A 70,363-nucleotide genomic window follows, 5' to 3' on the forward strand; every position below is an offset into this window, starting at 1 on the left:
CTTCAACATTACTATCCAACCATAATGGTGATACGTATAATAAATTCTACCACCAGTAGGGCTTGAAAAGCTTAAAGAACTCTAAATGTGGACTTAATGAAAAGCCAGTCTGAAACACTTAAGGCAGGCAATGCCTCTAAACTTGGTTAACTCCAGTCCCAGAGTCACCTGAATTACTCCAAATCGTTTTAAATCCACCCACCCCCAATTCAGACCAAAAGTATCAACTGAAAATTAGGAGACACCATTGTATCATAACACAGAAGTTTCGGGGTTTTTTCTTTTTCTTCCCCTCCCTACCACCCCCACCCCCTAACATACTGGATAGACAAAAACCAGTAAGGCTTAGTGGATTGGTTAACAAGTCTTTTATTTGTTTATAATACATACAACTTAAGAAATGCTTTAAAAAAAATTTTGGAGTCCATTCCAATTCTGGGTCAGGTCAGGAAAAAATGATGTGGATGCATTAAATAATATTCTATAATTCAACAATAGATTAACTTCAGTAATTTAGCAGACATGGTTAAATACTCTTAAATATGCATATATACAATTGTGCAGCCTTTAAAAAAAAAAAAATCAAATCCTTTTCTTCCTACCTTCTCCTCCCAATGCCGTGCACCGTGTGAACACAGTACTGGCCTCTAAGCTTTCAGTCTCCCACCCAGACTTAAATATTTGAAGCGGAATGTTACAATAGTGGAAATCACAGCAACCCTGTATTTCTAAACTCTTGATGAGAGGAGATGCCCAACAGGCAAAATTACCATCAAGCCTCTCTATAAATAGCAGCTTCCTTAATATCCAGTTCTAAGTTGAATTATTGCTTACGCATTTTCTGCCTGAAATGGATTTTTAACATAGTCCAAAACACTGTCTTTTAAGTTCACCTTCTTGAAAGATAACATCCTTTCAGTGATTTATTTACCGCTACTGGTTCAGACATTTAACAAATTTTTCCTAAGCACACACAATCCTATGCAATTCTCTGCAAATTCGTTTAAAGCAACATGAATTAGACAGAACAAATTTAGCACACAGCATTTAGGCACTGTTTTGTCGTTTACTGTTCTCCTTAAAATTTATGTTTGGAATTAGTTTTGTATTCCGATTGCCACTCAGGTTTGGTTTTTTTATGGAAAGAAGAATCCAAGTTACACTCTTCAAATCAGGAACTACTCTGCATTCCTTGTAATCTCACTAAACCAAACTGCTCATTGACAATAACGAGGTACAGTGCATATCCTAACAAGTTAGAAAGCCTGTTGCAAGCACTCCTAACAAGTTAGAAAGCCTGTTGCAAGCACTCCTAACAAGTTAGAAAGCCTGTTGCAAGCACAGAAGGATCAGAGAGAAACATTTAGAGTGGATGAGTGAGATATTTATATTGGTACAATGAGATCAAGTTTAAACATAGAGCCACTAAAAATTATCAGTTGTGAGGCTATCTGACTTTTTTTAAAAAATTCTAAATGTGATTTAAAAAAATGGATTCCCAAACCTAAAAAAACTGTAACAGAAAAAAAATGAGCTAACTATCAAGTCTAGTTTTCAACATGAGGTAAAATAACCTTCAATGATGAAGTTTTAAGGGGGGGCGGGGAGGGGGGGGGGGCAGGGAGAGAAGGGGGAGAACACGCAAACATATTTCAATAAACATTATAAAAATCTACTATCTGCCCTCCAAAAGTGAGCACTTGTCAATGGTTCCCTTCTCCATAAAAGCTGCCACTAACTACAAAAGCCTCTCTTACTTACCTGAACCTAAACTGTCCTAACTGGATCCTATTCCTGGGCCTTAGATACACTGTCACATGCCAGGAGCTGTCTGGACAAGTCAAGAATTTTCTTTGGAAACAATCAGCCATGCATTACAGGCTCCAGCTTAGGAAGAGCCTGTCCTCTACTCATTGGGCAGCTCTCAGCGATTCCGTTTTGGTCTGGATATTTTCAACTAAGAGATGCTGAGTTTAGAAGGAAGCTTACCTCAAAATCAGCACAATAGCAGAATTGTCTATCAGTTCAGGCATAACCAAAATAAATCAATAACACACTTACTCAAATCAAAAAATGTAACAGAAATTAAGACACTCTACAAAATTACTGAAATGGATTGCTAACTTTTACTTTTCGTTATTCCATACCATTTCGTTCAGTTCAAAGCTATTTATCATCAAAGTCAAAATTCCAAACCTAATCCCCAAATTCAGTCTTTTGGATGTTGCTTCTTCCAGTTCCTCCTACATTTCATCTTTTGCCTCGCTAAACCTTTCCTAATGGTCCATTGTATTCTGAGGAAACAAGCATTTATGAGTCTTTTTTCAAAAAAATAATTCTTAATGTAATATGAGCTAAACAAAGCAGAGGAATATTTTAAAAGGACTTCTTCCATGAGAACAATAAAATGTAGTTTATGAAAGATGTATTACCCAGGTGTCACATGGTAGAGATACATACACCAGCACAACTGCCAACATATGAAGTTTCATGCAAGGAGGTTTTTTTGGTTGTTTTTTTAAGTCTTCAAGGTTAGTCTCTAATTCAGTCCATGCTGACTGAAACATCAGTGTGCAAAAAGATGAAGTTCAAAAATTAATAAACTGCAAAATACTGTTACCAACAAAACAACCCAAGTAGCTATCTGTAACTAATGAACAACAAATGCATGATTTCAGCAGTGAAATTTTTTGCTTCACATACTTCTCCCCTCAAAATTTTTCCACTTCCTTAAGAACGATACTGTTTTGTCAGTACACCAGTATCCCCTGATTCACCCAGCCTACAGAGAGAACTTTACAAAGAATAAACACAGGAATTAAAAAGGTAGCACCATTAGAAATAATCACTCTATCCAAATCAGCAAAAAAATTTCATTTATCCTTATCCAACATACTTTTAACATTCAGCAGCCTAACAATACAGGGTGAAGGGAGCTCTCATAGCTGTATATTGATAACATTCACAATGGTCATGCATAATACAATCAGAAGCTTTGTGGGGTGCCATTTGCAAAGTAAGCCTTCGTGCAGATAGGCATTCAGCTCATTAATTCCATTTTCATATTTCCTATTAGTCCCTGAGAAGTTAATATTTCTACCTACAATATGGCTATTAAAGGCATTATAACGATCATACACTTAGCTGTTTGTGATGGAAATGCAATGTGGCTTTAGGGAGAAGCACAGAAATTACAGCAGATTAGCAGTGATGAATAGAGAATTTATTTCTAAAATGCTTTCTTTTCATAAGCAAGGTTGCTGAAGACCAACATAAATTATTTTAGTCACTGATACAAAACTAGCCAGCACCACTTATCCTTAATAAGTCACTACTATGAATCCAAGACATTTGGGACTCTGTGACCTCTCTAATTCAGCATTTCCTTTACATAACATCATCTGGATTTTGACCTAATGTAGGGTCATCATGATCCTTCTTTTAATTACTCAACAGCAGTGCTGGGAGAATTTAAAAGCAGGGATTTTCTTTGCTAAACAAGGCTTTTGCTTCTTCAGTTAAAGTGATCTCTTTAAATTGTTCAGAATACAAATGGAGCTTTTTTGGTGGACAATTTGCATTATTGCCAGCTGCTCAAAAACCATAAGCTAGGGCTCCCAAAACAAGGGGACTGATTTAAAATTAAGACTTTGGGGTGGGGAGTGGAGGGAAGTGAATAAAGACAAGTTCTTTTTCTTTGCCTTCTGACTTCTGAGAAGTTACAGATTGCATTTTAAAGCTCTTCCCTACAATCTTCAGGGCTAAATAATGACTTTTAGAAAAAGAATGAAAAACTAGTTTTAAGCAAGCATGTACCTCAGAGACAGAGTATTATATTTAAACACCATTGTCTTGATATATACAAAAAAGTATCATTTAAGAAATTGATACAGAGATTATAATATACATCTAAGTACTGTAAAAAGTTTTTACAATCTACTCTTTTGAGTATCATGGGAAATTCTGGATTTGCATACATAGTTTATTGAAATGATTCTTACTAAGCTATTACCAAAAAAAATTACTGACTTCCTATAACCTATCTCCATAAATATTTTAATTTCTGGTGAAGTCTGCCAATCCTAGTATAAACTTCAAATAGTTATTTAACACCAGATGAGCTCTACAGAATTATTCATGTAGGGTCAGACAAAAAGCCTTTTTGCCCCAGAACTTATTTCTACCTATCACTACCTATCACTAAAAGATTTGAAAGAGTAAGAAAGCAATCTTTATTGGCCAGTTAAAGTCCAGCGTATCTAAAAATAATAATTAACTTTAACAGGGAATCATTGGTGCCTTCAGCATTAGTTTTTCAGGCTAAAGTGAGACAGACATAATTAGCATTTGTTAAATGCTTATTATCAAGTGGGTACCTAACCCTTACTGTTCAAGGAAACTGGAAATAGAAAAGATTATTTCTAGGAATTGTTGAGTTGCAAGAAGCTGAACAAGTTAGTACAATGTAATATTTATTTCAGCAGCGTAGACTGTGTCCTGTAAGCCCTACCATAGCTTCCGGCCTGCTCAAACTGTTGCAACTTCATTCTTTGCAAGTTGGACAAAAAAAGGTAATGTACGTGCTCTCACTAGCACACAAAATAAATAATTTAGTATTTTAGAAACAACATCAAAGGAAAATCCTGATGACTGCTGCAGGCATTAAATAGTTTATGATATAAAGTTCCTGCCATGATCAATTTCTATCGTTATAATTAATGAATCTAAAGGGATTGTATGAAAATGTTTTAACATTCTTACTAGGTGAGGGTTCCACCTCATCAGAGGACTAACACTTGAGCAAAACAGAGATAGACACACACACACACAGAGTTTCTCAGGTTTCCTGGTTTTACTTTATATCAGAGACATTGTTTTAATAAAATATCAGAAATGCTTTAAGAGGCAATTAGTCTATCCTCCTTACTAAGGGATTTAACTTTTTATTTGCTCAGAGGTCTACTTCGCACCCCTATACTAGAATTCTCAGAGAGAAAGTCATTGTTAAAATACAGAAAATGCCTGCTAACCAAGTAAATGACTGCAGAGGCACCTAAACATTGACAGGATCTTAACCAGTACTACCACTTATGTGGAAGCTTTACTAACAAGATACTCTTTGTAAACCTGTAAGCCACACTGTTCACTACTCTGGTTTCAGCACACATTGTGCTCAAATTAGCTTTACTGTAGGTAGGTTTGGGTGCTGCTGGCAAGGTAGTTGCGGTGTCATAGAATGTAGTATGGAAAGTTTCAGTAGTAAACTAAGGCAAAGAGCTCACGCTGAATGCGGTGCTGCTATGAATGTATCACAAGCCATATCCATCCTATCCCTCCATGCTAGTGAACTACCAATGGAAAACTGCATCCATGACCTATCTATACAGTCAACTGGGAATTCTGGTAGTAAAATCTAGGCCTTATATGTTTCAATATTCATTTTATTGAAAACTAACACTTGAAGAAATTAATGTATGTTTCTGGTCATCAGTATTTATCACCAGTTATCATTTCTGTTTAATTTCAACCCCTCCCCTACACCTCCAGCCTCCACAACTTCAGCTGCCATCAATATTAGGCTTCTGGCCTCCCTCATACCCCAAAACTGGTCCAAGATTATAATTCATACTCTAGATGAGAGGAGGAATGCTGCAGAGCCAGGTTTGTACTAAAGAAGCAGCTGAAATTGATTTTTAAAAAAATTATAACCAGTTACTGCAAGGAGAAACCATTGTGGGACCCAGAAGACTGAGGCAGCACAAAACCGGTATTTGTTAATTAAAAATCGTATTCCATCAAGTCAAAGAAACACACTTGTAAGCTTCCATGAAAAGCATGGCTGAACTATTTTCAAAGTTAACAGAGAAATCCACAGACAAAAGCTGAGCAAAGGATGAATTTTGGGAACAGATACAGAAGGCTTAGATTTAAGAAAACTTAAAACTTTCTAGACCACTCCCACTATCAACAATTTAGGAATATAATACTCACTAGAGCATATTTTACAGAGAATAAATATTTCGAAGATATAGAAAAATAGTTCACAGCATCAAGGTATCTGTAATACATTACCTTGAAATAAAACTTGTATTTAAAAGATTAAAAAGAGATTATTCTTGTAGTGGTATCAACTTTTCATTCATACAAATATTAAGCAGAGTATATCTGTTTTTTCATATATTCACATTATTGCTTGCTACCACAACTGTACAAGGAACATATCTTAACCTACATTAATGTTCCTGTACAGTAATTTCAGATACCTACAGCAAATTTAAAAATATGATTGAGTTGCAATAAAAAGAAAAAAAAACTATCTGTAAAGATATGTACAACTAAGATATAAGTAGAAGACAACAAAATGCAACTGGCCTGACCCAAGCATACACCATATATCCAGTTAAAATTATTATACTTGCACAGAAAATAAGCTTTGTAAACCAAAATGAGCAGAAGCAAGGGTGCAATAATTATCTAACACATTTAAACTTACACTGTTGCCCAGTGTACCCTGCTTTGATTATTTTTAATACACAGCATCTGCATTTGCATCTGGAACTGTACTGTTCAAGATTTCTTTAGTAACTCTTTTCTGTTTATGTGGCTTTAAAACAAAAAAAAAAAAACACAATCCCATCCCTGAAAGGTCGTCTTGGACAGTAAGTTTTAGTAAACCAAATCCTTCTGCACTCCTGTACAGGACCTGGTAAACAGTAGGAATAAAGCTGATACATGGCCTTAGCCTGAATTAAGACAGCTACATTATAAACTGCAATACTAATATATTTTTGTGAACTTTAATTCTACTAACCAGATGCATGCAATTGCCTCAGCCATTCTTCTAGTCTGAGTAAAATAATTCTATTTTGCTGCTTTGTTGTGGTTTTTTTTAATCTTTAAATTAGAACTTTTTCAGAACCAGCTGACAGGACTTCATGAAAAGCACAGAGATTTCTACTAATGCAATGACATTTGGGTTCCAAAAAGAACTTCATCTCCTTTTGTTGGAAGAGGCTAGCTGATATCCCAAAAAGAAATAGAAACATTTACAATTGACTAGTTACTGACAAAAGTTTAGGAAGATCTTAGAAGGTACTTCAGCATGTAAATGAATGATTAAAAGGACTTATACAATGTACAGTCAATCAGTTGTGTCTTTTGGGATAAAAAAATACCTGCTCACTTGTATACCATTTTCAGCTGTGTATTTATAGTAATATATATGTATGTACACACGCACGCGCGCACACATATAAAAGACTTTGAAAATCAAGATACATGAATAAACAGAAGTAGCAAAAGTAACAATAACTTAAGTGGTAGTTAACATTTGTGTGAAATTACTTTGCAGAATTTGACCAAATGCACTTAGAACACGCTCTTATTAAAAAAAAAAAAAAAAAGAATGAAAACACCACAAGATTCTGTAGAACCAATGCTATGTCACCACCAGGAGAGCACCAAGCAAGGCACCATTGGAAAGACAACATACTTGAATAAGTCTCTATAAATAAATCAAATGCTAATCTGGTCGAAAAATCGGTGTCTTTGGTAAAAATTCTATAAGGATGACCTGTATAAAAAGAAAACAAATATATATTAAACGGAAGATGGCAGCAATCCTATTATCTATCACAATTATAATTTGCTAGGTGGGCTTTGGGTTTTGTTTCGCTTTGTTTGTTTTTGTTTGGTTGTTGTTGTGGAGTTTTTTGAAGTACATCAAGTTTTAATGACTATCAGAGACCACAGTGCTCTTGTTAGGTAGAAAACCATTAGAAAAGTCATGTTTAATATAATTGTTTTGGGGCAAAAAAACAGAAGTCTTAAAGAACCAAATTCAACTGGAAAAGTTTGCCTACCCATACCTAACACATCTAAACAAACTGAAATAAGCTAATAAGTACTTATTTTTTAACATAATTAAATTACTTCATTAGGAAAAATTATGAAAGAGATAAATGTATTCATTTAAAAAAACCAAAACACAGAAAGCACAATGTATGTAAAGTTAATTTTCAATTACACATGCAAGTCCCTTTACTTCAAAATTGTTTCCACTTAAGGTAGGTAAGTCAAGTTTATAGTACCAAACTTGTATAGAAAGTGTACTAACCTTTGCAAAGTTCCTGTATCTAACAAATCTGCAAGTAGTTAACAAGAAGCTTAACTAATGCTTTTGTATGATTATTCTTAGGGTCCTGATTCAAATTTAAACTATGTGTTTCTGAGCTACGTACACATGGTAGGGTACAGACCAGAATACTGCCCAAGTATTTATCCTACTTTAAATAGAAAGCTTGAAGAAAATGTTCACCTCTGCATTTTCTTTCTTTAGAGAGTCATAATACAGCAGGATGTTTGTATTTATAAACAAATAAGCGCATCTGGTGACATAACTAAGGATTTTATTTACTTGTAAGGGGAACTTGCCTTTTGAAGAGCTCTGAAAAATTTTTGAATGTTTTTGATTGTAAAGGAGAACACAACTTTGCTGCTTAGAGAGTGAATCCTTCTATCTCCGATAGCATACTGAACATCAGAAAAGAAGTCAGTTTCTGATTTTATTTCCAAGGCAAACACTTTTGAAATAATGTATATCAAAACCAGGTGTATAAGTTTCTTTTTTGAGATACTCAGAAGTGACTTATTTTCAGCAGCAATGCAAACTGCTCAGAATTCATTGATCATTGACATGAGTCAACCACTGGATGCTTCAGAAGTACCAGGGCTTCTGATATTCAGGCAAAGTTTCAAAAAGGAAGCAAGAAGTAAAGCTGGAACACTGTGTTTACACCAAAGGTGTAAAACTATCTTGTCTTTATTTCACCTATGTAATTATTTACTTAATTTAATGTCTGCAATAGTGGATTTCAAATCTCAAGTTGGCAAAGCACCAAGTTTTGGGTACAAGAGTAATTTAAATCACCTGTTTTTAAAAACCTGAGGATAAGTGTTATTATTTAAAATTAAATCACAAACACAACTTTAAGGGCAGTTTTTAAGAGATAAGCAAATCAGTTCACTGAAAATGATAAAATGGTACAGAGAAGTTTTGTAAAAATTTTCTCATTAAATTTATCCAGAGTTAATGTATTAGACATTCCACAAACAACAAATAAAATCTTTGATCCTTATTCTGTAAAACTATATGCCCATGCTTTTATAAACAGGTCAACTGATTTTAAATTGTATTTAATAGCATGAATGTTCATCTGTAAATGTTGCTGGGCCACAGCATTTACAAACTAACATAGTATGTGGCTTTTTTCCAATTGAATCTGCAAAACATTGGATGTGACAATGCTTTCCTTCAGAAAAACAAAATTCAGTGAAGTTTAAAAACCCTTAATTTAGCTAAAGCTCTAATCTACCTTCTGACATTTGCTTTATTCCATTTTCAGTCACATCTCATACAACTAAACCAAAAAATTTTGCAGAACAGATGTTACAAAAAGTCTGCTTATTCAGTGAACTGAATAATCACTGTAAAAAATGCATTTTAAAGATCTTATGTTTCAGGCTAGAATTAAGGTCTAATGTAGAAACAGGGATAAGGGGAAGATTAAAAAAAATATTTTAGTATCGTTTCCAACTATTTAATAAATTTTAAAATTTTTATATGCATGACAGCTTTGCTGTTTTGAAGAACAGACAAAGTAACATGTAATGAAAGATCACAGATATGTTAGAACTAATACAGTAGATATTTCTCAAAGGCTAATCTTTATTTTAAAACAGTTAACCCTTCCTGCCACCTATTTCCTAGAGCATTAAAAGAAATTACACAAATTCTAATGTTTCTTACATTTTAACAGCTTAATTTCATCCTATTTATGTACTGCCAAGGTATTTTGAAAATGGAAACAAAAACAGCACCAAAAATAGCAAGAAGGTTGCAAGCTAAACAAACTGAAATCCCACATTGGACATCATTCATTTTAAACCACTTATAACTTCTCACTGTATAGTTCCAAGAAGGGCTTATGGAGTCTCAGTCAAAGACTGAAGTCAGAACTCCAGAGACTAACTTAAAAATATTTTAGTGACACCAATTAAGAGATAAAGATACTTTCATGACAGCTGAGGTAAGGGGCAGTTAAAATCTAAAAAGGCTAAAGGCTTCTTAAGCTCCAACAGCTTAGTTGAAAGGTCTTCTTCCATACTTTTAGACTTGATTAACATTATATAAAACAGCCATATCTGACTTGCTGCGTAACCAAAGTTGTGGTGATTCTTTATACAGCATCTAAAATTTCACACTCCATCAGCACATGTTCAAGCCATTTTATCTTGGCAATTAATTTATTATTTTTCAGAACACAGTGAAGCCTTGTTTTCAAGTCATTCATAACTTTATAAATCAGTCCTGCACATGAAACCATGCATCTGTGAACCGTAGAAAATCCTTGCACTCAGGCGATTAAGCTCCTGACACCTTTACTGATTAATAATCATGAAAAGAATAAGATCAGAAGCAAAATAAATGATCATTTAATAGAGAAACTCACAAAACAGCCCTTTAACTTACATATTCCATCATGTTATTCGTTTCACATTTCCTTTTGCTTAGTCTCCAATGCAAGCACAGCTAGACAAGGAGGAAAGAAAAAGAAGAAAAATGAGCTGTATTTTATTGCAGCACACAGACTAGCCCATTTGTCCACCTTTCATATTTTTTGTTCAACAAAAGCATCTGTTTCCATACTGTGCAATTCAAACTCCAACAGTACGAAGCTGCTCCCTGCGGCACTCACCTTGTGGTATAACCTATTGTTTTCCCATTCTAATAACTTCTCAATCGATCTTCGTGTCTGGAAGACAAATGAGAAAGAATTTTACTCTTGACTGGTTTTAGAAAAACTTTGTTTTGCAGCTGCTTTTGTGTGAAAAGGAGAGAGGTACAGGACAGTGACTGAGTACAGGGTGGTCCGTAGTACTATCAAAACTTCTTTGGTATTAAATAGTAACTAGAACAGAAACAACATTTTATGACGCCCAAATAACTATGTTCAACCATTCTGGAACAAAAACTATATGCTTTCTGGATCTTATAGCAGTTATAACTTTAAAACCACGGAAATTTTGAAGTGATCCAAGTATCAAAGCAGAAACACTGATCGCCCAGTATCCATCTATATGGATGTTGCAAATGTTGCAAACTATTTTGCAGTGCTGTAGGTCAAGTATAAATACGGAATACTGCAAACAAAAGAGAATTTTTTTGTTACTTTTATATCCAGATTTTAGAGACTGAAAACGAAATGCAGAGTTACAGTAAACTGCACAAATCAGTGTTACTAAATGTGTGATGTATAAAGAGCAAACCCAACATACAGGATCCTAAAGCAGTTTTACTGCTTATGTCTACACCTGACACTTCAGAGAGTCTTGAAAGCTGTTCTGCACAGCTTTTTAAGATCGTTCATGCTAGTATTAAAGGACATTCTGTGCTGTAAAGTTTCACAGTATTTGGAATATAATTATTCAATTATATTTACATTTGAGAAATACATACTGACATTTATGGTCATTTGACTGCCAGAATATACACTGCTTAGCTCTAAATGGGATTTGCTACTGACTGAATAAAAAGAGGATAATTCATGGTGCCAGGTGTTATGATGAGACCAACAGAGCTGCAGGTGCAAAAGGACAGAGCAATGACAAGGATCAAATACAACTTAGTGCAGCTGCAGCTCCCTTACAAGGCAGAGAGGGGTGAGGGGAAGGGATAAGAAAGCATCTTGCTGTTACTACTACAAAATACAAGTACTGTAAATGAACCTTAACAAATCAAACTAAATGCTGTCATGAGAGACAAGAATGTCTGAGTAAAATAAAAATTAGACAACAAATTATTCATTTCCCACCAAATATTAACATCTTGCCATTCAAACATCAGTTTCTCTCTAGTTTAATATCAAAGTGGTTGTGGAGAAACACATCTAAGCACGTACTGTGGTCACATGATTAAAAATTAGATCATTGCTATCTATGAGTAATCACTACACTGAATTTTTTTTATGTTTTATTTTAAAAAGCACAAGTCAAGGAATTATCAGAAGGTGTGTGTGTGCCAGTGCCTAATTTATCACATCAATTGGGAACTGAGTATTTTTGGGGTTATTGTTATTATTATGTTTTTAAAGACAGTGCCCTTTAACAATAATCAGTAGACCTCACTTGTTTCTTTGTAAAGATAGCCTTTTAGAGTCTGCTCTCCTTTTAAATGAAAATAGGGCAGCAGTTATGGTCACACTTTTGTTAATTTAGTTGCCAGTCAGCTCCAAATCAAAAGAAAATAAGGCTGCAGAGTGTAATTAACATTCAGTTCAGTCGTTTTGTCCCTTGTCTAGCCCCCAAGCTTTGTTAAAATTGCCATCTGAATGCTGAAGGCTGTAGGGAAATCGATTTGATTCTAATCGCACCATGAAAAGAACATGATCTAACTGCTTTCAGCCCTCCGTAAATCTGTACTAGGTCTTTAGCACAATGCAACTTCCAATTTAAAAAGCACTGAATGTCTCGTCAATGACTTTGTGAAGAAAAAAGAACAAGGAGCAGACATAAAAATTCCAATAGTTGTTTAAGCATTAAAGTTCATTTGCATCACAGCAAACCTGAAAAGGGCTGACCTCTCAAACCGCCTCTCAGGTCTATGAAGTTGTAGCCTTGACAAGCTCACATTGACAGAGCTCATTGACTCTGAAAGGCTACTCTATCAATGGTGAAAAATGGCAATAGGTTCTACTCTGAGCAGGCATCTGCCTGCCCACCCGCTGCTAAACCAATGGCAAAACTGATTCAAAACCTGAATCTACCTTGTAATCTTCCTTTCCAGGACCTTTTAATAATAGATTAAGATCACTATACAATTTAATTTCATTGTTTGCCCCAAGGAGTGTGGAAAACATCCAAGCTTTTCAAATTCCAATAAAATTACATATATATTGCAATACATACGCATAAATATGAAATTGATAGGTAGTTACGTACTATTAATTGGTTTATTTAAATAAGCCAGTTTAAAGTCATTTGACTAGCATGAGATAAAAACGCATGCAGCCTTGAAACCACGATTATTTATGTTCCCAGAGCCTTAAATACAATCCTTCCTGTAGTATAATTTGGGGTAGTCATAGGTCCCAAATCACTCCATACTATCAATACAGAAATGTTAATGAAAATTAGACTGTAAAATATTTCTGCAAACCTCAGAGCCTGGAATAAAAAGAAATTACTTAAACAGCATTGCACAATTCACTATAGTAAGTTTTCTTCCTACTTGACAGGTGAAAAAAAGCACTTGCACGTGCAGCTTAATTAATCACTGCTCTTGACATCTCAGTGATTTACAGTGAGGAGCAGGTGAGGATATACAAAACCAGAAAGGAACACTTGATTTGAGTGTAGCATTTCCAGCACACTAGGATGACAAGCTTATATATTCTATCAATGGTGTACAGAAAAACCCATACAGCAAATTATTTGTTAGCCACAACAAAAGCACAAATTAAGTGGAAGAGAGACTTGCTTATTAGGAAGATTTAATACTAGCCAGCTTTTAAAAATTTTTTCTTAAAAAACCCAATCCAAAATTTGAGCAGCTAAAACTGCAATTCAAGTACGCCTTTTAGCATACCAATGATAAGAAAGTATGCTTTGTAACACACTCTGTATAAAAAGCAGATAGTCTTTAATGTTATCCACAGAATTTTGCAAAACAGACCTCTTCAATCAACTATCTAGATGCAATGTTTAATGAAACATTCCTGTAAAATAACTCATTATTTAAAGATTTTTGACAGTGTCTTTTTGAAAAGTCAAGCTACCAAAAGAGCCCAACTCAGAATACACTCTCACCAACGCTTATTGTCCCCAATTAAGTAAAATACAGTTTTGCCCTTAAACATGGAAGGAAAAAAAAAGGAAGTACAAACTTCTCATGCAGAAACAAGGCAGTATTTAATACAAATAGCGTGCTACCTGTATAACCAACTGCAAGACCTTTCTGTTACACCTTTGCAGTGTCTAGTGAAGTTAGCTTACAATTCCAAATGCAGTTATGATCTGGACTGGGAGGCTGTGCAGCCACACGGTCCCCTCTTGCAGTGCATGACCTGGAACATGCACGCTACACTAAACCAAACTACTGAATGAGCCAAAGCCCCCTCAACTCCCACTGTAAATCAGTAAATGACTGGTAGAGTATTAAACAAAAGGATCTTACAGGACTCCCAAAGCAGTGCTAATGTGAGTACTTCCTGTTGTCTTGTAAGTGAGGAAACAACATGGACATTAACTACAGGATCCTCCACCATCAATTTTATTTGTAGTTCTCTGGGAACAACAAAAGAACCTCCCCGTACATGTATTTCATCTTTGACTTCTCATGTGAGAACTCCAAAACATATGTTCATGTAGTGCAACATTAGTCCAATAAATAGTATGTGGAGATGTTCAAATTCCTTCGTACAAAACTTCAGTACAATCAAGTATTAATAATTCTGAATAGTGCTCTGAAAAAATACACCTTGTGCTCAAATTTCAAAATACAAAGAGAATAATTGAAGCAGATTTTTTTTGTTGACTCTCATAAGGCCAGAATTTGTATTATACCCCATAGAAGAAAGGCAAAAGATCCTATCAGAGGTCTGAACTATACCATCTCCACTCAATCAAAAAGAAATGATAGAAGCAGTAATTTCTGTTCATTCTCCAAAGACACATCTGACTACAAAATTTATACCCAAGTAATTTAGTTATCAGCACAAACAATGAAACATACAGTTAGAAGATAACCGAATCACACAACTGTATGCTTACTTTCAACATGTCAGAACATCCCCTGAGTCAACACTGAGGCCTGTATCAATGCCATGAAAATGCCAAAGCTGTACTTGGAACACACATAACTGAATTACATGTATCTTTATCTCTGCTGAGGAAGTCCTCACCTTGAACAAACTGAATCACAAATAAACCCTTCAGAAACTACAAATTGGCAAGATTCCCATCTTACAGAAGAATTCTCTATTTGTGAAGGGCAAAGATGACAAAGATGAAACCTTAGTTGATTTCAGATCCTGACATCCTGGAATACCTACTTCAGCACATACAGTAGTTTGGAAAGGTGTCTGTTCAACCACTGAGGTGTATCTTGCATCACTTTTCCTATTAATAGCCAGGGTATTTGAGACTACTGTAAGGGTGCTCAACCCAGAAGCCACTGCAGCATCCACACAAGTCAGTGAGTGAAACCCATACTACATGGATTGAAGAACATCTGGAAATACATGTAGCATTCTGGTGCTTTTTGTACAATTCTGAAATAACTGCCTTGTCCAACAGGTTTACTACTGCTGCATCTTGTCTTACCTTATAGAAGTGGGCAGAAAGTGAGCCCAGACAAAAGCACAGATCAGAGCACCTGATCAGGCAAGGAGAAATATAATCAGCAGAATTCTAAAGCAGAACTGACAACATCAAGCCGAGCTCAAGAAACTTCCAGTTCTAAAAGACAGTCCTGAGGATATTGCCCCAAATCCTCACATGATCAATAAACTGGCCTAATTTGTATGGGTCTCAACCCTGGGTTGGTTCATCAGAGAGATAAATTTAAAGTTTAATGAATCAAATCCGATCAATTACTTTCCAGAAAGGTCTCTTCCACCACTTTGTCTGCTGATATAGAGGAAAGCAGCATTGTTTGACATCACTGCATGCAACAGTTTTTAGTATCTAAGCCAAAGACTATTCTTCAGAGACGCTGGTTATCTCAATTCTCAAACTCTAGACTGTTTAAGAAAGCACTAAAGCCATGAAGCATGTGGAGAATGGAAAAGGTACACAGAAACATACACCTCCATGCATATTATCCAGGAGTACCATGGAGAACATCTTGTAGTATTATCACCAACATATTAACTGATAGATAAGTATTTTCCAAAGTCATTTTGGTGTGTAGTACAAACATGTGGCAGAGAGAAAATATCAAGGAAAGTTCCTAAAAGTTGATTACAGAAGTCTCATACATAAATGTCCTCTCAAATATAGACAAGCCAAAAGACTCAAGATGCTAACTTGGTATTTCAGCCACTGGATAGTTTAGCTGTTCTGTAAGAGCTAAGTCACCAAGTAAGCATGGCTAACTACTTTCTGTAATGAGGTGACAACAACTAGAACCAACCATTGTGGAAACTTCACACCATAGAGAAGCCTTGTAGAAGAAATGGTCTCAACCTTAGCAAAATTAACACGCTTCCCTTGAGAAGGTTTAATTGAGATATGGAAAAACACATTTCACAGGCAGACAGATGTTGAACTGATCCGTGAATGTTGTTACTTGAATTTGTAAGTAAAGGTTTCTAACTTTTATTCTAGGATTTAATTGTAGCTCTGATTCTCTGTCATTATAAGGAAACAAAACCCATGAAGCTTCGATCTCTCCAAACAAATTATTCAAACCTGGCCATCGCAATCCAAAGCGCCCACCTCCTGCTCAAGGACATTCTCACAGAAAGGGACACAGAAAACGAACATGCAAAATGAAACTGACTATAACAGGGATGAAAACAGGATTGAATCTCCACCAAATATCTCATCTGGTGTCATCCACTGTGGGAAATTATAAACTGAACATGGATGAAAATCCCACCTTCATCTCCTCTTTTAAGGTTACAGTCGTGTTAATTTGGGTCTCCATCACTTATTTCCAAAATATCCAGTAGTATGCTATGGAACATAGTTCAAGGCCAGCACAGGTGGAGAAACTGAAGATTCTCAGGTTACATCTCTATTAGCAAATGAAACTATGCCCAGAAACATTCCCATTCACTTGAAGCCAGCTGGCAGAGAGCAGCTTACATCTGTATCAGTAAATTTTCATAACCTCCAAACCACTCAGTGCATTCTGATAATGCCTAGGAATTGTTACACAAGACAGACTCAGAGCCTGCCAGGGACCTCTCCAAGAGTACAAATTACAAAGCACCAATTCCTAGGAACGTTCCCAGGTTTAATTTATTAGTATGTAGGAAGCCTTTGACTCCTGCTGTTAGGAGTGTCCAAGGGCAGGCGCCAAGAATGGAGGAGAAGCTACACAGCCAAATAAACCAAAAGGTAGCAGAACTTGACAAAATAATTCTAGAAGGCCCTGTAAAATCCAACGCTTCACTACTGTGTGTGCTGAAGAGGACGATCCCTCTGAAAGGGACAGGCTCTACAGTGCCTTGCCCATCTAGGATTGAAACAGAAAATTACAGAATCCCAAGCAGGTTGATCCTGTAGCTAGTTAACCAATTTAGAAAAAATAAATCTGGCTACTTAAATATTTACCATCATCATTATTGCTCCAAATTCAACAATTTATTCCAAAATTCAGCAAAAATAATTTTTATGAGGAACAAAAATGAAAATATCTAGTCACTTTCTACTTCACATGTATGTTTGGTACAGTAGAAGGCTTATCAACTCCTTCAGTCTACTCTTTCACAGAACTGCCGCCCCAATCCTTCCAACTATTTTGTCAGCAACGTGTTTCTTGAACTACCGGGGTTGGTTCTTTTTGTGAAATAACAAGTTACTTTATGTATACATAGTGCTTGAGTTACTGACAGTGCTTCACTTACATAGAAAATAACATTATACCCTGATTTGTTTAATAAAGTGAAAAAGTGAGCACATCTCAGAGCAAGATTACTTTGAGGAAAAGCAAGAGGCAGCCCAGAAGCATTGCTACATCACACTTCCCAGCATCCCATTCCAGTTTTGTTTGTTTTACAGTAACATAGACTAACAAGTTCTTGTTCAGTGAAGTACTTTCTACTTATTTTATCATATGAATTTCAGATAACGTTGTATTCTAATATTTTCCTCAGTGTTTGCATATGCTCCCTATTTGGCATCATCTACAAAGATGTCTTGCTAAAGACAAAACCCTAAAAATTACCCTTCCTAACCTGATTTCCAAATCTGACAACTAGCTAGACAATTTTTAGCATGCTACTTCAAAACAGCTCTATGCAAATTTCAACTAGCTCACATTTGTTTTTTCAGGAACGTGTCAAATTGGACAGGAAAAGCAATACAAAGATGAAACCACTGCATTATCTATGGCTCCCTCTAGATACCTTAGCCATCACAATGTAAAAGGTGCTGTAACATGGAAACATTAATCCTACATATACTATTTGAATTAATATTAGAATGTTTACAGATATAATTTTAATTACAAATGCAATTATATTTCAAATATCATTTAGAATATTCACTATAGAAGCCAAAGATATATGCTGCATTTAAGATGAATATAAATATTAAGAATATATGAAATTACAAATTTAACTTTAAATACCTTTTCTAAAAATATTAACGGACTTGCATTTGAACTATAAAGAAACGAACTAGTATTTTCTGATTTACTTGTATTTGTAAGTATTTTTCATGCCAATCTTATTGCCCCGCCCACCCAAACAGGTTTGCAAATTAAAAGACATGGCAGAACTACCTGCTCCCACACCTCACTATGCACCAACTCACTACTCTACCCTTTAGGAAAGCACATAAAAACCCGATAAACATTTACAGGGTGCTCTGAAGGAAACAAAATCTGATTTCAGACATAGGAAAAAAAAAAATCAGAGCTATACACATGATTTCACATTTATAGTGTCCTACAAGCTTTCAGTACTTGAAGGACTTAAGTGACTCTTCTGACCAAAATCATAGTGAACAATTTTAAAAGAAAAATACACCAGATCTGAATCTTCTGGCTCTTTTATTTCACAGCTAATACTGAAAAGAGACATGATTTTAAAAGACCTCTGAATATATTTGAAGGCAATGGTCAAAAATGCATATTTGATACAATACAAGCACTACTTAAGAAAAGTTTTACTAAGCTGACTAGAGCCAATATAGAGATTACATGTGTTCTGGTTAGGATAAACACAACAAAACACAGTACAATTTTAAAGATTCTTCCAAACTGAACGACAATGTAAATTGTCACAGTAAAGACTTCAAAAACAAGGCACCTTCCTGTCTTCTGTAATTGCCTTGAAGAACTGCTTAGAAAAGCATTATGGTATTAAGAGCATCTCCAGTGCCAAGTCCCTGGCAGTCAGGCAGAGGACAAAAATACATATTTCCTTCAGTTTTGAAAATAAATGTAATGTATTCATAGCTTTAATAAACTGAGCTAATGTAGTTTAACATCAGTATCATCCACTGACAAGCAAGACTACTGTATTTAAGAAAATTCATTCCAGCTCCTCTACCGCATTTAATTTAATCAATACTTTGGAAGTTATAATTAGGTTATGTTTATACAGCATTCTGAAAATGTAAACTACTATGTAAGTGACAACTAACGATGAGGCTTAAGCAGCATTCATCAGCTTTGTGTGAATTCACAAACAAAAAAGTAGCTCTTGAAAGTATTACTAGAGATTGCTATTAAATATCTCATTCTGTTCATTTTAAAAGATTGCCCATGAACCTTCTGAAACATGCAATTTACATGTACAATACTGGCTTTGAAGAAATCTAGCAGTACTGCAATTCTATCATAGCTTTCATTGTTACAGTTTCTGTTGAAATTATTTATCCTATTTACACACTGTGAACTACAGCATTTAGTTAATACTGAAAATGAGTGTCAATTCATTTGAAAGAGTGGCTTCAAATGGGCACCTCAGCCTGTAGTGCTTTTTGAATTATAATTCACTATGTCATTCTTTTTATTTAAAGAACAATAACTTAAAGACTTAATGTTCATGTGTACAATCCGGAACTTGTCCCAGAAAGGATGGTATAATCTATGAGTAAAACTGCTGATGATCACCGACAATGTAGATCTGCAAATGAGGAACTATTTCCTGTAACTTTCTTGCAGCTTTTATTCATTAAAATCAAATCAAAACCACATAAAAGGAGAAGGGCAATAATATATTGAATCAAATTAAACATTTATTCTACCGGTGAAGAGTAGCATGCTTTTTCTCAAAAAACTCTATGCACAAGAAGGAATGAAGCAATACTGTACAAAGACTTCCAAAACTAGCACTGAACAAAGCACTAGGAAGAAAAATACAGTGAAGGGAAAGCCCTCATAGCATGGAAATACATTAAAGTGATATAATTAACAATTAAGCTTACAAACATCTGACTTAAATTCCTGGTTTGAAGCACCTGCTGATTTAAGGAGACAAACCCATAACTTATTTTTCACTGCACAAAAATAAGCACATTCCCATTATACACAAACTTTCAGTAATTGCCTGTAATTTCAGAATTCATATTTACATTTGTGAGAACAGTCCCACATTAGAATTTAATAAGTCAATGGAAAGCAGTAAAAATACAGAACACAGAGAAGAGTTAAAAGATAATTATTCTAACTTCAAACACTCTGAAGCTGCAGCTTCTTTTTTGTCTACAAGAACCTCAAAAAATATTTCTCTGAAAAAGAGCTACAAACTATACCAAGCAATTTAAGAACATGGTAGATTGATTTAGCCTCATTAAAACAAGCATTTCTTAATTGGTCATTCTGAGAAAAATTACTCTGCTGTATTAAAAGTAAGCAGTTGTATAGTTGAAACTGTTGTTTCATTTAATAAAAATCTTTAACTTAAGAAACATGCCCACTTGTTAACTCACTGTATAGGCAACAAAAAGTTTTTGTTTCTAAAAGATTTTTTAGTTTCAGCAGAAAAGGGCAAAGATGAAGGCTGTCTATTTTTATTGTGTGATTACAGCATGTTCTACACAAATTTCAGTTCTACATGGAATACTCCCATCCTGCTTTCAGAAATCAAGCCAATTATATGGTCTTGGGAGTCTTTCGTGATCGCTGCAGCAAAGGATGTAACAGGCCAGCTCCAACTGTCCTTTCACTAGGAATCACTTAGACAAGGCTGAATTAGCAAAGCTTTCTGGGCAATACTTCCAAGACAAGTGCAGGTACTGTAAAATAAGTAATATTTTATTTATTGTTAATCTTTTATCATTGTTTTACATTATGAGTGCCAGTGGGAAACAATCCACTGTATGTAAAAGCTGAAAGGAAGAAACAGGCACATCAGCCTGGATTCCTGTTTCCTCAAGTGAATCCTGGCTGTTGTGACTATACCTATGGCTGAAGTTTGGCTCGTGAAAGGACATTTAAAGAAGTAAAAGCATTGAAGATCATTTGATCAACACAACCCTACTCCAAGACCCAGTAAAGTCAGAGACAAGCAGTTCAAATGTGATTACTTCACACTGAGTAAGTCTTCTACATATCAGCAAAACTGTGACACTAGCAGCAAATCAAACTAGTCTGTGGATTTAATATTTTAATTTTTTTAGTGGAAGATTATAAAATTGCTTCTTGTCACAGTTCTACTGGAATCTACTAAAGCAAATTACAGATCAGAACCTAGATGAATCAGGTTGCATTTACAACTGCTGTCAATTTGCTGAGCAGCTGCAGGTAATTCACACCATGCACTGTCTCTCACTTTCCCCACTTCTAGGAAAATACGTATGAGTATTTTCCTGCACTTGTCATAGCACTCTGACATAAACTGATAGAAAGTCCTGTATAAAAGAAAAATCTGGCAAGCTTGTAGATGCAATTCAGTACTGAGATCTTAAAGGGTACAAAATCTGTAATTCCAGGTAAGAGGGATTTAAAGGATTTAAATCACCTTGTACTTTCCTGATTTGGGTCTACCAAGAAATAAAGTCAAATCCACCCATACCCACTCAAGCAACTCAAGTGGCAGTAACTTTTCACTGCTTTTCTGTGAGTAGTAGCCCTGGCTAGAATCATTTCAAATTCCTCTGCTTGTTTCCTATACTAGAATTCGCAAATACATCCCAGAAAATATTCCACAGCTTTCCTCCTTACCTCCTTTACCAGAGGAAAAAAAAGTCTTTCCTAGCCAGGTCCAGGATTAAGAGTTATAGTTTGGGAAAGCATTCTCATCCCCTTCAGTTTGTCTTTAGGAACACAAGTTAATTCTTTTCTATGTTATACTCTCCAGATGCCCAACTGGCACCAGGTTCTGGATTCTTTGTCTGACAGACAACCCTCTAAGCAGCCATCCATTTGCTCAGCCTGCTGATACAGACAACCAATGTCACAAGATGTAAAGTCTCCAGACTGACTTAAATTATTTTCATTCTGGAAGAATAACCACAGTTCCTAAACAAAGGTATTCAGTGCCATGCATAGTGTCACAAGATACTGTGTTTAGGCAGCTGAGTCTTAACCTCAATTTCACTAATGCTGGACATCCAAGCTTGAGCCTGACTCACCCAGTCTTAAATGCAGGAAAAGGTGCAAAGAGGTCCTTAAAGGTCTCCTGGTACCAGCTTTAACAGGAAAAATGCAACATTTACTGACAGTCTGGGCCATACCTCTAGGATAACTTCCAGAACTTCAACCCCAAGTTTCTGTCCTTACTCCTGCTGTTTATTCTCTTTCAAAGACTCTTCTGTCTTTATGCAGTCTGTATATTACAGCAACAATTACGCCACTAACTTCCTTCCAGCATCCTCTGAACAGAGTATTCAGGTTTTGAGGGTTTTTATTTCTTTTTTTCAGATTTATCCTTCTGGATGGAAGCTTACTTTAACTCCTATCCCATTCGAACACCAATGGAAGCACTTCTTTAACCATTCTTTCACTGGGTTCCCACACAGAATCTCCTTCCCCAGCTTCAAACACTGTCTTTTGGCCCCAGATGCTACAAGTCTTTTCTCTGACTTTGTTTAACAATGGATAAAGAGTTGATTATTGGTGATTCCTGATAGCAGATTAAGAAGCCCCAGTTTAGAAGATGAGGGCTTGTGGCATCAGTCCCTACCATGTTACGTGCTGCTATCATTTCCTGCTACAACAGCATATTACGTGAGAAAAATGTGTCAAGCTAAAGAGCGCCAGAAGCTTTCTCCTTTTGAAGTTAAATATGGACAGTAGCAATGCAAGCTTTCCTTGTCTTTGTAAAAAAAGAGGTATGCCTAGAACAGTAGTCTTCTCTGCAAGCTAGTTAAGTCACCAACTCATCTGCTGAGGCAATCAGCAAATTCTTATTTCTTCTAACAGACTTTTAGGCTATGGAACATACAACCATGCTACAGGAAACTTACTAGTTTGTGATAGTTTAAATATGGACAACCTGCTATACTTCACACTTATGCCAACATTTTTGTATTTTTTTCTCCACAGACTACAACATTACCAGGCGGCTTTTCTACCTTATTTTGTATACAATTAAAACCAGCCTTAAGTAATCACTCAAAGGGACTAACACAGAAAGTTAGACGATACAAAAATGCATGCAGGTTGTTATGATCAGTGTTCATCCCATAAATATTTTTTCAAAATGCCTTGATTTACCAACTCTAAAATGAGGACTTTCATAAAGAAAATCAAGCCATGTTCAGTGTACCGACTTGTACATAACTGGCAGCATTAGGAGGTATCACAAGAGAGAATATACACAAGCTTTGCCATGAAGCAGAAAAATGAACAGGACTAATAGTGAGGAGAGGATGGGGAGACACAGAGACTTCTTGCAAAGCAGTGAAATACGACTAGCTAAAGGCAATTTTTACACACATGAAAACAGAAGAGATGGGAGGGCAGCCTAATTAACAGCACTGAAGGAAAGAAAGTGAAAAACAGGCATATGCAATGAGCTTCTGTTGAACAATACACAGTGCCAAGTGTACACAGGCAAAACAACTTTCTAGTTCTTAATGTGTAAAAACAAACACAAAAAAAAAAATCTTACTCATCTACAGCTTCAAAGGAAAACCCAGAAAGAAAAAAAATTATTATTACATTTTAAAATTTTTTTTAAACAAAAACATATGGCTATTTGGGCCACAGTGTAACGAGAAGCTTCTCAAAACAAACTGCCACTAAATCACTGTCAGATTCTGATAATCCCAAACAACTTATTACAGAGAAGATGCAGCTATTAAAAAAAGTATGTTGAAAGCTACTTCAGTAATAGTAAGTGCTGCACAGTCCATGGTTCTAGCAGAGATATTCAGCTATACTACCACTCAGTTAAAAGCTCAATGTCTGACTGGTGTCTGTTGGTAGCTTTAACCAGCATGACAGACAACTGTTACCAAAATGTATGAAATCAAACTAATTTAAGTAAGTTCTAGCATACAGTTTTTAAAGGTCGGGGAGACAAAAAAATTGCAACAAACCCAGTACAATTCTAACTATCAAAAATTATATTAATAGTTCAACTTACTCTTTTACTGAGGCAGATAACTGGCCACATACTACAACCTAAAGTGCAGCAGCAGCAAAGGCATCCACATAGTAGCCATCGTACATTAACTGGAAGGTTCTTCTTAAGACAACTGTTAACTCTACTGATGCTGGCTTTAAATTCCTCAGGTGCAACCTACAAGGGAAAAAAAATAAAAACCAGAAAACAAACTAGTCCCACAGCAGTGCTATTTATTACTTTTACAGTGGTCTATACCTGGAACTCCTGTATTTGTAATAAAATCTTAACATATCAAATTCCTACTCTCAAACACTCACCTTTCCAGTTAAAGATGAAGGAAATTCTGCTTCAAATTTGTTGCTTAGTCCAAACCTGCAAAAACAAAATTAAATTCATACCAAAATTATCAATAACTCCAATACATGCCACAAGTTACAAGCACGTCATAATACTCTCAGCATTTGTATCACAACAACATTATTTTCAGGAAAAAATGGTTGTTATTAAAATTCCTAAAATTATCTTAACAAACAAAAGCACACCACCATACAGTTTAAAATCCATCTTGCCTATAGTGTCTTCTTAAAGTTCTGTTGATACTGTTGACTCATCCCAAACTCAGCAAAATCTTTATAAGCAATTGTGGCAAGCATGAAAAGTGAAGAGAAGTACTTATGGGCAGAAGGTAAGTTAAGGCCATGGCTTGAGTTAGCCCCTCCTCCACCAGTACAGATATATCTTGAAGAAAAGCTCATCCTGTGCTATTCCACTCAGGCCATGCTAAGTAACAGTTTTGAGCATAACAATTGAATAAATACCAGCTTGTTTATTCAGAAAAAAATACTGAATAATTCAGAAAAAAGTTTCAGAACACAAAATACTACCTAATAAAATGTTATTTAAATGATAACTAACTTGAAAGAAACATATGTAAAGTTATGAGACAGTCTGAGATGAGCTGGAGTTACTGACTATTCTGGTTGCAGAAGATCTAGAAATTAAAAGAGTTTCACTTTGTCTTACAGCTGGCTGGTTGGGTTCATGAAAGGATGAACCTTGAAGAACATTCGAATATTTTCTGGCATCTGGTCTGGTCAATAACTTCTAATAGGGACTATACAGTCTAACAAAGTCATTAATAAACCTGTGTGACTGCTAATTTGTTAAACAGCACTCAATGTAAAATTTAAGTTGTAATCAATAACCTTCTGATATAAACCAAAGCAGTCTTACTATCAGATACCACAAACAACACAAATCAGAAATTAAACTGCTCAAGGCTAATACTGGCAGCAAGACCTATCACACATTGCTCAGTTGGATGCAGAAAAGCTTATCTGAGTCTTGACAGTTGCAGATTTTAAAGGCATAATTTGCTTTGACAATATGTTTATTGAGCAGCTAGATGTTTCTCAGGGTTTTGCTTTTGGGTTTTTTGTGGGGTTTTTTTCTTACTGAACAGAATGATCTGCATGCCAATGGAGAACTTTGTCCAAGTAATCAAATAGGCAGTTAAGTGCTGCACCAATGGTGAGCTGCTATGGAAGGGCTTCACAAAACCCAGTGGACAAAAGGTGACAGATGAGCTTCTGCCTAGATAAAGGTGGTGAATCTTGGGAAAGCTAAACTATGCTTTTGTGACACTCAACTAAAGTTTGGTAGCTACAGCTCAGGAGAAAGATCTTTTGTCACCACTCATGATTCTCTCAAACATCAGCCACTAGAAACAGCAATAAAATACTTGGCACCGCTAGGAAGGTGATTAAGGACAACACAGAGGGCATGGTTTTGACTCTCCATAAAACCCTCGTATACCCACATATTCAATACTGGGTGCAGTTCTGGCATCCACATTTCATGGAGGAGTTGGTAGAGTTAAGAGAAAGCAGAGAGAAGGAAGACTAGTATAATCAACAGAATAAAGCAGCTGCATTAGGAGACTAATAAGGCTGACACTAACTTGGAAAAGAGAAGGCTGAGGGGGTATACGATCAAAGTACAAAGATTCAGGAAGGTAGTGGATAAAGTGAATAATTAACTGTTAATTACCAAATCCCACAACAGAAGGCACTCACTGAAACTAGTCGATCTCTTTAGAATAGATGAAAGAAGATGCTTCTTTATGCTGCAAGTAGCAAACTTCTGGGTTTGTTTCCACTTGAGATTAGTGACACAGACTATGCCAACAGATTTGGAGAGGGTACACAAGCTCCATAACAAAAAGACACTACAGTTGAAGTATACATCACCTCACACAATTGCAGATGTCAGAGAATACAAGAAGAATGGACACCAGGAACAGTCAGATTTGCATGCAACCCGTAAGTAGCAATGCCTGTTGCCACAGTTGGCAACAGCATGCTGGGCTAGATTACTTTATGAATTTGATGCTGTAGGCGATTTTTACACGTGGTCTTATGGAAAAATAAACAAGTCATCTCCCTATCATTGACTGCAGGCAGTATAATCATAGAAACATAAAGTGATTTGGGCTGGAAGGCACTGTCAAAGATAATCTAACCCAAACCCTCTGCCACTAGATCAGGTTGCTCAAAGCTCCACCCAACCAGACCTTAAACACTTCCTTAAACACTAATAATGGGACACTCACAACTTCCCTGTGCTACCTGTTCCAGTGCCTCACAACCCACACTGTAAAAAAGGTCCTCCCTATATCCAACCTAAACCTACACTCTTTCTGTTTAAAACCATTGCCCCTTGTCCTGACACCACAGGCCCTGGCAAAAAGTCTCTCTCCATCTTTCTTAAGCCCCCTTTATACAGTGAAAAGCCACAATAAGGTCTCCCTGGAGACCTTATTGACACCTAAGATAATATTTACACCTAATATTAACACCTAAGCATATTTGAGTATTTGTAATTAGCATAGGAGCTCTGCAACTCCCTCAAATCCCTCAAAACTGGTGAAGTAACAAATGAAAGTTGTTAACCAGAGAAACGTGTCAAGTTTACCACTTCAACATAGAACAAAGAAAAACTATACTTAATGGAAACATACCTCTACCATTGAAAATCCCATTGAATACTCCATGATGGGAGGACTATCCACCCTTTCCCCAAAAGAAAGGAGGGGAAGGACTCCAAGCTCAAGATACACAGATGCCATCAGAAGTCTCAAAGCTAAAAGGTGACACCCCTTTACTATGTAATTAATTCATCAAATCAGACAGATGTCTAAAGAGATACCCCTTCAAAGAATGATCTTCATGTACTTGATGCTTCTTCAACATGCGGAAGAGTTTTACTATGAATAATGGAATTAAATAAAAATCTGAGCAATAAGGGAGTGGCTAACCACAAAGATAATTTGATCCAAAGTAGCTCTTGTTAAAAGAACTAAATGAAGCCAAGCCCCTGACCAAGATATAAGACAGAATTTCATCTGTCCCTCTACCCAGAATACTGAGGAAGACCTTTACTCTGGGGCATGAGCAGGTACATCAATGCAACAGGGAAGTCTCCCTGCTGTCAGTTAAGTCACAAAAGTATATCATTCCAAGGAAAGCCCTGCTCAGTCTCATGATGAAGACTGGCTGGGAAATTAGCAGGACAGAAACAACGCTTTTTTATGAATGCATGATCCAAAAGTATTCAAATGTTGATAGCTTCATCAAACACAAGCAAACATTCATGGAGACCACAAAAAGTCATGCCTGACAAAGACAACCTTACTGGAAAGGCTCTAGAGGTATCTGATTTTACAAAAATGCTGAGGTAGAGTGAGGCACAGAAACTACTGGCCAAATACAGTTACACTTTGGTGAAGTTACAAGCAACTGAGACTCCATACTCAAGGCTTGTGGCGATGCTTAATACATGGTGGGCTAGCAAAACTGAAATATGAAAGCTAATTTAACCAGCTACCACTATCACTCTGAGCTTTCCATGTTCCAGTTTTGTCACTATATGCAGGCAGTAAAAAAGGGTGGCTCCATACATTAAAAGCTTTGGTAAGTAATTTGTGATCTCAGTATTATCACTCTTGACTGGAAGCTGCAATGTGGAAACTGAAATACTAGAAACTCCACAGAACACTACCACATCTTCACTGTAAAGACATAACAGCTCCAACAAAAAGGCAGCAAAAAGTGTCTTAAAATCAAACAACCAGTATTTTGGAGATGCATTTCCTCAGACAGCTGTCCTCATATGCAACTTCATTTCTTTTACACAATACTCCCATCTTCAGTGACACATACCCTTCTCTGCTTGCTCTACGCTTTTCCCAGTCTGTATCACGTCTTCAACAGATCCATGCTCACCTCATGCATGAGTACTTTCTTTAACCTTCCTGGAACCTGAAAGAGTGTTTGTTGAACATGACTCTGCTTGAAAGGTTGAGCTGAGTTCCTGCCCTTATGTACAGTGGAGAAAGAAACGGTGAGAGGTGCAATCCTTGAAGTACAGGAGTTTACAGTATAGGACACAGCCAACCTGCAACCTTTTCTCAGCTTGCAGCTCAGATCTTCCTAACACAAACACATGCTATCCTCTTCCTCCTTGTCCTCTCTTATGGGGACACTAAACCATTTTTCCATTGCTTGCAACCATACTCTTAGTTTCATATGTTCTCAACCCTTACAAAATAAAAAGTATTCCACAAATCTTGACACACTCCATCCATAATTCTCACATAACCCTGTTTCCATTCATATGTCCTTGATACAGAGTAAGATTCAAAAATGTATAAGCAGACTTAAGTTTAATATTAAAGAAACTGACTTGGGTGAAAATATGTTTTGTGTGGGTTTTTCCCCCTCCAAACAGTTATCTTGCATCAACACACAATGCACCAAGATGACAAACAGCACAGACAGGCATTCACTAGCACATCACAACAGCTCTCCCTCATTCCAAGACTGCAAAAACCTAATAAATCCAGTACTACTAACTAATACAGTCTGGTATATATATGGCATATATGTCTCAACTGGTCAAGGAACAGGAAAGCACAGAAAACAGCCACTGAAAAACACAATCAGACACAATTACCACAAATATTCTCTTCACAATTTCAAACTCGCCATGTACCTCTCTTTCCACCCTCATATGATTTTAGAAGCATGAAATACCTTGGACTTTCAGTTCAGTTGTATGTAAAGTTCTACATTTTCTCAGCTTTCGGGTTTCTTGCCATTAGAATTCATCACCTCAGGTTATCAGAAACCAGGTCAAATATTACTCCTGATTACTGAGCTATCTAAACTCTGTTGGTGTGAAAATAGTTTAACTGATTATTTAAATAACATTTAAAAAAAAAAAGTTTTAGAACTGTGTGCAGCATGCTCCAAACAATGAGCTTTAGAAGAAAACTCTTAGTGTTCATCAAAAGCCCCACACCCTGGAAAGGCAAGGCCTTTGTATGTTTTATTTGGAAAATGTTCACCTGCTTTAATTGCTTTTAACTACCCAGCTTAGAAAGGATGAAATCAAGTAAAAGTAAACATCTTTCCAACATTAATCTGTAGTCACGTAAATGACATATTTCAAACTGAACATTATGACCCCTGTGTAAGATCAGAAAGGATATGACAATAGACTATGAAAAGAGAGTTTCTGTTCAAATACACTCACTGCAGAAGCAGTCAGCAACTTTTTAAACTGCAGAGCCAGGGACAGATCAGTATTTGCTTAACTGCTGATAATTTTTGTCAGACCTTCAAAACACACACATACTTTAACACCAGGCAAGACTAATTCATTATATACACAGGACTTGACCTATTCCTTAAACCCACCAAGTGAATGTTCTGACAGTGATCTAACTTTTAATAATAAGCTTCTCAATCAATGACAAAAAAAAAAGTTATAGGCTGTACAAAGGTAGAAGTGGCTGATGCTATTTAGTGAACTGTTCAGACCTGGTGCAATAAAGAAAGTAGATGGAGATCAGCTGCCTGATTTTGGAGGTACATGTTCATATTTCATTGCTCATCCAAAACCTAAAGAACAAACATTTTAAGGAAGATCTTAATAACTAGCTAGTGACCACTAATGAACAATTAATGAGGCAACCATCTTTCAACCACAATGCCCTTACTAGTCACAGACACTATGCAAGCTTCTTCACATTCCACTAACGGGCCTTGATCTTGTCTCGCACAACTTACTTCTGGTATTGGAGAAGAAACCATTCTGTGCCTTCATTTCAGTTCTTTACACTTTCGCATTTGCTAATATGAAAACTATCTAATTGTGGGTTTCCTCTGTTTACCAGATACAGGCTACAACTACCAGCTTATTTTCAGAGAAGTCACTGGATGGTAACAACTTCTGTTTACAATAAACAGTCATATGCTGAACACTTCAGTTACATGCCTCTGATCCTTTACGGGGTGTCCTCAGCCTCTTGCCCATCCACATCCTTGCAGCCCTCCAAATCTCCCTCATTCTGTCATGTCTCACTTCCTGTTTTTAACCAGACAGCAAACTGCACTGCCCAGCTGTTAGTATTACTTAATGTCAACCAAGTATTAAAGCAGTAAGGTACCAAAGTGCCACAAAACCAATATAATTTAACCCCAGATTTCTGGACAGGTCAGTATCTGAAAATCAGGAGAGTTCATGGGACTCAAAACAACAGACCACAATACCTTCAACTTCCACGCCTCTATTGTAAGCCTAGTCCTACTGAACAGTGAATACTAAAAAAAAAAAGTTTGTACTGCTGCATTTCGTCTCCAGGTCGATATTTCAGCATCTGAAACTGTACATCATAATGGACAACTACTACACTTCAGAAGAGTGAGCCTGACAGAACTGACTGAAGGGAAGATACACTCATCTGTTACATTACTGAGAAGTCCTACACTAACTCCTGGTCACTTGCTGCCAGATTGTCAGACACACCAAATATGCACAAAACAAAACTCACAGCTGCTCCCGTGTTAAACACTGTGAAACAACACCTATCAATCACAGCTCAACATGACTTTACATGTACCTATCTGACTCACAGACATCTCTTATTTCTTAAAAGTTCTCAGAGCTATAGTAGCGGCCACATGTTAACTGGGAGTGGGCAACAGATACATAAACAACCCTAAGCAATAGTCCAGGCGGTCATGTGCTGGCACATACCTGCTATACGCAGGGACACGGGGACCTTACTTCCTGACAGCTCATCATTTTGGACAAATACCTCACATTCCTCTGTCAGTCACAGCCCTGTTTCCTCAGCACCTCGTTAGAGGTTTGCACCCGCTTGCGAGCCCCAGGCGGCAGCCAGCTACCCAGCGGGGCCGCAGAGAGCCCCTTCGCAGTTCCACGGACATGGGGGCAACGGGAGGAGGGAAGCAGTACCGGCCCGGTGCTCCCCCAGCCCACCTCCCCGACTCGCCCCAAGCTGCAATCGGCGGCTGGGCGCCCCCGGCCGCCGCCGCCCCCAGGCCCGGCACGCAGCCGCCACCGTCCCGTCGCCCGGGCCTCCACCGCCCGCTCCGGCCCCGCAGGCCCCGGCGCGGCTCTTACACGGTGACATGGCCGGAGCCGCGCACCACCACAGGGTCGGGGGAGTACTTGAGGAGCTGCTCCTCCAGCGCCCGCTCCTCGTCCTCCTCCTCCTCGTAGATCTCGTCAAAGTCCGCCATGGCCGGGCCCGGGCGTCCGCGGAGAGAGAGTAGCCGGGGCGACGCGACGGGTCCGGCCGCGGAGGCCGGCGGGAGAGGGCCGGCGGGGACGCACCGGTGCCGGGGCGAGCGGCAGCGAAGCCGCGGCGGCAGCTGAGGAGGCGGCTGCGGCGGCAGCGGCGGCTCCGGGCGAGGAAGCGCCCGTCACCCTCCGCGGGGGGAGGGGGCGAGGGGCGGGGCAGGAACAACAACAACAACATCCGGCCGCGGGGCCCGCCCCGCCCCCGCCCCCGCCCCGCCCCCGCCCCCGCCCCACCCACCCTCCGCGCGGGGCGGGGCGGGGGCGGAGCGCGGCGGGGCGCGCGGCCGCCCCGATGTAAGGCGGGAGGAGCGCGAGGGCGGCCGTTGGCCCGTGGGCGGGAGCGCTGGCCGCCGCGGGGCCCTGCCCGGCCCGGCCGCGACCTTTCGCGGGCCTTTGAGGGGGGTGTTCGCTTCTTCGAGCCGAGTGTTTGCTTTCCCCTGGTTTTAGCCCCTTTTTGGGCACCAGTGAACAGAAGGAAGGGGTTTAGCGCGCCTGCTGTCAGCTGGGGGGTTGCCCCCTGGGCCCGTTGGCTTAGTTCAATGGGATGGGAGGGAAGTGGGCCATAACCCAGGCCGGCCCGGCCAGGTGAAGGCCAGTGCCACGTGTTCCTGTGTCCCTTGGTGCTGTTGATGTCAGGGTCTACCGACTCCCCAGAAGCCTTTCAGCCCTCTGTGGAAAGCACCGTGCCGAGACCGTTGTTTGCAGGGAGCACAGAGCAGACAAACAATGAAATTGCAGAGGAGTGGCCCCTTTTAGGACTATATATGTGAAAGTTAATCAGAAAACCCTAAAAATGAATGGGACTCTTGTTCTCTCTCTGAAGTTTTGGTATATGTCATAACCAAAACCTAAAGCAAAGGCTGGAAAATGCCAGTGCAAGCATAATGGCCTTAGCAATGGGTGGGCCATCAGCTGTTGTGACAACAGGGGCAGGCAGTGCTGACATGGGATTTAGCAGTAGCAGGGTGACATTTTAAGAAGGGAGAGCAGATCTCTTTTATTTGACAGGGTGGACTAGCGGATCATGTACTTGCAGCAGTATTTAACATATAGATTAGTGCCAGTTATGGGGTTCAGCCCCAAACAGTCAAGAAACTGGGCCTGAATCTGCTTTTCATGAGTGTGAAGAGAATTCTACATTCCCCTTTTCTTTTCTAGCACTTTACTCCATACATCTTAATTACAATAGCCCCTTTCTCATATTAGATCATTTTTCATCTGAAATCTGCAGGTTTTTCCTGTCTTGTCACAGTATATATACTGATTATCTTATTTTCTGAAAGACTACGTTGCCGCTTAATCTCGATTCCTCATAATGATCCTTGTAGCGTATTTCTCAGGAATAAAGTATATACAAAGGTGTGATGGTTCTTACTGCTCTGTAAAACCAGGGTAGAAGCAGTGTGGGTTGTGAGATAGTCTATGACGCTGTCTTTACTGTGAAGGAAAAAAGCAGCACCTTTTACTGTCACACTGGAAAAATGTGACAGTACTTCTGTCACAAGCTGCTCGCAACGGGTTTCATTTCCCAAATAACAGAATTCTACAGAATAACACAGGATTCCCCTGAGTAATAGTTTGCTTTCATACAAGTATGCTTATGTGTGTTTTCTTTACTTAGTCACCGTTCTTGCATATGTGTGTCACATACAGAAATTGGATTTAGCGGGACTGATGACTCATTGCTTCTGTCTAACAGTCCTGAAATTGAGAAAATGGACCAAACTTAATACTGGCAAAAGCAAGAGGAAATCCACTGGTATCAGTGAAGCTATGCCTCCCTGTGCTAGCTCACTCTACAGATGAGTTTGGTAACTTGTTTGTTTTCAGATGACTGTTTCACAGTGGCAGCCATGTAATCAGAGCCTGTGCTGTGCAGCACCATGCTGGAAATCTTGGAAATAACACTGAAGGGGTGAGCTTACCTGCACCACACTTGAGCGCCTGTAGCAGTGCTGCAGGAGCCAACTATCCTGTTTGAGGTCTGAGATCCCTGTGCCGCATGGGGTGACATGCTTGGTTAGCTCGCTTCATGAGCTTGAGATAAGGAGAAAGAAGGTCCCAGGACCCTTGACTAGCTTATTGCATTAGGTGTATTGTACTTACCTAACAAATACCTGTTCCATGGTCTGCTGTTTCCAGCTGTTCAGGATGTGGTAGCCTTTAACGGATGAAGAGCTGTGGCAGATATTAAGCAGAAGTACTAGGTTTCTAGGTTGAGATGCCCATGATGTTTCAGCACGTGTTTTGTAGCACCTGGTGGGCTCAGAGCATTGCAACCGATTGCAGTGATAAGCACTAGGTACTTCAGCATGTCAGACGTCTGAGACAGACACCAAATCCAAAGTGTACACAGCTAGAAGCCATATATGAAAAATTCAGTTTAAGTAGCATTTTAATCATCTCACGTGGGCATCGTTAGGATCTTGCTCTTCAGGCAGAAATGAACTATCTTAATCTTGAGATTGCTGTGTCTCTCTGTCGCATTGGCGCCGACACTCTGCACTCTTCTCAGCAGTACTAGGCTGCCCTGAGAGGCAGTAAGTGAACTCCCCATTCTGTGCAGCTGCCTCCTACCACACACTGAAGAAGGTCTTGCCATGGGCTGCCCCTCTGTTTCAAGGAGTATCATGCGAACAGTCGCTCCTCCGCTGCTGTCACCTCATTGCCATGTGCCAGACCCCCCACCAGCCGCACACTCCCGAGTCTGTGCCTTCATATCACAGCATTTGCTTGTGACTGTTCTGGTGTGTACTCTGACCCAAAATGGTGGGACACCTCTCACATTTACAGTGCATTGTCCTTTCCCTGGGAACAAAGAGAGCAACGCCAGGCTCGTACTGATTGTGGGTTTAGGCCACTTACTCTCTTTATATCTAAATAAAGGACAGTAGACCTAACACCCGGTTTGGAGAGCACTGTGCTGTTGTTACGGGCAGCAGTGCCCTCCCCAGTGGATTTGCTCACTGCACATAACAGTTCAGTGGACCAGAACTGGTGCCACACACAACTCTGTGACTGAGTCACTCGCTGTCCCCGGAGCTGCTCTGTAAGGACTGCGTGCTGTAATCTAAAGGGGACTTTAAAACATTGTCACATTTCTTTTTCTGTAGCTCTTTATTTCACTTCCCTCGCTTTCTCTTTTCCCATCTCCTTTATTTATTTTCCTCTCCTTCATCATTTGTCCCTGTTCTTTTTCTGTGCAATTCTTCCCTAGTTCCCCCTTTGTCAATGCTGCTTCACCCTGCTTCCCCATAACATCTTCTCCGCTGTCACTCATCTCATTCCTCCCACCGTCCTTGGCTTGTTTCTCCCTGTCTTTTCGTTTCTTAATTAGTACGTTGTTGGACTTCTGAAGGAAACTGTTTCGTGCAACAGGGCATCAAAGAACAAGCAGCAGGTGCAGGAGTAACCTTGTTCTTTGAACTCCTACCACCACTCGGCAGCAAAGCAAAGCTGGCAGGAACAGCTTCTCTTTTTCTTTCCCTGATTAATTAAGAGAAGAGAGGGAGTAAGAAAGAAAACAAGAGTGGGTGGTGATAGCAAGGGAAGAGGGCAAGCAGGGGAGGATAGAAGGATACAGAAGCCAGAGAGAGGAAGACAGAAATAATAGTCTATAATATACATGCGTTGACACCACAGAGAGAGTTTAGCAAAGCTACAAAACTGTAGCAAACCTCCAAGGATACTCACACCAGGTTGTGCTTTGCTTTTTCTGCCCCGAGACCTCCTCTTACATCAGTCCCTTGCCTTGGCACAGAGCCTCCCATCTCTGGGTTGGCTCTTCTGTCCTGCTTAAATGTCCCATTGCTCTCAACAAGCCTGGCTAAAGTGCTACTGATAATGTAAACATTCCTGATAATGGCATCAGTCACCACCACCTCTTGAGTTTCAACAAAACAAAATACAACAAAACCAAACCTAAAAATGAGATTTTAGTTATGGTGTTGCAAAAATGTAGAAAGGGAAAGTCAGGATCAGGCAAGTAGCTACAAATAACACAGCAGAACTTACTGTTAGAGCCACGGGATTGCATTTGTTTCTCTGACCACTTTCATTGTGTTGTTTCTTGCTGATTAAATGATTATTTTGAAAAATCTCTGCAAAACCACAGGTAAACTAACCAAAGTTTTCTTTGCAAAAAACAAAGGCAAGTCTTGACACCAAAGTGTCAAGCCTGTAAATCAGAAGTGTGTTATTGATTTTATGATGCAGAACTGAGGGAGCTTGTAGAGTAAAAAGATATGTTGATTAGACCCAGTTCACCTTTTTTTTCTTTTTTCCTCCTGTCCAGGAATTTATTTTGTTTTCCTTTTGGTCTAGCTTCCTATATTGCATTTGTATAAGGTTAATGAGGAGAGTTCAAAAGATACCTCTATACGGAAAACAGTATTTCTGAAAGAGACTCAGATTTCTAAGTCATAAATAAAGTGCAGAAGGCATAGATCCCATATAAAAAGAAAAGGAGATCCTTCTTTTTCAGAATTTCCTTTACATATAACAAAATGAAGAATAGAGTCCTCGTAGTTTCTGTTTGTAAGTCTGTTAAAACTGTGGATGCATGCAGTTGGGTACTCCTGCTCTTTCAACAACTGCATGACAACACATTACTGAAGGCAGAATCTCCTAATCCAAAAAGAATTTGTCATATGCTCAATTTGAAGACCTACTTGTGTTCCACATAACCTACAGGCAAGATAAACTCTTGGCTGTTTTTAGGCCTGACAGTGGGGGTTTATTTCTTGTAGGATTCACTGACATGGGAAATATGTATGGTCACTTCTTTCTTCCCTTCCCATCAATATCAGAACCTAATATAGCAGAATCCTTGCTGCTTTTTCTTTTTCCCCCCTGTAATCACATCAATTAAACAGAAACGCACAAAAAGTCTCTGTTTTTCATTTTATGTGAGAGGGATGTAGCATTGACACAATGGAGTTTTTCAATGCTGCAAGTACAAAAGCATAAAGTCCCCTAAAATCAAACACAAACACAGTCATATAAACATACAAATGGAAAAGCAAGTTCCAGGGTTGTAAGATATTCTTAAAATGGCAAATATATGTTGGAAGTGTGGAAAAGTATCAAGGAATACTGTGGGCTTAATCCTCTGCTGTATCTGTTAGAGATATGGATGCTGTTTTTTGGGTGAAGCTGTGGTCGACTTCTATCTTAGAAAAAAAATAATTACAAAACAAACAAAAAAGCCAGGGACAAATGTGGAGCTATTCTAGCTGCTATTGGAGTGAACAATTGTACCCCCGAACATCAGCAGGGATTGTAATTTAATGTATTTTTCCTTATTTCTATGTTTTTCCATCTTTTAATACCACATCTTGTAGTTTATTTCCAAGACAGTTATTTTTCTCTTGGTAAATATCACCCAATGACTAAGCTGTTTATTCACCATCTTAAAGAAACAGCAAGTGACTACTGCAACTGAAAGATGCAACTAATGCAACTGAACTGCAAATCACTATAAAAAGAAGGATCTTTTATATGAAGAAAGAGTTAAAATCAGATTTACTAATCTGTTAAGATAAAATACCTTCATGTAACATATTTTAGAGAATTAGACAATGCCTCTGTCCATTTTTGCTTGAGAATAGAAAGTGCCAAAGTTTTATCCTGCTTAAAGGCAAATACCCTCTGCTATGCCACCCACATGTACCCAATCTGTTGGAAAACTAGAACTATGTATTCCTTTAGGATTGAGAACATAATTCTTTGCCTGTCAGATTATTCTGACAAATTGCATTATAATTACTTCCTCATTAATTACTGTGACAAATGTTGATCTAAAGAGAACAGGGAAGGATGTCTTTCATTTAAAATCATCAAAACAAGAACAGTTGAGATTTCCTCTGATGAACACTTTACCGTTCATTAATATTAGGACATGCTAATACATTCACTACTGCATATAAGCAAAGAGAGATTTCTAGCACCTGTCTCTTTCAGATATGACATTTTTATTTCCTTTTGAACATCTTTAAAATAACATCTTTTCTGCTTCCAAGCAGATATTTTTCTTTCTGATAGTATGAGGCATGATTCACAAAGCATGAAAAAAACAGATGTTCTGAGATGTTTAAAGTGTAACAAAAGCACTTATAGTGGAATATATTATGCTCCTAGAGCATGAGGTCCTCGAGAAAGGTAAAGAACAAATAACCAATCCAACCTCTGTGGTAAAGCACAGGGGTTGGAAATAATCTGCAGCCTGAAAAAGAAACTTACTTTCCTTTTGAAGCAAGAGAGATATTGGAAAGGAATTGCCTCTTTTCAGAATCCTATTCCTTCTTTGTGTTCACTTTTGGCTGCTAGCGGTCTTGCCCTAAGCATCGGGCCTGGTATAGCTGGGTGAACGTCTGTGCTTTGTACTATCACCGTATGAATGCTAAAATTTCTTGATGTATGTGTGAAGAAGCAGCAGAGGAAACAATCGCACACATGATTCAAATGCCCTTTGGGATCAAATTTTTAAATCTCTTTGCAGCTTGGTTGAGACATTGGAGTAGAGTTGTTTTCTCTCCTTGAAGGGACTAGAGTAACAATTCTAATCTGCAGCAGAGAATGAAGTCAATGACGTTTGGGTAACTGATCTGTTTGTACACAATGGACAACTTGTACCACACAATGTCCTTGCAAGCAGGAGAATAACCTGTATAAACTCTTACCCACAAAGGAATGGGGAAGCTGCATTAGGCATCCTTTGCCCAAGGAGTTATTAAAGTGCAATCAGATTCAGCAGACTGCAATTCTGCAAGTTCCCTTGTAAGACACTGTTATTTACTGCAAGATGCTGAAAGATAGGAGACTTTGGGTCAAATCCCACTTCCATAACTATCTTGCTCTGGGACCTTGGCCAAAATTGTTTGAATCTGTACACCTTTCCCATGGTGGGTGAATTACTGGCAGGACTGTCATTGATTGGGAAGCTCCCAGGGTTTTTCCCACTGGGTGATACCTTAACATACAAATGTTGTTTCTATGTGTGCATCTAGGAAGTGTGATCATGGCTTTTATTTTTATTTCTTTGGTACCCTTGAAAGACCTTTTGTAGCTCTGGAGAATGAGCTGACCTTTTTTGTTCCCCTAGCCTGAAAAAGGTCATATTTTGTTTAACTAACCTTTGAAAACACCAGGCCAAATTCTACTCCCACCGCACCATTCAGAAGAGCTGCAGCGTAACTGTCTTACAGCTCTGTAACTGAGAGTAGTATTTTACCCAAACCTTTCCATCCTCTGATTTGTAACAAGTCTCTCACAGTATATCTGAAAGTGCAGGCAGTCATAACTCTTATACACTGTCGTGTTAATTGTATTCTAGACATACAGACGTTTTAATGGGAATATTAGTTCTTTGGCTCAGCTGCAGTGTAAGAGAGAGAACCCAGACTGGTAAAGTGGAGACACTTGAGTCTGAGCTATTCTTCAGTACTGCTCTACTTTTTGGCTGATGTTTTTTCATCTGCTGAATGTATAATAGTAGTTATATTTTATTTGTACTTTAAAATTGTGACGTATACCTTCCAGCTTACATCTCTTGGCCGTTTCGGTTCCAATACTTCTTCCTTCTTCAGAAGCTTCATACTGCTTTCCCCCCCCGCCCCCCCCCCCCCCCATTTTGCTCTCTTTCCTTTTCACCAGAATAGTGCTCTGAACCTCATAAAATAATTTTCAGGACTTCTGTCATTCTTTTTCCATTAGATTTTGGCATAGCCTGAACACTAAATAAGCTTTAAACTAATAATATACTTACCCAGCATCATAAAATATGTGAAATTGCTTTGTTTCCATTATTTTTCAGAAAGTTTTGAATACAAGCTTGAACAATGTATTCATTATAAATATAAAGAGCCAGGCTATGCAAAACTTTCTGATATTTGTTTAATAACGGTCTTCATTTTGGTTCCATTTTGACATGCTTATATTGTGTCCTTCTTTTATATGTTACTTTCTTCCTAGCAAAGCAAGAGGTAGGGTACCTCTATCCTGTATCTCACCAATGCTCTGCTTCCTGAAACTTTTGAATTTGTTCCTTTATTTTAAATAAAGGATGCAAATACATATGAAGGGATGAAACTGAAAAAGGGTTGCTTCCAGCCACAGCCATTAGAGATTTGTTTTCATGTAACAGCTGCTTGGACAAAGCTAAGACTATATTCTGAAAAGGGAGCTGAAGAAATGAGGTGGTAGGTTTCTTCTTGTGGAGGTTTCCGGATTGTATCAAAATCAGACCAATGTTTATTCTGACATCTGAAAAAAACGCTTCATTTTGGCACACGTGGCTTTTGTCTTCCATTACCTTAACAGAAAATATAAAATGGGAAAAAAAAAAACCCGAAACAGTTCCTATTGGAGCAGAGTTGGTATCCAGAGCACTAATCCGGCAATGAACATGGATGGTATAGGATAGAGGACAGGGAAGATGCAGTAGAGTACTGTGTCCAGCCATGATCTAGCTGCCCTGTAAACCTTAGTTTCTAGGAATACAAATCCAGCATCTTTATTAGAAAATACATTCCCTCAAGTAATCAACAATTTAATTTTAAGTCAGTACTATGTTAAAATGGATATTAAGCAGTCTTTGTGTGTGTCTTCACTCCAGAAAAAAATCCCATAACTTCAGGCATTGTTATATAACAGTCAGAAATGTCTCAGGCTTTCTCTGAAAACTACTTCTATTTCATACTCCCATTGGTAAACCCCACAATGAGTTTCAGAACTTCATTTCTGTCATACTTAGAAGCTTTTTTTTAATTATTATTATTTCCAGGGTAAATTTCTACATGGCCAGAGTATATCCGCCTGTTCTTGTGGTGGTACTCTTCTTCAGATGGATTAGCTTTTCTCTCTTGTGGATATTTACCTCACCGGTATAAGCAACAATTGTATCTCCGCTCTCTGGGTCTTCTCTTCTCATGAGGGTCCACATTCCTCTAACACTATACTCCTAAAGCTGTTTTCTGGACCTGCTCTGATTTAGTTTTTTTCTGAGATGGACATGGAAAACTGTCTGCTGCCTCAGACAAGGTTTCCCTATGCATGGTGGCTTTAGTTTTCCATCTCCTTAGTGGAATGGCCTTGCCTGTTAGGTTCTGTGACACCTGTCACCTGACCATGACACGCTGACTCTTCGTAAACATGGATTAATGTGCCCAGGTGCCTCAGTCACAAAGATATATGTTCAGCCATGGAGCTCCTAGATTACGTTGGCTTTGTCAATGCACTTATATTACTCCTCCTCTCAGAGAATCCACTTCTTCCAGTGTGACAGTTCAGGCTCCACAGATAGTGACTTCACCTCTTTCCTATGCATAGTGAAGTCCTATTGGCTATGCCAAGAAAACAAATTAAGTAATTCAACTGCTTCTGAAACTTATCCTTGAGGAACTCCATCATTAACTGTATTCCCTTCTGCTTCCTGAGTCTGCAGGAGGAGTATCTTCTCTCCTTTAGATAGTTCCTTCATCACTCAACAGATCTTGAACTGTCCCACATCCATACTTCCATTACAGGAAAAAGGAAAGAAATTATAGCCATTTTATTTTTTTAGACTGAATGAAGTGAAATCAAAATTCATACAATTTTCAAACTGTGAAACAGGTAGCTCCTACAACATATGACATGTTTAATGACCTCTTCATTTTTCTCACAAGCAGTGTTTAATGTCCATTCCCATTAATCTGTTTTTTTAAAAAGTAGCATTTCCTCTGGTAGCAAATTCAAAAGACTGTTTTTTGGTCACTGTCAAGCAGAATGCTTCAACCTAAGGAACGAAATTCATGAAAGTTGAATTTCAAGGACAGAAATGAAGTAGGATGCTTAGTATTACACAGACTCCCATGTTCTTTACTGGATTGGGGCCTGCATTACTACAGAATGTCACTCTCGTATTGATTTGCGATACATCAATGTAAAACCAAAACTGGTCAAGGTTGGCATGTTCCAGAGTCCACAGCAGCATTTTGAATCCTCGTTCTGACTCACATGAGCTTGGGGTTTCAGCTCCATCTCCCACCGTAAACCACCACTGAGACTCTTGCAGGGGTTTAGCTTTGTCTCCTCTAAAGATACACCATCACAGCTTTCCTTCATACAAGTTATCTGTAGCAGCTAACAATTTTAGCCGCTGGAGGTCTAAACAAAGGTCATTAATGAAACCAGAGCCCAAACTGCCTGGAGTGCCTGGTCTGATGTTACCTCATATCTGAAGAGTACTAGGGACATGGCAAAGCCAGGCTTAGAGAAATACCAGACAAGACTGCAGATAACATTAATCTCACAGGGCATTTCCTTCTCCAGCTCCTACCTGTGATCTCTTAGAATCATTTAGGTTGGAGAAGACCTTTAGCATCATCAAGTCCAACCATTAACCCAGAACTGCCAAGTCCACCACTAAACCATGCCTCTAATCATCACATCTACATGTTTTTTGAACACTTTCAGGGATCTTGATTCCATCACCTTCCCAGGCAGCCTGTTCCAATGCTTGACCACCCTTTCAGTGAAGAAATTTTTCCTGATATCCAGTCTAAACCTCCCCTGGCTCAACTTCAGGCTGTTTCTTCTTGCCCTATTGCTTGTTACCTGGGAGGAAACACCTGCCCCCACCTGTCTGCAGCCTCCTCTTGTAGGAGGACAGTGTAGAACACCAGTGTAGGCTTCACTGTGGTGAGAAGGCCCAGACGAGAAGTTTCCTTTGCATCCAGACACTGAAGGGAACCTAACAACAAGCTGATACTCTTTTTAAGAGGGCTGAGGAGGGAGCACATTAAGGCTCATACCTGCCTACGTATCTGAGTACAGACCTGAATCACTTAGGAAGAGCCTTGTGAAGCGAGTAATGAAACTTCCCACTCCAAATAAAAAACTAGCAGAATAAGGCCAGCTGGTCAGTCACTACATTAAAGACAGAGCAGACCTGCAGGTGAAGGCACAAGACAGAGTCAGGCGGTAAAAGGAGAGCATGGGGTGAAGGCTGCTGCTGGGGGCGTCCTGAAGCGCTCACTCAAACGCCGCTCGTCGCAGCCACCCTGAAGGACGCACATAAAAATTTGCTGCTAATCAGGTAAAAAAAAAAAAAAATCTTTGTGAAAAGCACGGACAACGTGAAACGGGAGCAGCGTCGTCTCTCTGAGGGCTGCGAGGGGGCAAAGGAGGGGGCACGTTTCTCCCCAGCAAGCAGCGGCCGCTCAGGCCCTGGCAGGCCCCGGGGTGGCGGGCACGGCGGTGTGCGGGAGGGCTCAACGGCCCCGGGGAAGGGGAGCCAGGGGCCCGGCCTTCCCCTGTGCAGAGGGGCTCCTCAGGCCTCGGCCAGCCCCGCTCTTTCCTCGGAAACGACCCGATTTCCCGGCGGGGCTGCCGTGCCAGGTCGAGGTGGGGTGATTTACGCCCGGGGATGGGGGCGAAGGAAATCTCCCACGGAGGGGAAGGGCACCGGGGAGCTGCATCTGCGGGAAGGGGGAGAAGCAGGCTCCCCCCTCCTCAGCCCGCAAACCTCCTGGCCCCTCGGGGGAGCCGGCTGCCGGGCTGCGAGCGGCTCTCCGCGGGGAGGCTCCGCGCCTCTGCCCACCGGGGCCGGGGGGAACGATGGTGCCCGGGGATGGGCGGTTTGAGCTGGGGGGGCTCGGCCTCGGCTCTGCCCTGTCCCCCCGGGCAGCGAGGAGCTGGACCACGGCTCCCATCCCTGGCGTGGCCGCCGCCGGCCCCTACCCTTAATTAGATTCTTTGAAATCCAAAAAAAGCGGGTTTTAATGTTACATCCTTATCTTTGGAGGAGCGCGGTTCTCTCGCCGCAGCGACGTCGCTTGTTAAACAATCAGCGGCTGAGCCCTTGAAAAGGGAGGCATTGCACCCTCCGTGCTGAATGCACTTCTTAGTGCATATAACGCCAGGGCCTTTTGATGTCTCACAATGCGTGTTACGCCCAAAGATTGTCTCTTTGGACAGATCTACAACGCTTGGCTTCATGTTTGGAAGTTAAATGGACAGCGAGGTTGTTGAAACTCCCACGCTTTAAGCTAGCGCAGACACTCGGTACATTCGCCCGTTACTTTCCATGAGTGAAAGAGGCAGGGGTGGAGGGAAGGGGCTGCTGGTTTAATCCACGCTCCGAGGCAAGGGAGGCGGCGGTTCGGGGGGGAGAAGCAACCCAGCCCAAACTTTTCCTCTCTTTTTTTTTTTTTCTTCTCTTTATTCTTTGGCAGCCTTAAAATAAGAGCTATGTGCAAAGCGTGCGCCCTGCGTAGGTAGCTTGTGTCTCGAAGTCGCTGGCAATGTTGCTGCTCCATGAAATCAAAATTTATGATTATTCAAATGTTGGGGACTGTGAAAAGAGAGGAAGAAAGAGAGAAAATTAATATTGCAGCTGTTCTTCTGATTAATGAGAGATAATTGCTCATGAAAAGTCACCCCTGTGGCATTTTGTTGTCTCCTGGATCTTTGTTCTTTTCCACTATTATTGAGGACTTTCTTGAAGACTAAGCGGTTCTTTTCAATTTTTGGTATTCAGAAAGTGTTGCTTGGTTACAGATAATGGAGAAATCTCGGGCTATATTGGGTAAGATGTGCCACAGACAGCAATATCACAATGCCACTTTCAGAAAAGGATGGATACAAGTTAACGATGCGCTTTCAATAAAACATTAATAGACTTGTTCACGCTTTTATAATGACCTCCTTAATGGGAGCTGGGGGCAAGTCCTGTCTTTTGCTTGCGTTCGCTTCACAAAATCCGGCCTCAAGATCTCCGATCGTTTTGGAAACTAATAGGAAATCAATGTTAGATTAGCGAATAAATGCGATTACAGCGCAGGAGCCCGCGGCCCCTCGCCTCCCCACGCACGGCTTTATTCCGAGCGGCGCTTTCCCGCCTGGGAACCGACCCAGCCCGGGGCGCGCTCTGCCCAGCGCCACCGCATGTCCCCCGGCGCGATGCTGGCCACCACGGCTGCTCTGCAGAGGGGGTTTGGGGGTTGGCTTTTTTTTTTTTTTTTTTTTTTTTTTGGCTGGTGGAAACGTGTCCGCCGGTTGCGGCGCTTTCCACGGAGGCAGCTCCTCCCGTGAACTCGGCGGAGATGCGCGGCTGAAAGCCGGCGCTTTCCCCGGGCGGACACGGCTTTTTCTTCTGCCGGGAGCTGCGGGGGTTGGGGGAGGGAAGAGAAAGAGTTGCTTTTGTCATTTAAGCCGTGAATCTCTTCTACATAAAGGTGTTAGAGACATCTGGAAGAAAAGAGGGACCAGCACCCAGTCCTGCGCTCGGCGGACCAGGGGAGCGGCTCTGATGTTCTTTTTGAACTGCTCCACTTTCAAAAGGGGGCAATTTCGTTACATTCTCATTTGTTACACTGTCTTGAACTAAAGGCAGACAAAGCTATACTCTGTCACCCCGAGCAGAATGAAGGGAATCAAAGGATTTTCCCTTAAAAGGACTAATTTTCTCCTTGAATTATGAAAGTAATGGCTAGGTAACAGCCTGTGCTCTGTACCCAACTGCTTAATACCTTCTAAATCCTTCCACGTGGCTCTCCCAGTCGTAGCAATTAGAGCTCATTATAGGCTCATAAGAGCTCTCATTTCGGGGATTACTTAATGGACAATGAAATTTTATCGGACAGAATTATTGAAAAATAAAATTGTAACGAGGCCGATGTGATGTGGGCGCACGCCTTGCATCATTCCGCCTGGTTTGGGATATCTTTGCTTTCAAATGACTTCTTTTCTTGCTCTGGCTTTCAGCGGTGTGTTTTTCTTTGTGGGTTTCCCTCTCCCCCCCCCCCCCCCCCTTTATCACTGCACTTGGTTTATTATAACAATTACAAATTGCAATTTTGATCCGACTCTTGCTCTGTCTGCCTTCCCTTACGACAGCCCCCTCCCCAGATCCACTCTATCACTGCAGACAGTTTTTTTCACTGAGGTCGATGGGGATTTTTTTTATTGTTATTCATTTCCAGAATAGCCTCTCATAAAGGGAAAAGGAGAGGGAAAAAAAAAAAAAAAAAAGAGGAAGAAAACACAGAGATTATTTCAACTCTTTGCCCGATGAGCTGTGTTTTAAACGGGAAGAGCCGGGCAAAAGCCTATTCTTGTGCAGTGTGACGGTGATTAAAATCTCACCGGAGCACAGGAGGCAGAGTCCCCGGGCACCCCGGGGGCCGCGGTCCCCACACCTCGGCGGCCCCGCAGGCAGCGGTCCTGGGCCCCGCCGCTGCCCGGGGCCTCGGCTGCGCCCTCGGCAGCAGTTTGGGGAAAAGTAGGTGAGGTGGGAGCCGACCCGCCTAAACCCCGCGAGTCCCTAATTGTTGTCACAAGACGCGGGATTAGCGCATTGCTGGAATAGCTGTCTGTTTACACTCCGGAGCCCCGCCGGCCGGTAAACACTTTCTAATTGAATTCTAATCACATTCAAATAGCTCCATAACCAGCCTCAGCTGCAATTCATAAAACTTTAATTGCCATCCATAAATCCTCGGATCGCCGAGTGCGGGAGCGTCCCTAAAAACACTGTTGCATCGTGCCTGCTTGGGGACGTGGCGGGAAAGGCGAGCGGGGCCGCTCGGGGCGGGGGCCCCGCACGGCGACACTGCCCGCGGCAGGTTGGGGACCGGGACGGGACAGCGGGGCCAGACCCCGGCCCCTCTCCTCCCTTGCACCGCTGAGCCTTGCTGGTCCCGGGGCGAGGAAACGCCGTCTCCATCCGAAAGCGGGGGCAGCAATTTTATTTCCTGGGGTTTAACCGCAGGCGAGGGGGTGCGCGGGAGGGCTGGTAGGGTGTCGGCGTCCCGGCCCGGCTCTTGTGCACAGCAACCGTCTCTAAACACGTTACGGCTATTGAGTCCCTCCCCAGCCTCCGGTAATCAGGCGTACTCTGGGTTTTCTGCTTTAGAGCACAATTATCGCTTCCCTCTCCCGAGTCAAGTGGGATGGGATCCGTAGTCGGTTTTAAACGCCGCTTCGCATCTGCCAAACGAGAACGCGATCGCCCTTCTATTAACGATAAGTCTCTTCTTAAACTCCCATAAAACAGGTCATTGGAAAATCGTTTAATATGCTGCGTATACCTTGGCTTTTTAATGCAATCTGAAATGCTCCGGAGCCACCGACAGTATTTAGCTGTTTATCCAATTTTACTTTGAGTGATTGCTTCAGCAAACTTGGTGGAGATCAAAGAATCCCCCCCCTGACATGTTCGCCTTTCATTAGCACTGCGCGCTGCAGTCCTGAAGCGGTCGGGGAAGTTCAGTTGGAAGTTTTCCGTTTTGATACTGTTCGGCTGAGAAGTGTCCAGAAATTTGAAGGCTTTGTCCGTTGGAGTAATTGCCAATTTGGCAAGATTCACTCGAGGTGAAAAGGGCGAGGGGGAAAAAAAAAAAACCCAGCAACCCAAACCCCACAACCTACCCACCCGACTTGCGTGTGCACAGACACACACGCGATCCCTAACTTTGTATCTATGTCTGTATCTGTGACCCTGGCTCCTCTGGTGCGGAAAGGGCCTCCTGAAGGAGTCCTGCGTGCAGGGAAAGGGCCGGACAGGGGAAAGGTGTTGGTCCCACGCATCCGTGGGAGTCACGGCCCCTTGGATGATCCCTTACTGGGGTGGGTGTGTGTGTGTGTGTGTGTGTGCCGCGTTGACCCGCCTAGTTCCAGCGCATCACCTGCTCCCCTCTCTCCTTTCCTCCCTGCGGGGGGGAAAGAGCGTGCTTCTCGGAGTAAACCCCCGAGGAGAGGCTCCCTCCGACTGATTTTAAACACACACACACTCATACACACCCCGGGTGCGTTGACAGGGGGATGTGCCTGCGAGCGCGACGTGTGACGGGGCCGCGGGGCAGCAGCCCCCTCCCCGGCTTCCCCGCTCCTATAATTTATCTGGGGTGGAGGCGGGGGCGAAGGACTGAACTCATCGGGCGGGCGGACGAGCACGCACACTTTGGACCCCCCCGCTTTGCCATCCCCCCCCCCTCCGGCAGCCTCTCCTGCCGGCCTGGGAAGCCGGGGAGATTTAGATCTGCGAGGCTTTCAGCCATCACGTGTTTAAATAGTTGATATAAAACCCCGGCGCAGGGGATCCAGGCGGGGGGACTTTAAGACCAGCCCTCTCCAGGGACCCTTTTGTTCAGCTCTCAAACATAAGCACCTTCTCGCCTCGCCAGGACTTCAGTGGCAACTTGGCCAAGCAGGAAAAACCCGACTGCGGGAGAGCCGCCCCCGGCTGCGGCAGCCCTCCGCAATGTCCCGCTCTTTCTATGTCGACTCCTTAATCATCAAAGACTCCTCGAGGCCGGCTCCGTCTCTGCCTGAGCATCACCACGGCCAGGACTTCTTCATCCCTCTCAGCATGCCTTCCCCCCTCGTCATGTCGGTGTCGGGCCCGGGCTGCCCGTCCCGCAAGAGCGGCGCTTTCTGCGTCTGCCCGCTCTGTGTCACCTCGCACCTGCACTCCTCCCGCGGCGGCGGCGGCGGCGGCGGGGCCATCCCCCTGCTCAAGAGCCAGTTCCCCGCCGCCGCCGGCGAGGCCCAGTGCTGCCCGCGGGCCGGCCACACGCACCACCCTCCGCAGCACCCGCCGCCCGCCGCCTCGGTGCCCGCCGCCGCCGCCGCCGCCCTGGGCCACCCGGCGCATCACCCACCTGCCTGCGCCGGCACCACCTACAGCGTCAGCGACCCCCGGAGGTTTCACTGCCTCGGCATGGGTAGGAGCCCCGCGGCCGCCGGGGAGGGGGGGGGGCAGAGGGAGAAGGGGTTCCCCCGGGGGTGCTCGAGGGAGAGCGGTTGCCCCGGGGCGCAAAGCTGCGGGACAGTGTTTTGTTTCTCTTCCCCACCCACCGCCCCCTCCCCCGTCCACTGAAGTTTGTGCTTCTCTCCCGTCCAGGAGGGTCCGATTCCAGCCAAATCCAAAACGGGAAAAGGATGAGGACAGCTTTCACCAGCACCCAACTCCTGGAGCTGGAGAGGGAATTCTCCTCCAACATGTACCTGTCCCGGCTGCGGAGGATCGAGATAGCCACCTACCTGAACCTGTCCGAGAAGCAGGTGAAAATCTGGTTCCAAAACAGGAGGGTGAAGCACAAGAAGGAAGGCAAAGGCACCCAGCGAAACTCGCACGGGGGCTGCAAGTGCAGCACCGGCCAGGGGCATTACCCCAGGTCGGAGGACGAAGAGTCTCTGTCCCCCTCATCGGCTACCGAGGATAAAGAGATCTCCCCGCTATGAGCCCGGCCTGGAGCTCCGCACCCGCCGCCGCGCCCCAGCCCGGAGCGGGACGGCGACACAGTGGCTCACCTGGCCCCGCAGCCCGGGGACAGCCGCCCGCCGACCTGCAGCGGCCGGGGGGTTGCTTTTCGTCCCTCCGCAGTAATAGAGAGAGAGATAAATATATATTTTTGGAATGTAAATGTTCTAGTCGTGAGAGTTCAACTAAAACGTTATTTATGTAACCCCAGGAGCGGGCACCTGCTCTTCCTAACATGTAACACGGGACTGGATCCGCACGGCCCAGGGTGCCTCCCCCCCGCCTCCCACCAGGCAATTTAAAGGAAAAAAAAAAAAAGTATTTGGAACCGAAAGTCGAGACATTAAAAACTGAAAAGCAAACAAAAACCCGTAGGGCTGAGAACCTCCTGGACAGACTTCTTAACAAAAATAAGAAATAAAGATCGGTCGTTTGGGTTTGGGATGGCGGTTTGTTTGTGAATAGTTTTATATAAAATTTATATTTATATTTATTTAAATAAATTACATCAGACGAAAATTTAATTTTTTTTCCTTCTCCCCACACCCCGCGTCCCCCCAAGTGCCAGCCTAGTCCAAGCAGCGGAGGTGGACTGGCTGGGGCAGGGGTGCGTTTCTTCGTAGTCCTTTGTACGGTGAAAGCATTGGTGTATATGTGTCAGACCTCCGTAAAGACTAGAAATAAATGCCAGCGGCTACTAACCCGAACGTGCTTGCTGTTCCCCTGCGATTCGGGCCGGCTGTGGGGCGGAGGAGGGTGGGGGACCCCGCTCCGGCCGAGCGGAATGCAAATGAAGCCGGCTTTTCTGAGCCGAGCAGCTTTGTGTCCCCTCCAGCGGAGCCAGCGCCCGCCCCCGCCGCGGCTGACAGCTTTCCCCCGGCTGCTCCCCGGCGGCACCGCGCCGGGACACCCGGCTGCCGCTGGCCCGGGGCCGCCGCTGCCGGCAGCGAGGCTGCGCGCCGGGACCCCCCGGCCATGCTGCCCGGCCCGCTGGCACCGTCCGGCTCTTTTCTCACCGAGGGGCTGCCTGCGCCCGTCAGCCCTTCGTCAGGCTGAAACTCCGCTGATGTTATCCCAGAATGATGTTAATCAGAAATAAGGGGATTTTGTTATTACTATTTTCACCCTCAGGCGCCGGGACGGCATCCAGTCTTCTCGGTGTTGCTTTCATTCAGGCGCCTTGGCTGAGCTCAGGGAACAGATCCGAGAGCAAACCTGCTCGTGGGGTCAGGCTGATGGGGTTGAAGTGCTCTGCGGCCTGCGCTGGGCAGTGCCCGGCCCCCGGCCCCATCCTCACTCTGCCTTGGGCCATCCATCCCGAGCTCCTTGCGGGGGGCTGGTGCAGAGTGGCATGGGGCTGGAGCTGTGCAGCCTCAAATGAGCCTCTTGATAACTTTTTTCCTAGTGCCTGCAGGCCCAGCAGACAGCACATGAACAGGTCAGAAGTGCCTTCTGCACATTATGTTATTTGCCGCACACTTCTTCCTTGGGTGGGTTTCCCACTAACCCAGCCCACACTTCTGACTTCAGCCTCCAAAACTGTTGCAAGACCTTTTTGGTAAATAATTCCCTGAGCAATCCCTACATTTCCCATATTTGATCTCTAACCTCGGAGCTTCAGCTCAGAGGTATGTCTCCAATTTCACTTGCCTGCTCTGCTTCTAGTGGGAAAACAAGTAATAAGGCTGCTTAGGGTTTCTGTTGCAATGTGAATAACCCAAGCACCCTGGACACTGGAGAGAGATGCAGCCCAGCACTGTAACGCTCTCACTGCTTGCTCACCTTGGAGAAGGAGCCAGGTGCATGGGCATGTCTGGGGGTAGGATGAAGAGGACCTGGTGTGGCACTGCCCCACAGTCCGGACCAGCTGCAGGACTTGGGGCAGAGGCAGTACCCACAACGTAGTGGGAGGAGAAAGGAAAGGCAGGATCAAAGTGTCTATTCTGGACTTGGAAAACAAATACAAAATCTCAGTCTTCATATCACAACCATTTCACTGCCTCAGCTGATGGCCTGTACAGAGACCAGTGGCCCACGTCCCAGCTAAGCAGGTGAGGATGTTGTTTACCCAAGTAGCAGTCCCTGGACTTGCCAGGCTGGGGACACCAGAGAACCAAAGTCTTGTGGGCCTTGTAACTTCCTCCCAGGAGACCTCACAGAGGGCCCTGCCTCCTCTTACCCTAAAATCTGATGAGGTGGGCGCAGGGAACTTCAGTTCACCTGTATCTAACTTGTTCCTATAATCCCACTGTGTCTTTTCCAACCTAGAAGCTCTGGGAGGAGATGTTAGCATCACAGAAAGTCCTGCCCATCCTCTTGGCAGTGTCATCCCCATCCGTTGACAGGGGGGAGTCAACAGGCCTGCAGCAGCCTGGGAAGGCAAAGCTTTGCTGGGACAGAAAAAACATCGCTGCCTTTGAAGCCTAGCACTGGGTGATACTGCAAAACCCAAAGATATTTTGAAACTGCAAAGATACTCCTTGGCCAAGTGTATCTGTTTTTTGGTCTAAGTCTGTGGAAATATGCACCTCAGTGAATAAGCGGGTATTTCCCTCTGCTTCTAGAAGATACACAAGAAGGGATCTCTTCATTGCAGTATTTAACTGTTTCATAAAAATAAAAGGAAAATGGAATTAGTTGCCATTTCTTGCAGTAATCAGTGTTTGCCTGTATCTTTCAAGGGCTGAAAGGGCATAGTGGCATATTATTATCACATACAAGCTATACTGGAGACAGTTGCTGTCCTTACCAGGTTTCTTTCTATCTCAAAGTAAATGTTTCATGTTAAAATTTTGGAAAAGAGGAATGATGCCTCGACACATCTCAGAAGGCTGGTACAACCAGCTCGACCTGAACCTAGCACTGGGGCATCCAAGCCAGTCTGACAGGAGCAATGCTGGAAGTTGTACATACCCTGCTTGCAGTAAACATGTTGTAGGGTTTTGAAGTCCAGCATTCAACAGTTAGATATTTAGACAAATTGACGTTATAGTGTGTTGGATTTTTTTTTCTTTTTCTTTTTTTGTAACTACTTCTTTCTATTTTTTTCCCCTCCCGCAAAGTGTGAAATGCAGGTTTTTCACCCCGCTGTGCCCAAGACAGGCAGTGTTCAGCTTCCTATTTAATATTCCTCTTATCGTTAGTTTTCTAAGGAAATAAGGATTACACAGTTGCTCTGTTTATCTGTCTGCCACTTATCCTCATTCACTCATAACTCATAAACCCTGTGATCAATAATAATCAGTGGGCTGACATGATAGCTCTGTGAGGGTCTCCAAGATGTCGAGTTCCTACGACTTCTGCAGAGCTCAGCAGCTGGCTGCAGGGGACAGACCTGGGAGACACCTCAGCTGCCACCATCCAGTCTGGCAGGAGTCAGGTAACCTATAAATGGGGGGCAGAGGGATGTCTTTTGCCCAACATCTTGCTAGAAGAGGATGTTTGCAGGGGGAACAAGATGGTCACAGAGGCAGACCTTGACACAGAGGGTATGGTCAGCCAACAGGGCTGGGAACAGATGCCATAGAGAAGGCTGAAGGGCCTGGGGGACATGGGACAGCACCAGATAAGAGCTTTTTCCTTTTACCATTAGGCATGATCCCAAGGCTTATTTGTTGCAAGTGCAGTGAATAGGAGACAAATGCTACCCTCTTGTTTTCCTTTGGTACTTGTCATGATGATGTTTGAGAGCACTAGAAACACGACTGCATTTATCTTTATCACTCCCGTGGGAGCAATAAATTGGCTTCTCTTCAGAGGTCAAGAGCGAAGCCTCACAGAGGTTCAGACTGCTGCTCCAGCCCTGCCCTCGCATTGTGAGGCTCCATGCAACTTCCCAGCCTTATTCCCGTTTTTAGCACCGGATATAGCCCAGGCACGGTCCCGACATACTCCAGCTGCAGTTACTGCCCTTACTGTGCTTTGAGCAACAGATGTGTCCCACTCCGGGCGGCCAGGAAAAGAGGAGCGTGTGGCAGCTAGCTGCGACCGCTGCTGCTGTAGCCACTCATCTGGGCTTAACTCGATGGCAGAGGAGCTGCCTGTCCCCCGGCGCGGCGGTTTCAGGCGGCGGTGTGTGTCCCGGCTGGCTTCCAGGTGTGGGCTGGCCCCAAGGGGAGGCCCCGGCCGCCCCGTCGGGCCGCCGAGAGCCGCTGCGCGGAGCCCGCCCGCCGGCAGGGACCCGCGGGGGGAAGGTCGCGCAATTAACCCCGTGCATTCGCACGAGGGATGCGAGTTAGGTCTGTGCGAGTGACCCTGCTACCGACCTTCTGTAACCTTTCGGGGCTTGAGTGAGCAAACATAGCATTCCTCCAGCGAAGCTTCCCCCCCGTAGTTATTTATTTGCTTCCTTTAATTCGATTTAAGTCTTTGCAATAAAAAAAACCCCAAAACTGGAGGAGGAAAACATCCGTCTTGAAGAGTGTCCCTGATCTTGGTCTGCAGGGCTGGGATCAGACCCCCGGCACCCACCTCTCCCGTTGTGAATCCCCTCCTTGAACCTGTTACCGTGCTCTGACCAGGCCTGTTTGCCCAGGGGCTGCCGCACCCCGCCGTGCCGAGGGCACCGCCGCTCCCCGCTGCTGCCCCCAGGGCTGCCCCGGGGCTCCTGCCGCAACGCCCCTCACCGGCGTCCCGCGCCTCCGCCCCGCACCTAGGGGAGCTCAGCCCGGGGCGGCAGCTCCCTGCTCCCACCCGCCGTGTGGCCGGGGCACCGTGGCAGGACTCGTCGTGCGTCCGTGCCTGGGGGACAGGGACCCCCAGCCCGGAGGGCTCCGCGGTCCCGGCCGGCTGCGGATCCGCCCTGAGGTGAGCGGAGCGAGGTCGGCCCTGTCAGCCGGGAGAGGCGGGCTCACGGCGCCAGCACCCTGGTAGCCATACCCAGGCACCACGTCTAGCTTGCTCGAACTTCCTACTCCCGCCCCACCGCCGAGCCGACCCCGCCGGGGCACGTCCTGGGAGCGGCTCCCGAGTGCCTGGCGCTGGCCGCTGGGCTCGGCCGGCCTCGCTGCCCGGAGTTCGGCTGCTGCCCGGGGCCCTTTGCCCTCTTGCACGGTTCAGCCGACGGCTCAGCCGCGGGACGAGGCCACTCCGGAAGGATCAGGCCCACCCGGGAGTTTCTGCCGTGTCCACGGGGATAAGGCTGCCAGGAAGGGGCGAGTCCGGCTGGCACCACCCCGGGACCCCGGGCCGGAGGACGCAGGCAGGGCGGGGAGCGCTCCCCTTCTGGGTCCGGCGCCCGAAGATGACCTTCGGGAAAGAGACCTGGCCAAAAAAAACCCAGGAGTGTGTCTATACTTATTTATTTATTTATTTATTTAAAGTCCTGGCAGCTGCTCGAAAAGGTCCAGGGGTAAACTGACGGTTTTAAGTACGAGCGCGGCAAGAGCATCCCGCAGCCTCCGCGCCCCGCCGTCGGCCGAACGCGGTGCCGCTCTGCGGGAGAAACCCGGGGGCAGTTTGCGGGCCGGTCCCGGGGTGCCGGGAGGGATCCCGGCCCTAGGAAGGCGCCCTCGCCCACCGGACCCCCGCCGGGGCGGAAAGCCGTGCGCTGGGCAGCTGCCCGGGAGTCTCGCATGCCAGAGGAATAACAAACAGCCTGAAACCCGACGTGCCGCTCGGGAAACCTCGGGGCGTGTGTCCGCGCTGCGGCGCGCCCAGCCCGCGCCGTGAAAGCCCCGATTTCACGCAGGAGCCGCTCCGCGCCCCCCTGCGCCCCACTGCGCGCCTTCCAGCCGGCCCCGCTCCGGGCGGTGCGCCGGCTCCCGGCCCCTCCGCGCCTCCCCCCTGCCCCGACCCCATCCAGCGTGTCGAGGGGGTTGGAGCTGTTGGAAGCCAACGCCAAGAGATCGGAAGCGTGTGCTGTGTGCTCTGGAAAAATAACTAGTTTCAGATTAATGAAGGAGTGACAATTTCAAGGCTAACGTTGGCACTGCCCAAGCCAGAGCGTGGGGAGCTCGCCAGGCTTTGCTTTATATTGTCTACTTTTCTGAAGAGCAGACAAAGATGGATAGAGAGACATTGAAAAGCAGGAGGCGTATTTCAAACAGTTCAATAAAGAGGGTTGTCACTTAAAGACAAGAACCATAGTGCTTTGATGACTTTGTATTAGCCTCACCGTTTCAAATAAGTGACTCTACTCTCTTTGCGGAATTCACCGAGTTTTAGTAGATGACACTTCAGTGAAGCCGCTTTAGACAGGAACAAGAGCTTGTAACTGCGGGGCAAAACTCCCCTTCGGGCCGGTTTTGCAAAGGAGATAGCCGATCCGAGGCTGTTTGTTTCTTTCCGTCTTCAAACTAAGGAACCTCGCTAAAATCAAGGTTCGCAATTTGCGCGGAACCGCTGTGCAGAAGACGGAAAACCGCTCCGCTTCCGTGTGACTGGCGAGGGAGCGGCGGGGAGATGGCGCAACGCCGGGGAGAAACGCTGCCCCCTCGCCACACCGCCTCCTGCACCCTCGGAGAAGGCACCCACGGGGGATGCTGCTAATAAAGCTGCGTGTAACCCCCCGCAGCCCACGCGTGCTCCCACCCGCGAGGCCGCTCCCGGTCTCGCCCCCCGCTCAAGTCCCCGGCTCCGCCGCCCCCGGGGCCTTACTCAGGCTGGGGGGTCACCGCGCCCCTGCCCGGGGGTGTGCGGTGGGGGGAAGAAGGGCGCAGCCCTCCGGGTGAGGCCTTTCTGCCAAACCCGAGATTTTTTATTTTATTTTCTTTCTTTTTTTTTTTTTTTTTTTTAAAGATGGGGACCCCCGACGGCTGCAGCCCCCCCAGGCTTTGAAGGCACAGCGAAAGGGCTTCGCTGCGGGTTTGAGCGAACCATTTAGTCACTGTTTCATTAGGCACTATTTGAACCTTGCAACATGTGGTAATTTCTGGGGCAAGCTGAAAAGGGGGGATTATGTAGGAGGGACACAAGGAAATTAGCTAACGGTTAATTTAACTCGTTTTCTGGTAGAATTTTCGATACATTCCTAATTGACTGAGGAGGCAGGTGAAGTCTTCAGTTCCAGGCAGACTCATTCACGGTGAGAATAAATGGCTCTTTTTCAACTCACACTGCTCACAATATATCATCAGGGCAAAGACACGCAATGAATATGTTGATTTTTATTATTATTGTTATTATTATTACTATTAATGGAATTACACCCTGCTACGCAGGTGTGAGGGTAAAAACCTATACTGCGATGAAATCAGATTAACAATGAAACGAGGATTTTATTAGCTTTCGATGTCACATAGACCTGGATTTAAACTGTCAAAACAAGAAACAAGAAGGGGGGGAAAAAAGATACTCTGAAGGCAACAGTGCCAATCGACGGGCAGAAGTAGCAGCCTGGTAGCCAGATGATAATTAGCTGTAATTCACGGTGAGTATCCATACCCCGCACTCTACGCTATTTATATCATATAGAGAATGTATGATTAGCCTATAATGGCAGATCTCTTTTGAGTCCGGGATTTGCCAATTAACCCGAATCACCTCGACTTGCTATGAAGCGGGAACATTTGCTCACAAGGTCCGAGTTTTAATAAGACATTAGATGATGTAGCAAATAAACTCTGGCTGAGGCCTTTCCCGTGTTGGCAGGGGAAAGGGGCCCAGCCAGGCCGGAGCGTCCCGGGAAGCCCTTGGGAGCAACCCGGGGAGCTGCGGACGGGAGCTGCGACCCCGCACCGGGGGGCGATGGGCTGGAGGTGACCCGGCACCGAGGGGCGGCGGGTCGGAGGTGACCCGGCACCGGGGGGCGGCAGCGCTACCTGCGCCGCAATGGGCGCAGGCGGGCAGAGCCGGCCGCCGGGAGAGCCCGCCACGTCTGCCAAGGGCCCCTTTGTAACCTGCTATAGAAAATGGAGGTATTCTGCATGACAAAGCCCAATTAAGCTCGCTATTCAGGACCTCTGCAGCTGGTAGCCCATTGGGAGAGTGGGAGGAAACGCGAATATATTAATTATGCGAAGGGGCGGTGAAAAAGACCAACAACTGCGGTTCTGGGTTGGGTGTTGGGTATGTTTGTTTGGTTTTTTACGTGTCAGCCCCGTTATTTATGCATGTATATGATGGCCGAGGCGGTGGGCGGAGGAGGAGGGTCGGGTGGGGCGCTGCGCGGGGGGCACAAGCCCCGGGCCCGTCGGGGCGCTGCCGGCCGCAGCCCCCCCGGCCCGGCCTGGCCCTGCCGGCAGCCGCCGGAGCAGCCCCCGCCGGCCTCGGGTGCTGGCGGAGAAGAGCAAGGGAGGCTGCCGGCCAGGCTGCGGGTGCCAGTTTTCTTCAAGAAGCCTCTCTCTCTTTATTTTTTAATTGTCACTCAACAGCAGTCAGCATGAGCCTGCCAAAGGGCTTTCACAGGCCGAGGGGCACGAAACGCCAGGGCAGACTGTGGGCCAGCCAAAGAAGAGAAAATACTGGAGACCCAATGTTAAGATTGACCTACACAATCCATTTGCTTTTCAGTTTTACCTTCCCAAGCCAACAGCCCATAGTACATGCATGACTGTAGTCGGTATGTAAAATATAGTTTCGGACTCCAAAATCCAAAGTGCCGGAGAAACATCTTGCATGACATTGTCATCTTCCTCTAAATAATCTGACTCTCATAATAGCAGATGAGGTTTAGTTCAGAGCTACGTGCCACTGCACACAGAACCATGCTTGGGATCATGCAGTCTTCAGCTGTAACCACAAGTGCATGGATGTGACCACAGATCTTTCCCTTTTCTCCTGTAGAAGCATACAATGACAGAGAAAATTCAAGCTGTTTTCATGCTACAAGTGCTCCCAGCCTTCTCAAAATGGCACGAAGTTTAGGCCAGAACATAGTCAACCAGACATGTTGAAGATGCAAATAGCAGTCAGCCAAGAAGTATACTTGGCACATGACGTGCAACTCATGTGAACAAAAACTTGGTATTCTGATTTTTCTCCAGTATGCTTAAATTTTAACTAACCTACCACCATTATCCTCTTCTTCTAGAACAGTTGTCAGAGCAGTCACTGCCTCCTACTCTCAGTGTTGCTACAGAAAAGCAGGTAGACACACTCAGCTTGGCTACCACAAAGGAGGGATACATTGCTTTTTGTTTCAGTTCCTGTGAAAGACCAGCACTGGCTTTTGGTGCATATTCTGAAGTGGATAGACAGGGATCCTATGCTGACTTTCATTAAACTAGTAATAGTAAAAACACCACAAAGTCTTCAGGCATGTGAGTGACTCAGCTGAATACAGGACAACTGTGTGGGTGAGTCAATCTTGCTGGTGTAAAAACCGCAGTACCTCTGACAGGGAGCTAGGATAGTAGCAGAAAAAAATGCTGCTTGATGCCAGCAGCATCAATTTTCATGTTACTGTCACTATTTTCACCTGTTCCCATAGTTTTCTTTTGAGATTGCCTTTCTTTTAATTATTCAGTCAAATGAAAGATGGATTTTAATGAGTTAATGAACAGACAGACATCAGAGGCGGTTTTTTTTGTTTGTTTGGGTTGTTTGTTTTTTGTTTTTTGTTTTTTTTTAGCAGGATCTACCAATTTTTCACAGGCAAAAGATACCAGCTCTAAAATCATTGTATTAAAATTTGGCTGCCATTAAGAAAAGATTAAAAGACAGAGCTTTTTAGGTTTTTTTGGTACTGCCTGTTTTCTCTTGATAAAAACATTTTTCAGGATCTGATTTGTCTTTTTTAATTAATGCAAGACTGAGCGGGCTTAGGTAATGTACAGTTTAATAGATTGTGGCAGCTCAGTCCACTGGGTTTTCAGCATAAGTTGTCAAATTGGTGTAGAGTTGTCAAAGTTTTTTTCTCTTTCCCAGTTGCTATGAAATGTGAGTAAGTGATGGCATGCATAGAAATTAGCTCTCTAGTTTTTGTTTTTTCTTAGGCAAAGGTAAAATTCAGTCAGTTCCAAATGTATGTCCAGCTACACCATGCTGCCTCAGCAATGGATTGCCTCTCAAGGAAATCTCCCACTTTGTGATAAAATGAGCAGATGTTTTTATCTTCAGAACTAACTTTCAGAATGGGTTTAAGCTAGAAATCTGTTTTAGGGAAACAACTCAGACCTTGCGAGATAGCTGCCATCATAGGTGAGTGCAAGAAGAAAGAACACCCCAGTTAGTTGAAGACCTTCTACAATACAGGTACTGAGTCCTTCAAACACCTTGATTCAGGTGGAAATATTTAGGAGCAAGACTGCGATCATCACCTTGATACTTGGAGGGCTTCTTTATTGCATATACTGTGAGTATAGGTAATAGGATCAGCAGATGCAAGTGTCCTTGGGGTGTGAAGGCACGTGTCTTCTGCCACGGTGCTGACCTCAGTGGCTGCACTGATGCTGCTGAGATTGGAGCAGCAGTGCTGGAGCTTGCCACCCTGAGGGCACCGGCCATTGTGCCCATCAGAAAAGCAAGAAGGATGATGCTACTTTTTTGCATAGAGGGAAACCCTGTGAAAGTAAATGGAAGTGAATCCTGAGAAGCACAGGCTGTGAGGATGATGTGTATTGGCCTTGTTTATGCTGGAGTTTCATGAAAGAAGCCAGTGTTGTTGCTGGAAAACATGGCCTTTGCCTCCTGTCATTCCCTGCCTCTTGTTCTCCGGCTCTTCCATCTTTTGCACTTGTTTCTTTCCTATGGAAACTTCTGCCCTTGCCTTCATCCCATTTCTTGAGAAGTACACAAAACCAGAGGATGTGATCAGGTCATCTTGTTTACAGCCCTGCACCTACACGGGAGGAGACAGCATCTCTTAAGACTTGTACTCCTTTCTAATTGATATTGGCTAACAGATCCCAAAATTACAGAGCAGCTGAGTGGGTGGGGACAAGCTTAAGAGGCAGAGACAGGGACAGGCAGATTGCTCTCATAAATTTAATCTCTTTAGAAAATGAGGTTTACACTATCAGCTGCTGGCAGAAACTGCACTCCCATAGTTGCTAGGTCAAAGCTGAGATGGTTTAAAAAATCTTCAGTATAAATGCAGCCTTTGAAAGAGGTTTCTCTGGAGGAGGACTTCTAGCGTGCTTAAGGTACAGGACTATCAGCAGGAACATGCCATGCCTGAAGCCATAAAGCTGACATGCTTCCGGGGTCCTTTGCCCTTAAGAACTAGGGGGTTCTGACCTGCAAAGAAAAGACTTGCATAAAACTGCAGGAAGAGAAGGGAGTAAACATAGTGTGTATTTAGAGCAAAGGACAGTACTGATCTGCTGTTTTCATAACTGTTTTTTCCCTTGTTAGTCTTGTGTTTAGTTCTTCCCATAACTCTAAAGGGAAGTGGAAGAAATCTACTGTTTTTAAACTTTTGTTAGTGTCCGTGTCTTCTCCACACCCCCCTCCCTGGCAAGCTCAAGGGCATTTGAAGAAATTTGACATTTGAAATTAAACAGTAATTTCTGTGTAAAAAGTAAACAGGAGATAAAAATGTTTGAAAGAAAATTCTGTTATACCTTAATTTAGAACTGCCAGCTTCAGCTTCCCCAGGCTCTGCAGCGAGCTGCAGTCCTCAACCAGCAAGGCCCCCCTTGGCCTTCCTACTTCAGTTTACTCAGGATTCAGCTTTTCTTGAGGGAACTTGGAAATCAGTTATGTCATATTTTGTGGAAAGATGATATTTTAGGTTTTGGGGTTTTTTTGATTTTTTTTTTGCATAGAAAAGCAGGGTGTATTATACACCAGTCTTTCTACTACATAACACTGTCTTTCACAGAGCTAATAACACAGAAACAACTTGTTCTGCTGGATTTGTGGTATTCCTTTTTTCTGGTTTGGGGATCATTTTAGAATGAGATAGGGAAGCACTCGCTTCCCTTCCACTTTCTGACATCTTTACTCTTTAGAAGCAAGCAGAATAATATTGGACAGCAGTTTATAGTTCATTTGTTGGTTTTATATGCATACTTTCTATTATACGTGTAAGAGCATGTGCAGTTCTTGCTACACACTGAAATGAGCTATAGAAACTCGTGTTTTAAAAGTTTATTTACACACAAAACCGGTATACATTTGCAAAAGGCATGTTTTTGGCGGGGGACGCTGGCAAGTCTACAGAATTAGCAGCTCTGGGAATGGGCAACATCCAGGCGGGAGACAGGGAGTGAAAGAAGGCATGGTCCAGCCAGCTCCAGGGGGGACTGGTGGGGAGCACAATCCTTGCAGCAACACGCTCCAACAGGGAATTTGAAGTAATGCCATCTAATGGAGAGCGGGAACCGCTGCAGCACTAGGGAGCATTGAGGTCTGGGGTCAGTTCAGGGGACCTGGGTGGGCGTTCCCGCCCGGCCCCTCTGTGGAAGGTGTGGTGAAAGCAAAAGGTGAAAGTTAAAAAGAGAAAGTGCAAACCAAAAGTTTTTCCTATGAAAAGACGTATTTTGATTCATTGGCAATTTTACTGTTCAAGCTGCCAGACTATATAAAAGGGGGAACAGGAATGACCATCAAATCAAAAAGGGGATGGGGATTTGAAAACTTCATTCTTATTGTAGCCAGAGGAGAAAATGGCACAACATGAATCCATTCTAGGGGCAACGATTGCAAATGAGAATGGGAATGGCACAAAGGTAACCTGTTCCAGTCCTAACAAGGTACACTTGTGTGGTCCTAACACGCTTTCGCTCTTTATTTTGTGCAATTTGCCAGATTGTTTGCTAGAATGACTGCATGCTCCTAGCCCTGGGGCAGTGCATTAGCAAATACATTTTAATCTTTGAACAGAGCTTTCCACTTTAATTACATTAATGTTAATCAATAAACATGTTTCAGCGACTAAGGCAATACTTGCTGTATCAGCCTATTCCAGCCACTTAGAGCACTCCAAAAAGTAGGTTTTTTGCCTAGGATGAGCTGTGCTTATTCTCAGCTGACAAGGTTATGTGACAAGTGTTTCAAACTGTGTGCCTGGCTCAGATACGTGCAAACACAAGTGGACCCACAAGCAAACCTTGAAGTGTCTGTGCAGGCACACAGTTGCAAACGCAAAGCCGGATGTATGTGTAAATGGGAGTTCGCTTACACACACTGACTAGCTGGGGCAGAAAACAGCATGAAAATGCTGCTTTAATTGTTTTAGAAAGTGAAGTGGGGTGGTAATATTTGCCTGGGCCACTTGGTGCTGTTAGCCATTTCCCACTCTCCTGGGAAAGGACTGGGAAGGCTTTGCTGGTTTGTAGGTACAGGTTGCTGGGTTTGTATCCAGCTAGAAGTGAAGCAGGACAGGAATCAGGAGTGAATGCCAGTGAGGGTCAAACAGGTCCTTACAGAACCCCCCTGGGGACCGTAAGAGAGCTGTTAAGTCTTAACGCCAAAGTCAGAGTAGGGCTGGAGGAGGGCTGAGGGTAAGTACGGGCCAGGATGAAAGGTAAGTCTCTCCAGTTACATGGTATATTTTTTGTAGAACATTCAAATCCTTTAATAGAATTTGTTAAAACCTGACTAAAAGTTGTGTGACATATATATATATATATACACACATACGTACATGCATACACATGCATACACACTTGGCATCTTATCAGCACACTCAGGAAATCCCAGGATTATGTGGTGTTTAGCAAATAAATGACAACTTTGAGAGGTACTTATAGGGGAAAATACACCCAGGCTAAGTTTATAACATACTTTATATTTTTTTAATCAAAGATTCATACTACAGATAAGAAGATGGGATTGGTGATGGCTTCACATTTAGGGCTTTATTAGGTTTTCCTTCTAACACAAAAATATTTGTATAATTCTATTCTAATTATCCATGCCAGAGGAATTAGCTGCTTTCCTTCATTTGCATTTTTCAGTTCTTTCTGGTACTTAATAGTTTAAAAATGCTGTCTTTTTTGGGACTCTATTGTCTTTCTGCTATTGTGGTATTTGGAAAGCACCCACCATGTATGTACAGTCAGTGGTCTCATCTTAAATTTATTATCAGTATTCTGAGTAAAAGGAATAGATTTTAAACAAAAGGAATAGACTTTAAGTGCTATGCACTGAAATAAATGCAAGTGTTTATTTGAATGGATCATAATGTATTCATGTGTCTCAGCAACATTGAGGAAAAATAATTTTCCAGATACACAGGTCATAAAATAGCAGGATGTGCTGATTTGTTGTCTAAATGAGATGGATTCTCTCTGAAGGTTTATATTCAAATGCAAATCTGAAGAGAGAGTGATGTTTGTATTTCTTTTAGATACCTGCAGAAGAAGGAGCTAACGCCATTGCAGCACGTCACCAGCAATGCTGTGGGCAACCCAAAAGTAAGAGCAATGCAGGAGACTTTTCATCAGCTTTCTTCCTCTATTTTTTAAGGTTTTATTAGTCCAGTGTTAAGCCTTAAGAGACCAAACTACTTTGCTGCATTCACAATGCAGAGCAAACCCTCAGGAACAGTACTGCACCTTTATTCAAAATAGTTCTCTGCTAAAAACAAATGGAAAGCTATCACTGAAGTTATCACTTCATTGTTATCTATTTGTTTGTTTGTTTACTGCCCAAGCTGAAACGTGTACACAGATTATTTTCTGTTAATACTGAATGGTAATAATTAAAGCACCCCTTTGAAAACAGCTTTACTCTAAGCACAACAGCCCAAGGAAAAATAAAATAATACGTAAAAAATACATGTGGCTCAGGCCACTTCAGCACACTTATTTTCCTCCATGGACTGTATCACAGCCTGCTGAAATAAATTCTTAGACTTGGATGCCTGAAGCAAGGCAAAATGAACCCTCACAGGCCAGAAGAAAATGAAAATACAAGAATTGGCTATGCTATATATTTCACAGGGTGTCAGAGCTTGCTGTTGTTTTACATTTACTTAGACTGCAGCAATGTGAGAGCTGTTAATGGCAAGACAACCTCTCACCCTCTGCTCTAAATAATGATTATAAAATGCTGTAAGTATGCTTTGGCATTTACATACATATATCATTTTTTTGAAACCCAAAATTAAGTATACAACATTGTTAAGGGACTATTTGTATTTCTTAAGGTGCTTAGAATATCCAGCATTGTGTTCAAATTCTTTGAGAAACATAATCATTATACCGTATAGAGGATTGCAGCTTGAAATACTCAGAAAAGAGTCAGAGCCAGAGAGAAAGAGACACACACTTCACTCTAAGCAAACACTTCTCTTGCTTGGAGCACAAAGAGCCATCTTGTTTATAGTGTTTCAAGTGAACCGTTTTAGAGGTGCTGTAGTGGATTTCCAAGAAGAGTTGACAGTGCTATTGTTAATCCCACTCAGCGTGCACGGATTTCCCCTTGGGAACCAAGTCCAACAAGCCTTTGAACCAGGAGACTTTCTTATTTGATGACTTCTTTACAGACCTGATCCTGCTTCCACTTCTGCAGTAGGTTAGATCAGCTAAAGGCATTGCAGGCATGTGCTTTAAAGAAAAATCTTGCAAATAGTTTATAACAGGAGGGAACGGTAGATTGATGCTCTTAGTATTTTGGACCCATTGATTTGTCTCTCATCAGTATGGCTATACACTAGACATGTACCCAGGCTTTTAATTAGAGAATTCAATGTTGTTTAAGCACACTTCAAAGGTTAAGTGTGTGATTAAGTGTTTTCCTGAATCATTCTCTGGAGACACCTCTCTCTTTCTGTGCACACAGAGGCAACACACTCAGCCTGGGTACCTGCACGTAGATGGCTAGAGCTGGCTGCTCTAAGTTCCTTCTCGGTGGATATAGCTTTAAAATAAGGTTGGACAGTTTCCCATTTCCAGATCACATATGTCAGCCTCTATCAGCCAGCATCTTCTTCTCCAGCTCTGACTCACAGCATAAAAACCTCATTCAAACTGGCATTAGACTCTCTTGGGCAAGTTCTGCTGCACTTTATGTTATAGCTCTGAAGGTTGCAGCAGGCTTTTCAGCAGGTGCCTTCTGTTCACAAGTCTGTCTGCCTTCCTATTTGTTTTCTTACTGCTTTGTTTTCTTACTTGAAATTTAACATTTGGGAGAAAAAATTGTGGATGTATTCCCTGCCAGTTCAGAAACTTTCCTGTCTTTGAGAGGGACGTACGAAGGCATAGATGAGATTTACCTACATTTCCCTAGATTTTCCTAGATTTTTCCTGCTTCACTTGGGGAGGGTGGTGATGTAGTAAGAGCTGGAAGGATTTTCAGGTGTTTTTTCTCATGTGTGAGGTCTAATTTCCAGCCCTGCCCTGTTCTCATTCCACATCTTCATCTCCACCTCTGCTTGTGAATTTTTTGCTGTTCTTCCTGGGAAAGGTTATTCCTTAGAGCGAGTAGTAGCCTTTCAAAGGGACTTTATTTTGATTCAGGGGATCTAACAGAGGAAATCTGAAATACCTTTGAATTAGAAATAGCAATTATGAGCAGATGCATAGGCAGTCTGAGCTAGTAACTTAACATTAGTCCTTTGATAGGCAAGAAATGAAACCCACTGCTGAGCAAACATGGAGTAGGTAGGGTCAGACTACTTGCTCCTCACAGTTCCTCCATCCCCATTCAACCTGCAGCACTGCTGTCAGAGCGTGGGCTGTGCTTCAGAGCGAGCTAGTGGAGCAGCTCACACTTGGTTGTTGTGTGGCAGGTATGTGGTGAAGGAACAGCGGGTGGGATTTTCTGCTCTGCCCATGGGGGAGTTGGGAGCTGCTGAGGGAACGCTGCTCATGCAGCCTTGGCAAAGTGGCAAAGACTGGGCCCAAACCAAAGAGGTCTGATTTATATCTACTACATTATTTTGACAGCTTTATAAGAAAAGAAGAGGGGATAGTACCAGAATGACATAATATTGGTAACTACACATCAACTTCTGTGAGGTTTTATCTAGAACCACCTTTGCACATCACATAGAGTAGTTCCAGATGGAGGTCGCACACAGAGCATAAAATGTTAAATGCACTTTTATTAATGACATTACTTCTTTATATTAATGTCAACCTCAGCTTCAGGTCGTCTTTATAAATTTATGTATTGGGCCCCAGGTTTACTCTGCTAGTTAGTATATTGTCTAAATGGATGATTTCTTGGCATTCTTTGTTTCCTATTCCTAAACACTGCTAATTCATGGAGCACTTCTGCAGTACCACAAGGTTGGAAAACCTGTACTGTACACCAGAAATTGATGAAAGAACCTTTCTTGTGATGGGTGAGAAATGTGAACAGGTGTTTAGTCTGAGAAGTCTCTCAGGTGAGTAGAAATTTCCTGGAGTAGTTTATATTAAATTACAAGTAACATACACCTGCTACATTCTCTTACTTGATTCTTCTTTCATATATCAGGTGTGCAGTGATGTTGTGTTAGTCCGATGTGACTCCTCCTGATTTGGATCTGTGTAGGCAAGAGTGAGACCTCTTTATGCTGAGCTGATGAACATTTTGTTAAACTGTTCAGGAAAATATTTTGATTGATGAGAGAAAATGCCTATAATACTGCAGTCAATATGTTCAGTTTGCGTTGTCATTTAAAACAGTGGGCTGAACTTTGACAACATAAATTTCTCATATCTTTTCCCAGGAAAGTAGAAATATTTCGTGATTTCAGTGGTGCAGAATCTGGCCTACCACGAAAGTACTGTCATTCCCAGAGGGCTTAGCCCGTTTTCAGATTTATGGGGTTAACTCCCTTACAGCTTGATTTAAAATATTGTTATAATGGGCTATGTGAAGGCTTCATATGATTCATTATTAGAGTAATACTGTTTTTTGCAGTAAAATGACCAACTGTTATTTCCATTCCTCCAGAGTTCTTAAGAGTTATAGCCTCTTCCTGGCATAATTTGGAAAACAGTGCTGATTTGCTCCACTTTAAAAGCAGCTTTAAAGCATGATGGGAAAATGTTACATACAAATATCTTTTCAGCAAAATTGCCACTGCTACCTTTTAATATTTAGAAAGAGCAACACTAATGAGAATCCTGCAATTACAGCCTTTCTTCTTGCACAGAAACATAATCAACTGTCTCAAGAGGGAATAAGATTTGATGAAACTGAAGTCTGGGAAAAATGTAATCCTACCATGTTGGTGTTTGTGTGTTTATAGTGACAAGAAAGTTTTTCTGCTTTGAAACCAAGAGCAGGTGGAACAATACCATTCTCCTCATACATTTGCTTTCTCTCCTGTAAGAATTGAAGTGTGACAAGAGAAATCAGTAAAGGATTTTTCTGATTTTCTTTGTATTTGTTTTATGTGTGCTTTTTATCAATATCATAGTGAATCCCAGATTCCTGACCGTGAGCTGAACTGCAGCTTTGCTCAAGAATCAGATACTTATATGAGTCTGGCAGTATGGGCTGCAGAAGGCTGCAAGCATTGCCTAGAGTAAGATGTTCAGGACTTGGTACACTGTTTTAAAGAGAGAAAAAGGCACAGGCATTTTTAGATGGCAGACCCTAATTATATTTCTGGGGTAAACTCTTTGGGGTAAATTCTTTGGTGGCAGCTGGGTGGTGGAAGATGTCCTGGCACAGCTGTTGGCCCTTACCCTCCCACCAGCTCCCTATGGCTTGTGTCTACCCATCGAGCAGCTTCTACAAAACCTTTCCCTTTTGATAGTCAACAGAGATGGACTAGGTTAACTTAATCAGTTTAAAGAGGGGATTTTTGCTAACCTGACCCGTTCTGTGAGAAGCATTTCAGAGAGCAGTCCCATAAGCAGCTGAGTGGATAGGAGAGAAACCGGTGGAGTTTCCACGTGGGGATGAGTACAAGGAGCAGAGGAGATGGGAAACTCTGAAAGCCAAGCTGCTATGACGCTAACAAACTCTGTAACTCAGCAGGTCTTATTAGGCTGGGCATGGTGCCATGCAGCTGAGGGGACAATGTGCAGTCAGCAGTGGCTCTGGGATCTCTGTAACATGTCCCGCTGAGTAGCGTAGACGTCTACTTTGTGTTTTCTTCAGGCCATTCATACTACAACTGTTTTTAGGAGGCTAAAAAAGCCTCAACCTTGACAAGATGCACAGAGTCGAAGCCCAAAATGAAACTTTTAATTTGTCTAATGTGGGCTCCCATATGTCTCAGGATATTAAATTTCACCTATTTATTTTTTTGCAGGTTGGAACTGATCCAAAGTCTACTGCAGCCTCTGGACTTACTCCAGCAAATTCAATGGGTTCTGATTCAGGCTTTGAATCAAGCCTTAACTTTATACATTTTTGATTATTGAAAGGGCTCTAATCCCCTCCTGCCTCCATGTGTGCTGATACAGAGACCTCATTTTCCATTGGTTAATGCTGGAATTTGTCACTCTGCAGGAAACATGCAACATTTTAAATTGATGCAGTCGACCAGGTTTTTTTCTAACAGATTTTGTGGGTATGTTAGTAGAGCCATGTGGCACAGACTCAGGATGCAGTTGACATAAATTATTTCTAAAATTCAATGAGCTGCAGGCGTAGAAGCAGAAGTATCGTTCTTCACCTTCAAAATACAGATCTCTGCTGCCTGAGTCACAGATGGTGTTCCCAGAGGTGGAGGGTGTCAGAGACCCACAGACGTGAACCAGCATCCCTGTACAGGTACACCACTCCCAAAGCTTTGTGAAAAAAATAGCTGGCTGATTGCTAGAATAAAGAAAAGCAGGCATCTCCTGTACACAGTTCACAAAAAAATAACGAGTAGAAAGCAGAAAGTTTGGTCCAAGGCAAAATTTTTTTGTTTCTGGAAGCAGCAGAGAAGAAGGGGAGGTGGAGAGAGGACAAGGTAAACTCACCAAGCAAGGGTGGCATTTGCCCTGTGAGCCTGAGCAAGCAGAAGGAAATATTTCCCTCCACCTTGGGGAAATCTCTGTTCTGTGTCTCTCAGCAACCAAGAGGCAACAAGTATACACAAGTGAGAGGGAGCTGGCGCAGTGCCAGACTCTATATACAATTATTTGAGGAAACTTAGATGTCAGCGCTGAAGAGAGAGAAAACCCTGAGAGCAAGCAACGATGGCAGCTGTGTGCAGAGTTACTTAAGAAAATACCCACAAATTTTGTTCCCTTTATAATTTCTAAAAGAAAATAGAACCAATGTGTTGAAAGAAGAGTGCAAGGGTTAATCGTTTCATAGATATAAATAACATGCGGTCCAGGTTGCTCTGCAAATACAGCTTCCAGCAACGCCTGACTTTACAACGTTCCTTTACTCGCAGTAGTGTAATAAGGCAATTCAGCACATCGCCAAGGTATTTTGCGATATGCTGTCATCTCCAGCCAACTTCTGAAGGGTTGTGTGGTGAGAAGGGAGTCTTCACGAACTGATGCACTAACAACGTGCTGAGCTGCTCTCGGAGGAGTGTGCCAGCTCCCGGTGAAGTTAACAGGTTGCAGTCTTGTTCCATTCCCGGTCTTTTTTCTGCCTCCTTCCCCAGCATTTTAATTCAGTACTGGAGAGAAACTGTAGCTACCAGCTAATTACTGCCAGCTTCAGAAAAGTGTACTCTTTCTGATGACCTGCCCAGTAACCTAGGAAATCTTGAGCAAACACTGAGCTTCTCACAACCCCGTTAATGAACTATCAATGCAATTAATGGTTTCCTTTTACTTAGGATCTTTAAACACTATAATAAAGAGATTCATTCCTCTTTGCACTGCAGTGGCTTGTGGAGTGTCATTATTCAGCTCTAATTCTCAGCGTGGGCAAATCTCTGCCTCTTCTAAGTATCTAAAAACTCTGGAAAATCAGACTGCAGTTACTGCAGCCACCATCAAGGGAAGAACTGGTGAGTATATAGTGGAGGTTACTGGTGAGGGAGATGCCTCCTCCCCATAACATGAGCTATTGCCTCATAGCTTGGTTCCCCAAGCTGGGGGTGGCATACAGCATTTCCGATGTCCATTTGCTTTTGCTGTCCCGTCCTTCTGGCAAAACAAATGCTCTTCAGGATTGTATGGAGCCTGGTCCTGAGACTAGGGCCATGAGAGCTCTTTCACCTCCCATGTTAAGCTGGGCACTGCTCTGTCCTCACTGCTTTCAGGCTGCTGCAGGGCTTCTGGTGATCAGCCCACCGTGTTAGAAGACCATCTCTAACCTCGTCGCTCTGGTGCTTGGAAACATTTTGATTACCAGCCTAAATATATGTATGTTCAATATTTTTCTTTACTATTATTTTATTTACTGATATCTGTTAGCATGTTTATTCTTTTACTTTTTCTTAAATGAGTCTTCTCCTTTCTGGTATTTACTCCGTTGACAAATTACAGGAAGTTTACACTTCTTCAGTTTTCAGTTTGCCAGGCTG

At 42.7% G+C, this 70,363-nt stretch overlaps 2 protein-coding genes across 2 annotated transcripts; one reads left to right on the forward strand and one right to left on the reverse strand.

Moving 5' to 3' along the window:
- Window positions 1-7,183: 7,183 nt before the first annotated feature.
- CHIC2 (cysteine rich hydrophobic domain 2) lies at window positions 7,184-32,075 on the reverse strand. Its single transcript, XM_055796342.1, has 6 exons — window positions 31,743-32,075; window positions 24,569-24,623; window positions 24,270-24,425; window positions 10,758-10,814; window positions 10,532-10,591; window positions 7,184-7,573 (listed from the first exon to the last, which is right to left on the reverse strand). The coding sequence occupies exons 1-6, from the start codon at window positions 31,859-31,861 to the stop codon at window positions 7,523-7,525; spliced, it is 498 nt and encodes a 165-aa protein (XP_055652317.1). The 5' UTR covers window positions 31,862-32,075; the 3' UTR covers window positions 7,184-7,522.
- A 16,065-nt stretch (window positions 32,076-48,140) lies between these two features.
- On the forward strand, window positions 48,141-49,294 carry GSX2 (GS homeobox 2). Its single transcript, XM_055796341.1, has 2 exons — window positions 48,141-48,628; window positions 48,808-49,294. Exons 1-2 carry the CDS (start codon window positions 48,166-48,168, stop codon window positions 49,146-49,148), a joined length of 804 nt encoding a protein of 267 aa, XP_055652316.1. The 5' UTR covers window positions 48,141-48,165; the 3' UTR covers window positions 49,149-49,294.
- The last annotated feature ends 21,069 nt before the right edge of the window (window positions 49,295-70,363 follow it).

The sequence above is a fragment of the Falco peregrinus genome, chromosome 2 (genome assembly GCF_023634155.1).
Source record: "Falco peregrinus isolate bFalPer1 chromosome 2, bFalPer1.pri, whole genome shotgun sequence".
Taxonomy (NCBI): Eukaryota; Metazoa; Chordata; class Aves; order Falconiformes; family Falconidae; genus Falco; species Falco peregrinus.

Coding starts and splice junctions, on each gene's coding strand:
- CHIC2 (XM_055796342.1), bottom strand. CDS start 31,861: ATGGCGGACTTTGACGAGATCTACGAGGAGGAGGAGGACGAGGAGCGG. Junction 24,624..31,742: donor GGCTCCGGCCATGTCACCGT/GTAAGAGCCGCG, acceptor TTGTTTTTGCAG/GTTTGGACTAAGCAACAAAT. Junction 10,592..10,757: donor ACAATAGGTTATACCACAAG/GTGAGTGCCGCA, acceptor CTCCTTGTCTAG/CTGTGCTTGCATTGGAGACT.
- GSX2 (XM_055796341.1), top strand. CDS start 48,166: ATGTCCCGCTCTTTCTATGTCGACTCCTTAATCATCAAAGACTCCTCG. Junction 48,629..48,807: donor GTTTCACTGCCTCGGCATGG/GTAGGAGCCCCG, acceptor TCTCCCGTCCAG/GAGGGTCCGATTCCAGCCAA.